General features: G+C 37.1%; 1 protein-coding gene across 2 annotated transcripts; it reads right to left on the reverse strand.

Annotated features, from left to right (window-relative positions):
- Positions 1-18,067: 18,067 nt before the first annotated feature.
- On the reverse strand, positions 18,068-52,862 carry LOC124954389 (zygotic gap protein knirps-like). 2 transcript variants are annotated; one of them, XM_047507267.1, is made up of 3 exons: positions 51,962-52,862; positions 39,749-39,826; positions 18,071-20,854 (listed from the first exon to the last, which is right to left on the reverse strand). In XM_047507267.1, exons 2-3 carry the CDS (start codon positions 39,824-39,826, stop codon positions 19,541-19,543), a joined length of 1,392 nt encoding a protein of 463 aa, XP_047363223.1. In that variant the 5' UTR covers positions 51,962-52,862; the 3' UTR covers positions 18,071-19,540. The 2 variants fall into 2 exon arrangements, with proteins under 2 accessions (XP_047363224.1, XP_047363223.1); XM_047507268.1 differs by lacking the exons at positions 39,749-39,826; positions 51,962-52,862 and adding an exon at positions 22,168-22,298 and having other exon boundaries at positions 18,068-20,854.
- Positions 52,863-72,089: the final 19,227 nt, after the last annotated feature.

Below are 72,089 nucleotides of genomic sequence, written 5' to 3' on the forward strand. Positions count from 1 at the left end.
GCGGCCACGTTTCGCGCTCGTGACTCGATGTCGAAGAGTGGAATGCACCAAGTCGGAGTTCTGTAGGATCTTTACCATCTCTCTTTCCCTCTCTCTCTCTCTCTCTCTCTCTCTCTTTATTTCTTTCTTTCTTTCTCGATCTCATTTGAATTCTGTTCGAGTAAGTATCGTTCGCTCCATCGAAGGACCTCCGTTGTCCTCTTCTTCGAAAAAAAAAAGAGAGAGAAAAAGAGAAATAGAAAAAGATAGAGAGAGAAAGGGAGAAATATGCGAGCCTCTTTCCAAGTACGATCTTCCAATGTGTATCCTCCCAAAGACTATTCTTGCAAATTCTTTGAAGATCGAGATCGAGATCGAGATCGAGATCGTGGTAACTTTCTTCTCCTATCGTTCATTCGTTCATTCGTTCGTTCCTAGAGCTTATGTGGAACGATTCTTACTTGATAAGTAAGTAGTAGGTATAGTATTTTTGTACACTCGAGCGGAACGGTGCTCAATGAAATTTCATATTGCATCGTCATGAAGGCTCGATCAATGATACATCGGTTTTTATGTAATGCGCTTAGGTATCGCTATTTCTGTCCTTTCTATTTCTATTTCTTGTTAACTCGATCCATATTTAATTACACACACTTTGATATATTTACGATTTTCTCAGCAAAAAGTCTTAAAATCGTAATAGTAATGATTGGAATTAGTTAAAAGGAATCATACGTTTTCCTGTATCATCATTCTTTCTCTCTATATATTTTATCTTTGTTTCTTTCTTTCTTTCTTTCTTTCTTTCATTCTTTTGGTCTACTATGTAAGTAACTGCTTAAGAAACAAATCGATGGATAAGGCAACGTTAAATTAGGTACTCGTCGGAAAGGAAATCATTACCTCGATCGTTCTCTTTATCGAGTCAGTGCCGGCGACCTTCTAGATGGATCGTTGAACAATAATCTACCCGCTAACGATCTTCGTGATCGGTCAGATCTACCTCAAATCGAAAGTATTATATAGAATGTGTCGTACGGTATGGTATCGAACATCGTTTGATTTCTTTAACTCCAATTATATTTTTCAATTTCTACTATTGGCATTCGTATGGTCATCATTTGTTATCGATCCACATCATGATTATGGTATTAAATTATAGTTATAAAAGGGAATAACAAATGCTATATTTTATTTCCTTCGAAGAATGACAATCGAACGGATACGATACGATCGAATAATTCATCGAAGAAATGAAATCATCGATTCGCTAACGATCTCAACGATCGATCACGTTTCATTTTGCGCTCGCGCGCTTTATAAGAGATTGCTCGTTCGCGCCACGTTGTCGAAGATGTTAAGAACCACGAGAAACGACAAAGAAGAAAATAGGAGATGAGAGAGAGAGAGAGAGAGAGAGAGAGAGAGAGAGATGAGATGAGATGAGATAGAAAAGAGAAAAAGTCAAGAGATCTCACGGCAAGTCCCGACGAGATTACAGGCTTAATAATTAATATATTGAGCGGTAATTAATATATTGGACGGAGTACGAGGGCACAACGTGTTATTACCACGATCGAGAGGTTGAAAAGAGAAAGAGAAAGAGAGAGAGAGAGAGAGAGAGAGAGAGAGAGAGAAGGGTGGGCGGGAGACAAAGGGTGTTCTTTTCTTCTTAGGAAAGGACAGATTCGAATGGTCCAACACAGCATCCGTTCGTTTCTTTAAAAATTCCCGTAAACTTTCGAGATGGATAATTATTCATTTTTTTTTACGAAACTAAAAAATATTATACATATATTACAATTATCTTACTAATCAATTATTTATCACAATCGATTGATATTTGACATTATCGTTTACGAAAAAAAAATTCGTAACTATTATCTCTCTCTTTTTATGTACAAAGTAGGCCGAAAAATTTTATAAATGGTTCTTAATGATGGCTTACTTTTTTTCGAAACCTTTTTGAAATAATTTGTTTTTTTCCTTTTTCTATTTCTTTTTTCTTTTTTTCTTTTTTTTTTCTTTATCTTTTTTTTTTTTTCTTTTTGTCAGATTGTAATACTACAAGCTTAATTACAAGCGAGACAATCAAAAGTGTCTCGAAAAAGAATAATTGTTTTTTAAAATCACCTAAGAACTTTTAGTCCATCCCGTATAATATATATATATATATATATATATATATATATATATATATATATATATATGCTTGTAACGTTAAGAAAATGAAGATGAAGGTGAAGTCGAAGAAAAAAAAAAAGACACAACGAAATGGAAGAAACACGAAGAGAAAAAAAAAGAAGAAAAAGAGAAAAGAAAAAATAAAGAAGTCAAATCTTTCGATCGAGAGAAGAGCACGCGCGTGATCTCGCCCCAAGCGATTCAGCACAGTTTCGTCGTGCGGTCATTATTATCGCATTAAACGCTTCGATTATCATACGATGCGAGTTTAGAGATCAATCAGCGTAAATCACGTGAGCCGTAGAAATAAAGAAGTTACGAAGAACGCGCGCTCGCGCGTGTGACAAATGACACGAAGAAGTATTATAAAGATAATTATGATTAAACGTTTATTGCGTTATTACGTAATCGTGTAATCAAAAGAAAATAAAATAAGTTTCTTATACTAATCGATAGTTGCGAGATAATTAATAGAATGAATATCTCGGAGGATTAGTGGACCAATTAAATTTTCTATAATGATATTAATAATACCAACAACGACAACAACAACAACAATAATAATACTAGTAATAATAAGGTACGAAGAAAAATAAAAAAAGAAATATTAATTAAAGTCTACAATAAAACGTATTTGTCAAAGAGAGAGAGAGAGAGAAAGAGAGAGAGAGAGAGATATTTGGTCCGAAGTAAAATTAAAGATACAATTCGAAGGACGAAAGATCAGATCGTTCTCATTTTACTACATCGAACAGACGACTGACAATAATAAAAGCTTGTGCATGGTCGTAATCTCGTCACCTATGACGAAATATATCGGGCACACTATCTCTAAGATCATTAATATCTACCGATACAGATACAGAAACATATACAGATATGTAACTACAAACGCATATAATATAAATACGCATAGCGAAGGCGTATTCGTGCGAGAGGAGAGCTATAGGAAAATGTTCTCAGAACGGCTATTAGTCGAGCTAAAGATCGGGGCCATGTATGGAGTTTATTAACTCGATATTACGGACAAGGATCCGTACGCTTAGATATGCACCAATGACTACGTTCCAACCAATCTCTCTCTCTCTCTCTCTCTCTCCCTCTCGCTGTCTATTTCTACCTATCTCTCATCCCTTTTCTTTTTCCCTTTCCTTTCAATGCAGTTTATTTCTCATTGTCTTTACAGATCGTTCTCCCCTACCTACTTCTCACTCCCACTCCCATTCCCAATCGCCTCCTCCCTTTTCCACGATATTTCCTACTAATCGTCGAATCATTTTTTATTTCGCAATATAGAGGAGTAATAAATTTTCGAAGATTAATATTGTCGATCCGAGAACGATCGCAATTGTTTATCACGAATAAATCAGATGGTCACGTACTTAGTTACGCGAGGACAATAAATTTTCGGACCATTCGTAGGTAGTTACTATCTTCCCCATAGGATCTCGTCCTCATAGATATGCATCGGTCTCCCATCTTAAGAAATGTCCCGTCGATATTCGAAGGAGAGCACGAGCGTAGAATCTAGCACGAGAGAGAGAAAGAGAGAGAGAGAGAGAGAGAAAAATCGGGCGGATTCTCGCGCTTGCACGTGCGCGAAATGCAAGTACCTTTCTTTCTTTCATTCTCTTTCTCATTCTCTCTTTTCTCTCTCTCTCTCTCTCTCTCTCTCTCTCATTCTCTGTCTGTCTCTATCTCTTTCTTTCTCTCTGTTCTTCTCTTGGCAGATGCTGTGGCGTGCGTTGAGAAATCGCGGAAACCGAGTCGATTCTCGAAAGGTCAGGCCAGCGACATTTCGTGCCTCGTCCCGAACGAGTTCTTCTTCGTTCCTGCCTGCCACGCGCGTTAATTCCTCTCGTATTTCTTTCTTTTTTCTTTTTTTTCTTTTCTTTCTCTTTTTTTAACTATTTTTTATTACTAATTTGTTGTTATCGTTATTATTATTATTATTCTCATTATTATTATTATTATTATTATTATTATTAATATTATTATTATCATCATCTGTTTTAATCTTACCTTCGTTCTGTCTACCACAACCATTACTATTACTTTCCTCGCACCCTCGACCTCTTTAACCTTGACAATTTTCATTTTCATTTTCATTTTCATTTTCATTTTCATTTTCATTTTCATGATTTCTTTTTTCTCTCTTTTCTTCTTCCAAATAATGAAACAGAGTTCGACTATACTCTTTTTATTCCATTCCTTTTCTTTTTTATTACTTTTCTTTTTTCTTCTTTGCATTCGTCTTTCACTTCTGTAAAAAGTTATTGTCGAAGATTTAAGTAGGTTACAAGAGGAAGATGTAGAAGAAGAAGAAGAAGGGAAAAAAGAAGAGGGAGAAGAAACGAACGCGTTGCGTGCCATATTTGATTTGGAAGGAGATGGCGAGAAGGCAGGAGGGATGGGAAGAGGTGGAATGGGGGTAAAGGTGATGGGTGGGAAGAAAGGAGGGAGACTGTCTCGTTGCCGAGTTCGAAGCTGATGAAACTCCTCGACTCCTCTCGAACTCTCGTCCATTAGCGAAATTACGTGGAATTAGTGCTGCGGAATGGGAATCTAAGTGGAAATTTGTATTCTATGTGTTTTCGATGAATCGGTGAAAGGTCAGGTGAGAAAAGAAAGAGAGAGAGAGAGAGAGTAACGTGTTCGTTCATTTCCACATAAAGTTATATTACTTTTCTTTCTAATGATTCTAGATCATTATTATAAGAACAAATATAAAAAATAATCTCTTTACATGTTCTCATTGTTTCGTTCTTCTTTTTTTTCTTTTCATTCTCTTTTTCTTTTTTTTTATTCTTCCTTTTTTTTTTTTTGTTTCTTTCTTTCTTCCTTATCTCACGATCGATCATAATCCTTTTTTTGGGTCATCGTAACGATCGTGTGAGGGTGGGATGGAACAAGAGGGTTAAACAATGAAAAAAAAAAAAGGAAAATAAGGAAAATAAAATTTTTCTTTTCGTTTGTTTCATGAACGACGGATTCGATAAAGGATTCGAGCTGATAGTCGGACGAAGAGAGCAGCTAGCTCGGCATTATCGATCGCCAGCAGCTAGATCGTCGTGATATTTTAGCCGGTCGGGATATTCACCGTTGAAACCCGATCCCAAGGATCGTCCTTACGGATCCCCCATCGGGAAAGCCTCTTTGAGAAGCCGGCGAACTTCTCTCTCTTTCTCTCTCTCTCTCTCTCTCTCTCTCTCTCTCTCTCTCTCTCTCTCTGTGTCTGTCTATCTCTTTCTATTTCTCTCTTTTCTCTTCAGGACGATACGCGAAGGCACTTCGCTTTGCTGCCCGTTGCTTCGTTGAGTGATATAAAACCGGCATTCGCGAATAAATACTCCATTGCGGGAGTACGGGGCCCTAAATATTCATGGGATAGCTCTCTCTCTCTCTCTTTCTCTCTTTCTTTCTTTCTTTCTTTCTTTCTTTTTTTCGCTCTCTCTCTCTCTCTCTCTCTTTCTCTTTATCTCTATCTCTTTCGTTTACTATTCGAAGTTCTACTTGAGTAACGTCACGCTTGTCTCTACGTTACCATTCGAACTCACTATGCTCTTCTTCTTTGTCTATCCTTCAGGAACTTAGTCTCGTATAATACTTACGAAACGTAACCTTTGAATAGATATATGTATGTATGTATGTATGTATGTATATATATATATGTATTCCTTCCTACTTGATACGCAAGATTGAAAAAGATGAAATAGAAAAATGAACAAGTAAAAAAAAAAAAAAAAAGAAGAAAAAACAAAAAGATAGGAAAAGAAATGAGATCCTTCGGTCTTAGTGACTTTCCGGAAGTCTTTCTTTGATGAAAAAATAAGAGGACGTAAGAGAAGAGCACGTAATTGCGTTCTCTTCCTCGAACTGAATTGATATTGAATGAAAGAGAGAGAAAGAGAGAAAGAAAGAGAGAAAATGAGATAAGATCTCTAAGGACGAGTCCGTGGAGTTGTCTCTTGAGAACAGGAGGAAAGATGATAAAAGGTACCATGAGTATATCTATCCTCTTAACCGCTCTAACATTGGATTATAATCGTAATGAGGTAAAAAAAGGATAAAAAAAAAGAGATAGATCATAATCTCTGGAGAATGCCGTTTGACAAACGGTTCGTTCGAACCGAAGGTTTCCCTCGATTACGATTACGTCTTTAGGATCTTTTATCGATCGGATGGACGATGGTGCACCACCGTATCGCGATCTTCGTTTCGATATAATCGATATATCGAAAGACGCTCGTCGCTCGATGGAATCGGCGTTTCTGCTTTACGACGAAGAGAGAGAGAGAGAGAGAGAGAGAGAGAGAGAGAAAGAGAAAAGAGAGAGAGAGAGAGAGAGAGAGAGAGAGAAAAAGAGAGAGAGAGAGAGAAAGATAGAGAGAAAGAAAGAAAGAGATAAAAAGACAGAGAAAGATGGGGGAGGAAGGGTAAAGAAAGATATAGAAGAATCTTCGTTAGATCTTGATTTTGATAGCCAATCGTTCTCGATTTCGAACGCGTCGTGGAACGAGCTTGCCGTTAATTAATTAACCGGTAACGTCGGTACGAGCGAATAGGCCGAAAGCCACGTTAGCTGATCTCGAGGAGTCTCGGTGTAATTAAGTTTGCCGGTTTGAATTACACTCGAGTGGCGACGCTGCTCGTCGGATGTCGGCGCCGAACGAGAAGATGCTTCTTCTTCTTCTTCTCCTCCTCCTCCTACTCTTCCTTCTCTTCTTCTTCTTCTTCTTCCTGTCCTTCTTCTTCTTCTCTCTTCCTCTTTTCTTTCTTGATTTTCTTTCTCGTATAGGTAACTACACCACACACATATATATATATATATATATATAGACATATAGATACGTATGTGTCTGTATGTAACGCGTGTCCGTCGCCTTTCGCGTTAATCTCCTTCGATGCACCGTCGTCCATGCATCGTTCATGCGCTCAAAGATGCCCGGCGACTTCATCGAGGAAGCATCGATCTTTTACGAGCCCTCCGATCCAGCCGCCCCCCCTCACGTAATTATCTCTATTCCTTGTACCTATCCGACCTCCACGTGTAAGTTCGCTTATGAGATAAAACGTTAAGAGTAAACGTACCAACCTAACTATCTATCTATCTATCTATCTATCTATCTACCTACCTACCTACCTACCTACCTACCTACCTACATACCTATCTACATTTATCTATCTTCTTTTCAAATTGTTACAAATACATTCGATTAATTGTCTAATAATAATTGTTGAAGCCGTTGATGTTTAATGAGAATTAATTAAAATTATTATTAATTACGATTTAAGATCATTTTTCTCTCCCTTCGTCTTCTTTTTTTTTTTCTTTTTCTTTTTGAATCCCCTATAATAAATTATCTGAGATAAAATGTATTATATGATATTCGAACGATATATATATATATATATATATATATATATATATATATATGTTTGTATTTATGTATGTATATATACGTATATGTGTTACAGGAAATGGTCTCTTTTTATCACACTTTGAATTTGCTTAAACGGAGAAACGGAAGAGATAGGAAAAGAGGAGCGTGATTCGAGGATAGCCGCGAGCGAGTGGAAGAGATTAAGGCGATCGTGGCCTCGACATTATGTAAGGTCGCTCGGTTAAATCGACGATAGCTAGCAGTAGAATCTGCTTGCATTAGAGTGCATCGATAAGAGCGTTTATTTCTCTGCGTCGTCGTCAAAAAATTATTATTATTATTATTATTATTATTATTATTATTATTATTATTATTATTATTATTATTATTATTATTATAATTATTTCTTTTTCGAGTCATCCACGGATAGTCTGCTTCGTCTGAAATGAGCATAAACCAAGTTTTAGTACAGTCTTTTATCATTATTATTATTATTATTATTATTATTATTATTATCATCCTTACTATTACTAGATATAAATATAGTACTCCTTTTAATCAGTATCAAATTATTATTTCGATCGAAATGACGTTACCTACAATCGTTCATTTCCACGTAGTAAAACGTGATATTAACTAAGCGACGACAAGTGTTGTAAGAGAGTAAGAAAAATAAGGAATGAATAAAAGATAGAAAAAAAAAAAAATAGATATAAACGAGAAAAGAAAAAAGAAAACAAAAAAGAAAAGAGAAAAAGATAAGAGGAAAGAAATGATCGGGAGATTCCACGCGCGCGCTAAGTGAGACGGGTTATGAGATCGGATGGCTATGCGTGATCGGGCACAATTACGCGTCTCTCTACCGCCAAAGGTTAATGCCGAGAAACAAGTTGATCGTTCGTGACCGGAGACGCTTCGTAATTAGTCATTATATTTGCGTTTTTAAGATATCTCATATGGTAGTCCCAACTTCTTTCTTCTCTTATCTAAATTCTTTAATCGATCCTTTATTCTAATCGTCCTTTTTATTATTTTATGTTTATCTTCATTGTTTATTTTATATTATCTTTTCTTTTTTCTATACATTTTTAATCGCTTCATCGCGTAGGATATAACTTCATTTTTAATATATTTACGTTGATGGGCTGTAGCGTGGGGCGGGGAGGAACAAAGGGGAGGGGGGAGGGCTGGGCCGCGGAACCTTTATACGTTATTACATTCGAATGTAATTATTTATACGTGATATCTTTTGCATATATTATCATATCTATACTAATTTAGTCATTCGCGTTTCTTTTAAAATTGAACACGCAACGAGCTAAGACGTCTCTATTTTAACTTTTCTGTTTCTGTTTTTTTTCTTTTCTTTTTTTTTTTTTTTTTTTTTTTTTTTTTTTTTTTTTTTTTTTTTTTTAACGTAAAAAAGAAAGAAAAAAAGACAAAAAAATGAAGAAAAAAAGAACAAACAAAAAAGGAGGAAGAAGAAGAAGAAGAAGAAGTAGGTGTATGTCGATAAGGATAACGACATCATGAGATCGAAAGATTCCGCAAGCGGTCAAACTGAAACGGATAGACGATAAACGACATAGACGAAGACGACAAAGACGACGACGACGACGACGACGACGACGACGACGACGACGAGGACGACGACGACGACGATGAGGAGGACGTAAAAGTAGGCACGCGTGATCGGTCGCAATCACGCGTCTACTTTAAAGGTTAATGCCGGATCGCCAGAAAAATACTAGAATTAATGCGTCGCGTGTGGCTACCGGTTGCGTGCCCGATGACCATTCCGAGCTATTCGAAGGGAGAGAAAAAAGGCGTAAGTCGATATCTCGTCGATGGTAAACGAACGGGCGTAAACATGCGTCGAGAGAAATTCGAGAAGATTTTTACCGAATGGCAAACACTTTTTATTATCTTCTTCTTTTATCTTTCTTCTCCTCTGTCCCTGTCTCTCTCTCTCTCTCTGTGTATGTGTTTAGTTTTCTGTGTCTATCTTTGGCGACCGCGATCCATCGATCGTCCTCGACCTCACTCGACATAGCAATCTCGTTTTCTTCCTTCTTTCGCGAAACATCCCGATGGGATTTCTACCAGCGTGGGAATACAAACGCGCTTTAGAGATCGTACAGGACGAAAAAGGGAAGGGGATTAATCGTTCTTAAATCAAACGTCAAATAAGAATAAACTTTTTTTTTTCGATATTCTCTATTAGAATTTTTTTTAAATGATTAAATCCTTAAAGCCGTAGAGGCTTTATATTGTATATAGTAACTTAAGAAAATGAATAACCTTGGGTGATTGGTAATGATTGGATAACTCAACGCTAATTACGAAACAATGATAAAGATTCTCCGCTCGTAAAAAGACGTAATGAAACTCATCTTTTCTTATTCTTCGTCTTCTTCTTCTTCTTCTTCTTCTTCTTCATCTCTAGCGAATCGAAAGATAGGCGAGACGAGGAATGACTTTACGCAGATACATACCCATGTAGCCAAACGTACATAGCTTTATGTATGGTACATACATACATGTACATGCATACGTATATATATGTATGTATGTATGTATGTATGTATGTACCGAAGTCGATACCGAAGTTTGACGCTCGTAACTCGGCGCGTAATGACTTACGGAATTGCGCCCGGTCGGACGTGTAATTTACGTGCCTCGTAATTCGCGCCTCCGTGGCTTGGGTCTAACTTACAGCGATCCGCTTACAAAGTTACACGCCGTATAACCCCACTCTCCACGCTCGTAATTTCGGCGCTAACGATCATCGCGAGCCTGTGAGAACGAAGGAGAGTCGAAGAAACTTCGTGCGTTCGATCCGTGAAAACGAAGCTTCAACGTGATCTACGACGATCTTTTTATCTCTCTCTCTTTTTTCGAAAACTCCTCGTAAAAGTAAGTTATTAACGATCGCGAAAAGGATTGAAAACTAAGACTCGAAATTTCTATTTCCTTGTACTCTATCGCGTGATTTCGATTTCTAACGGTTCTTACGTTTCCGTATTAGCTTTATAAATACACGAGCACGGCCGTGCTCTTTATCAAGATGGAAGAAGGAGAGAAACGCACGCAAAACGATTCGCCTTTGGCATCTCGATCGGGTCAGAAACCAGCGGCTTGACCCTCACGGCCGACCCCAAAGATCGACCCTGCCAGAGGATTCTACAAGTCATAGAACTCGATCGTCTTATAAACCGATCTCGTAATCGTAACTACCTCCTCCTCCTCCTCCTCCTCCTCCTCCTCCTCCTTCTTCTCCTCCTAAAACATTCATTTGATATAACTTAACGCGTTAAACTACCCGACGATGTACGAGGTAAATCTTCTCGTTAATTACGAATAATTAACGCATATACCTATTTAACACTTATTTAGATTCACGGGAAAATCTTTTTACCGCGTCGTTTTATTTCATCGTTGAAATTTATTCCTCGAGAGATTTTTCGTCCTATGTTCGTACGAAATCGCCTTTGACCGACGATGAGTGCGAGGAATAAGAAAGAAAGAAAGAAAAAAAAAGAAAAAATGAAAAAAAAAAGGGAAAGAAAAGAAGAAAAAAGGTATAGACCTCGGCGACGATAATATCGCACGCGTATACACATTATCTCGCGGAATATCTGCCGATAATATCGGGACAAGTGCTCGCACACCCCCATGAGAGTTCGAAAGAGGCGAAGAAGGTGGAAGGACAAGGAGGATGAGGAAGGCGCTGAGACGCACACCTTCCTTCGATGCGAACACAAACGAATGATTCTCTCTCTCTCTCTCTCTCTCTCTCCCCTCTTTTTCTATACACACGTACGTACGCATACGTGCACAAACATACACACATACATACATGCATGAATACATATATATATAAACGCATCGATGCTTGCTGCATCTCGAGCGACTCTTATATGGGAGATGCACCGGCGTTGCACCATAATATTATTAGATAAACGGCGAGCCGCTAGATAGTGTGTGCTTCTATATGGTTTACATAAGCGGCTGTGACCCCTCGCCACACCGGAACCTCCCCTCCTCTCCTTCTTCATCTTCTCCTCCTTCTCATCTCTCGCTCCTCCTCCTCCTCCTCCTCTTCTCCTCTCCTCCTCTTCCTCTTTTCTTCTTCCTCTTCTCGATGCAACATCGCGTTGCGGTCCGGTATTGCAAGCGAGCGAGCGAGCGAGCGAACTCGCTGGAGCCAACAACACACAACTGCAAACGACAAGTGCGATCCTCTGCATGCTGCTTGCCCCTCCTTATCCTCCTCCTCCTTTCTTTCTTCTTCTTCTTCTTTCTTCTTCTTTCTTCTTCCTTCTACTCCCGCGTCGTTCATCTCCGAAGGGTTAATGGGGTTTCAGGGAAATTGCTTCGCGCCTAGCGACGGCTAGAAACCGCTCTCTCGGAACCAGCTGGCTAACACACGTTGGCATTCCCTTGCTCTTCTCCTTCTTCTTCTTCTTCTTCTTCTTCTTCTTCTTCTTTTTCCTCCTCTTCTTCCTTTTAACGTTGACAAGCGAGAAAAGCTACAATATACTTCTTCTCTTTCTAATCTACCACATTTTAACAAAGAGATATTCTCGAAGAATTGACGCAATCTAGTTCGATCTTCTGGCATTGAAAGAGAGAAAGAGATGAAGAAAGAGAGAAAAAGAGAAATAGAGAGAGAGAGAGAGAGAGAGAGAGATCATTATTTTAATAGGATGACGTTAATTATCGAAGCACGATCGCGAATACTATGTTGTAAGGATTCAAGGTAGGTTATTCGGTTGGAGTTCTCCATTGGAATCACCTATCTCTATCTCATCTACGTTCAATGCCGCAAAGCAGTATCTTTAGCAATCGTGACACTAAACTTCCTCGCGACCTTGTTTACCAACGAAAGAAGATCGAGAGAGAGAGAAAAAAAAAGAGAGAAAGAGCTTGGTCTTAGTGAGATCGCGAGAGTAGAGATCTGCTAAACCAAACCTTTGGCGCGTCGTTGCATTCGCGAGATTTCCGTGAGAGCCGACGTGATCGAAAAGCCAATATCTGTGAGGTAGCAAGTTCCTCTGAGGGGATCGAGAAACGAACGAACGAGAAACAGAGAGAGAGAGAGAGAGAGAGAAAGAGAGAGAGAGAGAGAGAGAGACTACTCGGCCAGCCGTAGGGAGAAACGAGGCAGGCTCGCCTAATGAACCGATCGCTGTATCGATTAGCGCCGGTTAAGAGCGATCGATTGCGTGTCTTGTCAAATTTGTCAACGGGTGCGAACTCGGCGCAGACATAACGATCCCAACGCTCGGCCGATCTCGCGACGCTTGTGCTTGCTGCCTTCTTGTACTTACGAAATATCCCGCGATCGCTTGGAAAAAGATAAAAAGAAAAAAACCGACGCCGCTCTCTTTGATTTAGAAACCGAATTAGATCGTTTATATCGACCTCTATGTATATATATATATATATATATCTTCGCGTATATGTATCTATTAATACGAATAAAAAAATTATTATTATTATCATTGTTGTTGTTATTATTATTATTATTATTACTTTTTTTTGCATATCATATATCATTATGAATGAAATCTGGAAAAAAAAATTTAATAAAGTAGAAATGAAATGTAATAGATTTTCCAATGTATTAGATTATAACGATTAGAATGATCGGAAGGCGTTAAAAACGATCGACGATCGAACAACGGGATTAAGGAATATGTTTCGCAAAAGAGCCGACCTCTCTCTCTCTCTCGGCGCGGCCCAATTACTTTAAATTGAGTTATAACCGGATCAAATTGCCGATAATTGGCGATCGCGTAGCTTAATCGGGTGCCATCCCTCTCTCCCCACTTCACCCTTCGAGATCCTTCTCGTTTCAGCACCCACTCACTTCGGGATCTCGAGCGCCGTATGAAGTTATTCCGCAAAGTGGCCTCGTGTTTAAAGCTTAGATCGTGTGTGTGTGTGTGTGTGTGTGTATGTCTGTGTCTATGTATCTATATGTTTGTGTACGTTTGTGTATAAGAAAAAGAAAGAAAGAGAGAGGAGAGAGAAAGAGAGAGAGAGAGAGAGAGAGAGAGACTGCTTCAGTATCGAGTGCCCTTATCCTTCGACAATACAAATTGCTGATTATGCGCCCGGCTTTTACGTGCCTTCTAATTGGGCCGCCTTGGCTCTTGGGAAAGATCGGACGATCGCACGACCGGCCCTCGTTAACCCCTAACGCTCTTCGTGCACGCCAAGCGTACGTTCGAACTCCTTCTCTTCTCTTCTCTTCTCTTTTCTTCTTCTTCTTCTTCCTCTTCTTCTCCTATCTCTTCTTCTCTATTACTATCTCTCTTTCTACATATATTGACTTCAAAAAAACATTTATTTTTAAATACTCATTAATTATATATTAAATTGCATTATGGGTGTGTTTATTTACGCATTATTTTTTTTTTTTTTTTTCTTATCTTTATTATGTAAATCAAATATCAAATTAAATCTACTTGAATATTTTCGTAATCGGGGAAAGGATCTTACCGATGAATCAAATATTTCTTCAATATTTTTCACGTAATCTTATATTACGATGAGAAAAGTCTCTCTCTCTCTCTCTCTTTATTTTTATTGGTATTGCTATCTCTTTCTTTGAATACATTACCTTCGAAAAATATTCATTTTTATATATTCATTAATTATTAAATTAAATTTTATTATGCTTGCGTGTTTTTGTACTTACGCATTACATTTTATCTTATATTCATAATGCAAAGCAAATACAAAATTATATCTATTTGAATATTTTTGTCATCGAAAAAAGAACTCGGATCAATGAACCAAACAACATCTTCGATATTTTTCACGTAATCTTGTATTTGAAAAAAAAAAATCACTCATTTGTATATGAAAAAAAAAATCTCTCTCTCTCTTTCTCTATTTTTCCACGTTATATAAACTTCGTCAATTTATCACGTCAAATTAATTCGACGAATTTTGTATTACAACAAATTCCAAGATCATATATTTCATACGTTCAGTATACTAATCGATAAGGCAAAATCGGAGATTTCTTTTTTTTCGAACGTAAAACGTTTCATTCCTAATTGCTTAACACCCACAATACCATCTATGTACGACGAACCAGTCCTGATCTTTAAATGAGGAAAAAAAATAAAAGAAAAAATAGAAAAACTTTCAAAAAAAAAAAAAAAAAGAAAAAAAAGAAAAAAAAACTTATTTCCTGAATTATAAATAAGCAGACGAACGCGATATATCGATAGTTATTCAACGCTTATCGCGATACTCGTTTGATGTACCTAATCAATTGACGCTCATTACGCTTGTCCGTCTGTTATTCATTCGATCGGCTAAGGCAGGAAGTTAAATCTTGAAGAAGTCCGTGAGGTGGATAGAAATGAAAGAAGGACGAATGGATAGGAGGCCGTACGCTAAATATATGTTTGTACGCATTCTCTCTCTCTCTCTCTCTCTCTCTCTCTGATACATACATATATACGTACATGCATATATATATATATATATATATATATATATATCTTTAAAAGTAGTCACGAGGGAAGTTTTTCAAGAAAAGATCGCATGTCCACGCGGAGAGAACGTATATCGTCGATCCCAAGAGAACCGTTGACATCTCGCGCGATACATTATGCTAGCTTTTTATGGTAAAGCCCACGTGCACGCGCACGGCAAACCAGAGGAGGCTGATATTCTCAAGAACGAAATCTCGCTTTCAAAGCGTCAGGACATCTTCCGAGTTACGAATTATGTTTTGATATATGCAATTGGATATTGTCCTTCCTTCGTAATCAAAAACATTTAAATATTAAATAATAAAAAAACTAACAATTGTATTTCTCCATTTAATTATCAAGGATAAAATAGATCTCTCTTTCAAAGTGTCAAGAGATGTCTTTTGAGTTATGAATTGTGTTTGACCTTTCGTGTTTGATTTTTGTTATTTGCGTACGTATCATATATTAAGAAGAAAAAAAAAACAAAAAAGAAGAAAAAAAATAGGAGAGAGAGAGAGAGAGAAAGAGAAAATCAAACAGAACAAAAAATACATAAATATTTCTTCATTAAAAGATTATAATATACGTCATTCATGTTTATTATTATATTTATAGATAAAAAGTATATATTTATAGGAAAAAAAAAAAATAACACAAAAAGAGAGAAAAAAAAACAGAGAAAAACATATAAAAATATAAAAGATTATACATTTATTTTTCATTTATTTGCCAATAACAAAGTCCATAGGCATTGCTTTCAAAGTGTCAAAATGTCATCCGAGTTAGAAATTTGATCTATGTAATTGGGACATTGTCCTTTGTGATCTAAAATATTTAAAATGTCTGTATAAAAACGGCATATTCATTGACGAATTTTTATTATCTTAAAAAGTGAAAAAAAAAAAAAAAAAAGAAAATGAATATTCCTTCATTAAAAGATGTATGTTCAATTAATTTAATCATTTCTCTCTGAACACGAAGATATTGTTCGTGAAAGTTTTTTCATAAGAATTTTGATTAATGAAGATTTTTAATTATTTCTCTCTGAATAAGAAAATAATATTTATTAAAATCCTTTTAATAAGAATTTTTGATCGAAGATAGAATCTCTGCTAAACTAAGTATACATAAATACAATCAATTATACATTAATACCAACCGGAAATCTTTAGCTCCCTAACAATATTTCACTCGGTGAGAAGCCCGATAGATTCTCGAGCAGAAGTCGCGCACGGGTTAAAATCGTCCTGTAGGTACTTACGTAGCGGCATTGCGTTGCCCAACTCATGCATAGAGTCATGACGAGTTTAAGCGATTGCTTATTGCTCCGGCCGGTGTAACCAGTCGTAGTGGACTGACGCACTGCCTCAGGTCCCGACCGTTTGTTATTCGCGTTTAGTCAGTCCAACGATCTACAGGGTGTACAATATCCAAATCGAACCATTCTACGACTTTTTTTCTATTATATATATATATATATATATATATATATATATATGTCATTTTTCAAAAAATTCCTAAAAATAAATTAATTAATATACCATTTTGAAAATCTCTTGAAAATACATAATACATTTTCCAATTGTTTTGTATTCTTTGTTTTACTTTCTTTTTCTTTTTTCTTTTTTTTTTTTTTTTTTTTTTAATATGTACTTAACGGAACGAAGGAAAAAAATGATTGCTTCATTCGTTAATCGAACGATTAGATTTTCTCTTATTTGTTGATGTATAGATCGGTCGATTGATCTACGAAGAAGAAGAAGAAGAAGAAGAATCACTTGGGGCTCGAATGCAAGAAGGAAAGGAAAAAGATCGATTATTCGTCGAAACATGGATAAACTCTCGTCGAAGTTACTTCGGTCGGTCGATTAATCTCTCCCTTTCTTTATTTCTTTCTTTCTATCAAAGGATTCAGAAGATCCTTGTACACCCAGTACGTAGGAACGTCCTACGTGTATCAGATACGTACTCTCCGGTCCATGTACGTACAAGCATTGATTCTATGCGGCGGCTTGGATTTGCGGGACAAATCGACCATTCCTCGATAGCAAAAGATCGATCTATAGAATTCAGTTTAAAGGATTTTTCAAGAATAAGACAAGATAGAAGATGAAGGAAGATGAGGAGCGAAGGGGTGGTAGTAACCGATCCCGCTCCTTTCGTACGATCGACATCGTCCAAGTTTATTATCTTTTATATACCGACTATCTCCTCCCTCCTCCTCACCCCTGTATCTATTATACCCAACAAGATGGCGATGATTGCTACATCGCGTTCGTTAAATCAAGATCCAACAAGCATTTAATGTACCATTCGTTGCAACTATCGATTATCTATTCGATAAAAAATCTCTTTGATGAGACTCCAACTATTTTTTCTCCATTATAACTCTCACGTACCTATCGATCTTCTAATTAAACTTTGCAAATGAATTTTTCTACGAATCTATACGTACGCGTATGATGGACATCTATTATCTATACAGAGATATTCATTTGTACTTGGATATATTTCTTTTTCTTTTTTTTTTTTTTTCTTTTTTTTTTTTTTTTTTTTATCTTTCTTTGGAAACTCACGATCGCTCATTGTCAGTTCACGTCGGAGGGAATGAAAAATTGTTAATACTTTATATATTTATTCTTCTTCCATTTCTTCTTTTTCTTCTTCTACTTCTTTTTCTTCTTCTTCGAAGAGGCTGACGACGTACGAGGAAAAAGAAAATCCACACGGGATCCGGATACGCGAACCCACAAGGTCAGACCAGCGTGGGCAGGTATCCGTAACTCGATGATTTTGCAACGATCGCGCTTCCTGCTGGCAATTGATTAATGGTAGCCGCAACGTCGACACCGCGTGCTACTTTATATACGTACGTACGTGTATGTTCCTTGTACATAAGCCTCGTCGTCTTTATATTTCTATATTTATATATCTACATATATATATATATATAAAAATATATATTCATATATATATACAGTTATATCTAAAGATATACGTATATATATATATATAGATGTACATATAAATATATAAATATATGTATTATAAATAAATATATATATATAGAGAGAGAGAGAGAGAGATAATACGCGTATATACCTGTGAAAGAAACGAAGAGGAGTCTCGACGTAAAGGCAGTAAAAGCGTTAGCGCATCGTTCGCAAGGTTACCCGCAGAGATTCGTGATTCAATGATCCATAGAAGCAAGTAAATCGAGAGCAACGCGTTTACTGTTGCTCGATCCTTTCAGGATGAATCTTTCCTTGTTCTATCTGTCTTACCATCTTTCATCGATTTCGATCTCCTTTGTTCTCTCTTACACGTTAAGGTGATAAAACAAAATGTTTTTAACATTAATTTAATATTAACATAAACCTTAAAGGATATTTCAAGGCGAGGATATATAAACGGTAATAAAGATGTTGATTAAACAAAAATATGTATTTCATTTGACGCTTAGGTAATGACTGACTACTCGTCTCTATCGCCTTCGTGGATATATTTACAACAGATGAAACAAATACGTCGAGATAATAAAAAAAAAGGAAAACAAAAAAGAGGAAGAAGAAATGATGATGATAGAGAGAAAGAGAGAGAGTGATAGAGAGTGATAGAGAGAGAGAGAGAGAGAGAGAGAGAGAGAGAAAGAGAGAGAGAGAGAGAGAGAGAGAGAGAAGAATAGTGAAAGAAACATAATCAAAAATTTTTGTCTAACACCAGCAAAGAGGTTCATACACCAAGCAGAAGCAAGAAAGCGATATCGATTTCGCAGACAATTCACCCATCTGACTATTTACATCTGATAGATTATTTCTATATTTATATATATATATATATATACATATATATATTATATATAAAAATGTATAATATATATATATATATGTATATATACATGCATATTATATTATATTATATATCGTGACGGATACTCTTTTAGCGTGCAATTACGATAGATACGCATAGAGTTATTTCGTTCCCATTCGAAATACGCATGATGATTTATTAACAAAAATAATCAGAATTACTTAATAGCTGTGCGTTACATGTGAAAACAGCGTAATTACAAAACGATCGATCATCGTACGGACATGTATACATATCTACGATTTATATAAATATATATATATATATATACACATACATATATGTTATATGTTATATTATACTGTTACATATGTATATATATAACACATACATATACATATAAATATATATATATATATATATATATATACATATATATAAGAACCTCCTCGATCGAACAATTTGTCTATATGTATCGATTCCAATTAAAGATCCGATAAAATCGATCGAATCGTCATTTAAATCAGAATAAATAAAAAAAAAAAAAAGAGAGAGAAGCGTTCATGTTGGTCGCTTCGTTGATAACGCTTGGTACCTATATGTACAAGAAATGAACACATATATCCCTATTCATCAGTATATGAGTCCATCTCGAAAAAAAGTTAAAAGAGAAAATTGGGCTCAAAGTGAAACTGGTAACTCCGCGGGCCTCTTCACGGTTAGAGTTAGATCTAATGGTTTCCCTTTCATTGTAGTTTCGTCTTTGATACTATCCCTTTCTTCCTCTTTGCCATTAGATTCCTCATCTTCATCTTCGTTATCCTCGTCCTCGGCAATAGTAGCTATACCTTGTCTACTTGGTCTCGGCGAATTACCGAGTCTCGATCTAACGCTTAGATCAATCGGTTCATCCTGTTCGATGGCAAGTCCACCTGGGCTTGGACTAACGAGGAGTAGATCGCCGCCACGTGGCGAGTGTTGCGAAGTGGCTGGCGTTATCAGACCAGGCGCAGGATATATTAAACCGAGCGCATGAGGATGGTAACCGGCGGTAAGTGTGACCGTGGCATTGATCTTCCTCGCAGGGAAATCACGATCTGACAAAGTAGGGGAGGCAGCATTGGACTTGAAGTAGCTCAAGGCTGAGTTGCTTCTCGATTCGGTATCGTGTAGTCCATCAGCGCCACCATCAGTGGATGAGCCACCGCTGTCGCTCGGCGTGTCGGTCGACCTTTTGTAGCTTGGTAAGAACGGTCTAAAGACTTCCGGTGGACTACTCGCCGCAACTACATCCTTATGGGCAAAACTTATTGGATATATAGGTGATGAGATTGGTTGCGATAGTTGTTGTTGTTGTTGTTGTTGTTGTTGTTGTTGTTGCTGCTGCTGTTGTTGTTGTTGTTGTTGCTGTCGTTTACAAACAAAGGGTGGCGTGGCTTCTCTCGGTGGCGTCGAAGGTGGCTGCTGTTGTTGACTACTACCATTGATCCTATCGCGTTCCCTGCGCCAAGCTAGCATACGCAACTGATTCTGTAACGCCACGTCGTCCGGATGAGGTGACTTGTTGCTCCGCTCTCTCTCCTGCTTCAACATCGCCACGTGCAAAAGATGAGACTGCAATGCGAGATCATCTTGGCTTGGCGAGGAGGCGGGGTCCTTGGCATCCTTAGAACCGTAAATGGCACCGGCAGCCTGTTGACCTTGAGACTGCGGTAGGAATCCCGGAAGGAAGGTAGGGCCAAACGGAGAGGGGGCACCCGGTGACACACCGACGCTCTGGTTTCCATTTGTTTGTTCCTGAAGTAGACAGTGGATCTTGAACCAGTTGGAGCGCCTGCCGTAACGTGAACCGGACTTAGACATGCCGACTATAAGACATTTCTTCAACCGGCAAGCCTTGCATGCCGTACGATTCTTCTTATTAATTACGCATACACCTCCGTTCTTGCATTCCGAAATACTACCAAGGTTGTTGTACGTTCGCCCAAAGAATGACTGCAATCAAAAATATAACGAGTTTTACAAAAATTATTATTTTTTCTTTTCTTTTTTTTGTTAAGTTTATGTTCGCCGTGTGTGAACTTGATGGTTGAAACGTGTGCGTGTATATATGAGAGAACATGTATGTGTGTGCGCCCGTGTGCGTACGTATATCTACGTGAGATACATAGGAGGAAGAAAGCATATTCTCGGTCGTCGGGTCGAACCATATAAAGGGTCGAACAAGATCCTTCCCCTTTCGAATACAAGCCACGCGTTTGCTTCTCTACCGGATTAAACGTCAGAGTTTAATGTTACGCGCGTCACGAGAATTAGCATGCCTGCGCGCCTAGAGAAGAGAAGAAGGGAAACGAGGAAGGACGAACGAACGGACGGACGGACGGACGGACGGGCGGACGGACGGACGGATGGACGGACGGACGGACGGACGGACGGACGGACCAACGGACGGACCAACGGACGGAGAGGAGTATATACGTGGCGTGGCCGCTCGTAAAGTTAAACGCCTGTCGGCCGACGATAAAACCGCCTCGAAGAGGCTCGCGCACTTCTTCGAGAGGTGCACCTTAGAGCGCGAGCAGGCCCGCTCGCACGCTCATCGACCACTAATTTACGACGTGGCTCTCTTTTCTCCTTCCTTCTTCTTCTACTTCTACTTTTCCTTCTTCTTCTTCTTCTTCATCATCATCTTCATCTTCCTCTTCTTCCTCCACTCCATCCTCTTCCTTTCCTCTTTTCCTTATTCCAACTCCTTCTTTTTCCTCTTACTCTCATTTTCGTTCTATCATCGAATATACGCATTTCGCGATACGAGAAAATATTTCTCCTTTCATTCGAATTTTTTCGTAAACTTTCGCTTTTTTCCTTCCCCATCTATCCACCCACCACCCACCTCCCTCCCTATCACCCCAGCTAAATCCAATTCTCTTCATCTCTTTGAGTTTCGAATCAAATATTACAGAACAGAGATAAAAAGTGATACGATCCGAAATGAAATCGAATTTGATTACCTCTCTCTTAACATGTACGTCACAGATTTGGCATTACGCTCGATGGTCATTGCGTGAGCAGAATCTCTGCGATGATGGTCTCTTTTAAACCGTGAGACCGAATCCATTTTTCGAGTTGGTCAGTTATTTAAAATTGTTCTAGAGTTTTATTTACATACACGTATATATATATATATATACATACATATGATGTACCAGAGGAGAAAGGAAATAGACCATGATGAAGTAAGATGTCCGAGAGGATATTTGTGAAAACTCTCGTGCGAGCTATTTAGCATAATCATTCGAGGACCGCACCTTTTTGGAAGATTGGGAGAAGAGCATCTGCTTATGCCGACGATATCTCGTTGTGAATTGTATCGGCGTTGAGTCACAAAGAATGAAAGAGAGAGAGAGAGAGAGAGATGTATACACTCACGCTCACACTCATACACACACAACACACACAACACACACATGAATTCCGAGCTCCACCTGACGAGGATCCACGTGGGCGGTTTCGTAACGGTTCGAAATCCCAAAAGCTCGCACGCGTAGCGGTACGTGTCCCAATTGAGACTAACGAATCGAACGACGCTGGATGTGTCGTTTCAACCTGTGGCCTACATAATGAAAATATTTGTTTGACCTTCCGGTTGATCCTTATACCTACTCAACTATATAGGTTATATATGTGTATGTGTATGTGTATATGTGTGCGAGAATGACGTGACGTTCGCATACGCACACATACATATTTGTTTTCTCTTTTTTTTCTCTTTCTTTTTTCACGCACCAGAATCTAATCCTCGGATGATTTTGAAAGATATAGAAGAAGTAGGATAAATATGGAGGTCTTGTTGAGTGACCAGCTAGTAACTAAGCATAAATAGAAAATAACAGGAATAAAGATAGATCGAAGTGATGCAAACGCGTAGGGGGAGAAGAGGCCAACAAGAAGAGGAGGAGGAGGAGGAGGAGGAGGAGGAGGAGGAGGAGGAGGAGGAGGTGGGGTGGATTGGGGTGGGGTGGAGGAAGAGAGTGTTTTAGAGAGGGGCAGGATAGGAGGAGGAAGGGGAAGGGGCTTACAGCGGGGTTACCAACACAACGGGATTCGCGAGAGAGATAGAGATTGCGTAAGAAGCACGCGTGTCGCCTCGAGTTTGCAAGTTTTTGCAGTTTCCCGTGGAGTCTCGCGTGTGGACCACATAGAGAGTAGAACAACACCAACGACAACGGCTCACAGGCGGCAGTGGCGGTGATGATGGGGAAGGGAGGCAGGGAGGATAGGGGAGCTGGTTCAAAAGAGGGAGAGAGAACGACGATGACAACGACGACAAACAGCTAACTCGGACGAGAACAACAAACTCGGAGATTGGAAACGTTCACCATTTAGGGCCACTTGAGAGAGTAGTAACGTATCGTATCGAATCTCAGCCGGCACGTCCGGAATCCTGGACCGATTTGTACCAACGTACCGTAAAGGAAATGACGGAGGAGAAATCGTTGTCCCTGATCGTGAAAAGGAAAAGAAAAGAAAGGAGTGGAGAAAAAGAAACGAGAGGGGAGAAAAAAGAAAAGGAAGAAATGAAGAGAAAAGAAAAGAAAAGAAATGAAAAATATGAAAAAGAGAAAAAGAAGAGAAAAAAAAAGAACGGAGAGAATAATAAAATGAAAAAAGGACCAGGTAGGAGGACAGATGTGCCCTCTGTAAGATTCGATCGAGAGCGTGCGCGTCGTTCGGGATCGATGATACCAGGATTCTCTTTCGATCTTTTATGATTACTTTCGGTAATCGTATCAACGTTAAAATACACCTCCGTCGTTCGAACTGGAAAGAAACTGTGTTTTAGCACGAAAACGCACGATGATCTCACGGAGGAGTTTTCCGTTCGCTGCTAGCTAACTGTCCTGGCAAACAGACGCGGTCGTTTAGTCGAGTTAAAAGATGAGTTTCTTTTCTGTTTCTATGTCCTTTTTTTTCTTTTCTTCTTCTTCTTCTTCTTCTTCTTCTTCTTCTTCTACCTCCTCTCTTCTATCTTTTTGAAGAAATAATGTTTCACTTGGACACGCTCGAATGAAGAAGAAGCAATTTATCATTCTTATCTCCGATTGCGCTATAAAAGTGTTTCGCTCTCTCTCTCTCTCTCTCTCTCTCCCTCTCTCTCTTTCTCTTTTCTCTCTCGATCCGTATTATCTCTTTGAAATAAGAAACATTCCGATAATGGAATGACGCGTGTCACCAAGCTTAAATTTACGATAGGTTTAACCGAGCATACCGTACCTACCTAAGTATACTTACTGACATACGATTTCCTCGAAAAATAGTCAAGCAAAAGTCTACGTTTGGGCTTTTCTATATTATTACTATAGGCCATGCGTCTTTGGATGCTAAAGAGTTATATGTACACACACATACACACATAAATGTATAGGTAAGTACCTACTATCGATCGTGGTAGTAACAGTAAGTCGCTGGAGTACGTCTACTGCCGTTTCTGGATAGCGGTTACGGTCTTTGCGGAACATACCTACTCACTTGCGATGTAATCGTGCGTTATAGGCACGATCTCGTCGAGAGGACTCGAGAGGACTCCTATATGTGTCTTCTCTCTCTCTCTCTCTCTCTCTCTCTCTCTCTCTCTCTCTCTCTCTCTCTCTATCTATCTTTCTCTCTTGCTCTCTTACTCGAGAAGAGAGGCACCTGTGCCAAGAGGACGAGCCTTTTCTCCTCTTCGTCACACCCACGCGTTGTTAAATAGCTTCGTCTCCGTCTCTCTCTCCCTCTCTCTCTCTCTCTCTCTCTCTCTCTATATATATATATATATATATATATATATATATATATCTTGCATACATGTGTTTATATGCTTCAACGAGCCACGAGTCTCTTCCTCGGTCCATTTAACCTCTCTCTCTCTCTCTCTCTCTCTCTCTCTCTCTCTCTCTCTCTCTCTCATCTTCGTCGTCGTAATCCCATAGATCCCTCTCTCGTTCTTCTTCTCTATCTCTTTCTCTTTTTCTTTCTCTTTCTCCTTCTTCTTCTTCTTCTTCTTCTTCTTCTTCTTCTTCTCTACGCTCGTGCGCGTATCAACAATCTATATTAAGGACGTGGGAATGTGAAATGGCCTGTCCAGCTATGCCAACGGTGCTATAGGAGCCGCGGTGTGGTCGTGTCGGCTGTCTCGCAGTTTTTCTCTTTCTCTCTCTCTCTCTCTCTCTCTCCCTCTCTCTCTCTCTCTCTCTCTCTTTCTATCTATCTCTCTGTCTCTCTTTGTGTCGCGCACGCTTTTGCTCTCGACCTCAACCGTTCACAAATCCCACGGGATGTGTTAACCGTTTCCTTTCGTTCATACGATATAGCCCGTTCGATTTTGTGTCTTACCGATCATGGAAATTCTTCCTAAGTTTCCTAATGACGATTATCCCTTGGGATTTTCTACACACGAAATTGGAACGTTCTTGACTTTCTGAATAGAAAGAAGGAGAAAGAGAAAACGAGAGAGAAAGAGAGTGAGAGAGAGAGAGAGAGAGAGAGAGAGATAGGAGAGAGGAGAGAGAGAAAATCATAAAGAAGTAACATCTGTCGTGTTCATGGTACTTATATATTATTTCTCTACATATGTACATACGTGTCTCAAGAGAACGCAGAAGGTGAAAATATTGAAACTTAATTCGAATTATTTATAAAATAAAATTTGATAGCAAAAATAAACAAAAAAAAAAAAAAACAAAGAAAAAGAAAAAATTAAAAAAAAAAAAAAAGAAAAAAAAATTAAGAAACAATAATTCGATCAAAAATGACATTTCTTTCATAAATGATTCCTCATGTACGTACGTTCATGCATTACTCGTAATATGAAAAATACTTATCTAAACAAAATCATGAGACACTATATATATATATATATATACATTGAAATAATGTCGCTTGTCGTGTGCATCGATGTCTCTCACGGTAGAACGCTTCGCGCGTCCACTCGTTAACATCTCCGACGCGCACATTAGCACATGAATGTGCCGTAGCATGTAACTATATCGACGGCGCTATAGTAACGCGCGTGACCCTGATTCGCGTGCGAAGAGAGACAACGACGACGACGACGACGACCACGACTACGACGATGAATACGACGAAATACGATGAAGTCGACGCGGTTCACGAACGATTCTCGTCATCGCTGAAGATCACCGTTTCCTCCTTCCAAGTTAATCCTCCTTTTGCGAGCTAACTTTCCCAGAGACGATGAACACAACGGACCATGGCCGTACTCGATGTGTGATCTGATTTATGTCTTTTGATCGTCCTACTACTACTACTAACATCCTATACGTATGTTCCTACTGTGAGGAATTAATTATATAGAATATTGCCGAGAGTAAATCTATAATTTTTTTTTTTTATTTTTTTTTCTCCCTCTCCTTTTCTTCATTCCTTCCTTTTTCTTTCTTTTCCATCCCATTTTACGAAATTATTAGCAATCGAAAATCATTAATGTGTATTTTCTCCGACGAGTTATTTTTTTATTTAAAACACAAACGTCGTTCTCAAGCCGTCGTTTAGAATTTAATAAATATTCCAAACATTAGATATATATTCAATGATTTCGTTTCTCTTTCTCTCTTTCTTTCTTTTTTTTTCGTAAGAGAAATTTTTTCAAGAAATTGATTTATTATAATTAATCGAAGTATATAATAACGTTATAAATAATTATGATCTGTTAAACGAATTAATATCATTTTGGCCGAACGTGTTAATATTTCTCATGGCAATCGTTTTATAAAATCTTATTTATCATGTCGTATGTATAATACTAAGATGTACATACATCCGTATAGGATCTAATAATAATCGATTCGATCAGTATTAAAAATCCACATCTTCGATTTTCTCACCATAACGATTTTGCTCTTTCAAGAATTAAATTAGCATAGCTCGTTAACCATTCATTCGTTCCGGGAAAGGAAATATGCACTTTGTCCGTAATACCGTCTTCATCTAAGATCCCAGACATAGATCCAACGATCTATCGATTTCTTCTTTTCTTTTTCTCTTTTTTCTTTTCTTTTTTTTTTTTTTTTTTTTATTTTTTTTTTATTCTCCCCTCTGACGCATCGGTTAACTTTTACGATCGATTCTTTTCTCGACGATTCCACGAACTGGACGAAAGTGATACGAGTGCAAGAGTTTTGGCGAGTGTCCAAGAAGGCACTAACTATAAACGAAGCTGTTTTGCGAAAGGAACACGAAGAGAAGAAACACGTTTAACGAAGGAACGAGACGGCGGTGTACAATGACGTCATTGAAAAACTACGCAAACCTTGGAGTTAGGTGCATTTTGCATGCGAAACGTGGCGCAAAGATCACTCTCGTTTTCATTTCTAAGCGATTTTCAAGAGAACTCTACGACGCAACGTGGGTAAACTCGTCTATATTCCTTTTGTCTTTGCTCTTCTCTCTCTTTCTTATTATTCTTATTCATCTTATTCATCTTATTCTTCGTTTCTGAATTGCTTTTTAAAGAAATTAGAGTTTTCAAGAATAAGACAACAATGCAGGAACGATATAGACGGCATCCAAGAGAAAGAAGAAAATCTGCTTACCGGATTTACGACATCTTAAATAACGCACTCGGCCACGGTCGTTTCTCGTACGAATCGAATTTCCTGCATTGCTGACACGAAATACTTCCACGTAGCAGAATATCGCGACGATTGAATTGCAGATCTTCAGCGGCGACGACGACGACGACGACGACGACGACGATGGCGGCGTCGTCGTCGTCGTCGTCGACGTCGTCCTTCCCGTACGAGTCGACAGTTCCTAACAGCAGGAACAATGAACGACGGTTATTGTATGCTGATTCTCTCTTTCTCTTTCTTTCTCTTTCTCTCCCCGTCGTGGTTTTGAAAGTACGTTTCTCCCGAAGTTGCACGGCACACGCGGTAATAAAAATTTCAATGTGGCTACCTGACTCGGCCCCGAAACTTCGAAGCTTTGATTTTCACCCGTCGAGAAAGCGTCCGTGTTGGGTATACGAACCTGTAATATGTATTATAATAACTATTATACCTTTTATATATATATATATACATATATATACATATATATATATATAAAAGTAAGGTATACAATCGAAATGAAGAATAAGAGAAAAAAATCAATGCTCAATTCGTACAGAGCATTTTACTATAACGGATCGTGGGAAGGCTTTATCTTAAAGCTAGTGGAAATTTCTATCTACTTATTCCTCTTCTTCTTTCGAACAAACGTTCACCGTTCATGAACATAAGGAGGAGAAGGAGGAGGAAGAAGAGAAGAAGAAGAGGACAGTCGGTGCTGGTCTTTACGGTCCGAAGCCGGCAAGATCGTACGTCAGAAACTTTTTCCGTCTGGCTCGATATGGCTTCCGAGGATTTGTCAGGGTGAGCTATTTGCTTGCATTTTGTAGTCTATCCCCTTTCGATCTTTGCACGCCGCCGAAGAAGCAGAAGAAGAAGGAAGAAGAAAGAAGAAGGAGGAGAGGGGCTAAAAGACACGAGCTGTTATCCTTCGGCTTTGCTTCTATCCCCTAAACGTCCATCCTAGACGACGTACTACCTTTTAGTTCTAGAGTGATCAGTCCTACCGCGGATCCAACGTCGGATAGACGAACGTAAGGATTGACGCACGAGACCGATTCACGCGAAAGAGAAAGAGAAAGAGAGAGCTTCTACGATCTTCGGAGGGCTACGTTACGAGCTATTCGAATACAAGAGACGTTTTAACGGGAGGGTAAGATCGATAAAGAGAGAGAGAGAGAGAGAGAGAAGGAAAAAGAAACGCGTGAGAAAATTTACCACCATGAGTAATGTATATATATATAAATTTATGTACATATTCTACTATCCAGTATGATTTTCCTCAAACGTTAACTCAACATTTTTATTCATACCTATCTAGAAATATTAGGGGGAAAAAGAAAGCTACGACCTATAATCTTCCAACGTATCTATCTATATTTTTTTTTCCTTTTCCTTTTAACGAGAATGAACAATGAACTTAAATAATGAACTTGATCAAATGAAAATCCATTTATCCGATTATTACGCTAACATCGAATTGAAACTACGGAAAGAAAAAGAAGCGAAAAAAGGAAGAAGGGGAAGAAAAAAAGAAATATATATATATTTATATATTATCCAGAGTATAACTCAGGTAAAGTATTCACCTAAAATTTAATCGATCTCGATCGGGAGACTCTCTCGATAGAAATCGAGTCTCGTAGAAGAAGCTTAGTCGGATGGGAAAGAGCGCACAAATGTCGAAGGAAGTTGGCTAACATAAATCGGAGTCGAGTTCAAAGCGAGCCTCTGCCTGCCTGCCTGCCTGCCTGCCTGCCTGACTGCCTGGCCTCTCCGATGTACATACGTACATACGTATCCTCCGTACACCTATCGTACCTATCGTACCTATCCTATACGTACCGTAAGTATCGTACGTATCGTATTTGCGAACGGATCGTCGCTCTATTGAATCGCTACCGTGTGCGTTTCGCAACGCATAATCTACGATCGGGTCGTCCTGCCTACGTCCTCGATATTATCGCGAGGAAAGAGTAGTAGAAGAAGCGAGAGCGAGAGCGAGAACGAGACCGAGTGAGCGCACGAGCGCACAAGTGCGGCCACCCGATCCCAAGCCGAGGCAAACCGAGAACTCGGCGCATTGTGATTCGTGGCACGCGAAAGAAGGAGAGACACTTCCAACGCAGCGCGCGTCCAACTTCCAGCACGGACCTTTTTATCCTCCCCCTCCTTCCCTCCCTCTCGCTACATTCCCCTTCTCCCTTCTACTCTCCTCTATCTCTTCCTTCACCACCACCGCCACCACCACCACCACCACCACCACCACCACCACCACCACCACCGCCACCGTTGCCTGACGGTCTTCTCCTCGAGAAAACGTTATCTTCGCGAAGTCTAGACGAACTATCGTCACCGATCGGGAGAAAAACTTTTAAAGATATTCAGAATCCTTGATTTGAGAACGCTACTCGAATGTTTAATCGTCTGTTACGATTAAATTTCTCATGATTTTTTTTTTTTTTTTTTTTTTTTTTTTTTTTTTTTTTTTTTTTTTTTTTTTTGTTTTTTTTTTTCGTTTTTGTTTTTTTTTCCCATCAAATGTTCGCACGATTCGATACGTAAGGTAATATATATGCATTTATGTAATTCGGTTGGATATGCATATGCAAGGTGTTACAGATTAAAACGTTTCGTAGGTAAATTTTTAAATCGATAATGTGTGTAATGTTATTCCAGTTGCAGTTTGATGTTGCAGTCTGATACGGGAGTGGATTTTAATTGGAGGTCCACCAAAACGAACAAATATTAACATATATGTATACTTCGTTTTCTTAAACGTTGTATGATGGTAAACTGTTCTGGCATCTTTTGAAATATGTATGTATATTTATATACACTGTGTATCTATATGAAATATGTATATCCTTAGTTTGAAAGGAATCTTGGAATGTATATAACAGTCTCTTAGAGATTTCTTTTATTAACTAAATGAAGTGCCACTTGTCAGAGATGATCTCATAGCGCAAAGGATAAATATAAAAGATTTAACAAAGGATAAACGAACGAACGAACGAATGAACGACGAACGCGAACGAACGAACGAACGAACGAACGAACGAACGAATCGAATTGAATCGAATATAACGCTTGTTTATTTACGTGGTTAACCGCGAGAAAGACCTAAGCTGATCCCTCTAGTGTTCTCCCTATTATTCTATTCTTCTTCCTTCTCGGTGAAAGCAACGATCGTGTCGGCGAGAGTCTTCCTAATAAACCCGATTACGACGTAACGCTCGCGTGGAACTCATCGCGACGAAACTTTCGCGAGGTTAAAGGTAATTCCCCGTTGAATAGTATTGGAAATACTATTACGTTAACGTTCATTGTTCAAACATTTTCACTCGGGTTCTAACGTTCTAACATTTTTCTTCTTTTGATCGAACAATTTAAATCTACGTATATATAATACCTATCAACCATGAATAATAATAACTCATTATAACTTTAAATCATACGTATAATGTTTCTAATGAGACACGTTATATCAGATTTTATATTTAAAATGTTTTAATATAATAATATTTCTTTTACTTTTACATCATCATCATCATCATCATCATCATCATCATCATTATCAAGGTAACGTTTATTGTTGAAATGATAATTTCTCTTGGGTTTTAAACAAGTTTAATATCTTTTTTGCCGGCAATTTAAATCTACGAAAAATAGAAATCGTGAATTATAATCATACAATTTAACTTTATATAATGTCTACATTTAATATCTACCAATGAGAAGTTATCAAGATTTTATAGTAGATATTAATATAGTAATATTTCTATTATCTTCATTACATTATCACGATAATCGTCATATAGAAATATATCTATTCTAATATAATATAAATATAATTGAAATAATTATTTATATAATCAAATACAATTTAATTGTATAAATAATTATACGTATGTATGTATATATATATAAAATATATTTTAGACGTTATATCGTAGTTAATTTATCTATTGTTTCTTTTTTTTTTTTTTAATTTTATTTTACTTTTTTTTTCTGTTACCATGACAATAATGTACTTAGATATTGTTTCGTACGATTCGTTTTCGAGTGAAACTCGTCTGAGATCGAGAAAATCGGCAGTAGCTCGAGGACGTCGTTGCGAAATGCGATCGTTTCGAAGAGATCGGCCGCGTTCGCGTTAGACGCGAGGTCGCGACACGTTGCACGAAGAAGTCGGCTGTCTTTGGTTGCGCAGGACGGCCGCGGCCGAATGCTAAAGACCGATCCTCAAGGGCGCAGCACGATCCGTTCCTCGATCTCGTCCCTCGATCACGCTCGGGCGTGAATTGGGCCACCTCGTACGTGTACACGACGTTTTGCATCTTTTTATTTCCTAAGTACTTACTTACTTACTCACTTACCTAAATATTTCAAAGATACATGAGAGAATAACAGAGAGAGAAAGAGAGAGAGAGAGAGAGAGAGAAAGAGAAAAAAGGAAAAACGATACATCGAGGTAATAGAATCTATCGATCCTTTCATAGTTGAAAAAAGATTTATGGGACTACGTAAAATAGTATTCGAACTCGATTTGGGAAACCACGTGGGTTTGGGCGTTTCCGTCAAAGCAGAATCGTAAATCCAAAAAGCAATTTATACGATCAATGTGATAGTACGTGTTTTCCTTCTCGGTGTATCTAAAGTCTTTAACGTTTCTCGTCTGTCGCCAAATTCGTCTTGGTGTCCGATCTTCCGTACTGATCGAGAACGCGCTACTACGTGACAACCATAAATGTTCGTTGCTCTAGCGCAGCGAAAGTGACTTCTTTAGCTGCTTTTAAAAGAACACAGAAAGAAAAAGAAAAAGAGAAAAAGAGAGAGAGAGAGAGAGAAAGGAAAGATTTGGAAGGGATCGTTTAAAGAGTAAAAATCGTACATAAGAGATCTGTCCGTTTTCTTTTCTTCCTCTTCTTCTTTTACTTTTCAATCGTAAAAAAAAAAAAAAAAAAAAAAAAAAAAAAAGAATAAAAATAGCTGAGTAAGTCAATTCGATTCGATTTGATTGGATTTGGATTGGATTCTATTCGATTCGTTTCGATTCGATTCTAAGGATTTCAACGATATATATAACGTGCATTACCGGATCGGATTATTCCGATTCCACGAGCAACTTAGCGAGATATATCCGGCGCTGTTGGTCGGTCCCTATCGTGGAATCTATTTGCAGCGCCGGCATTTAAATGGCCGGCAATTAGGGAACGTAATAGCGGCAGTTAAGAAGCGCGTCGCACCACGAAGTTGGTAACTAAACCGCCTTGCAGTGCAGTGCCATAGAAAGAAACGTGCAGACAAGAGAAAGAGAAAGACAAAGAGAGAGAGAGAGAGAGAGAGAGAGAGAGAGAGAAGGAAAAGAGAACTACTCTCGGATTCTTGTCGTGTGTTAACACGCGCCACCTTATACCCGAGCTAATGTCACTTTATGAGAGAGCTAATTGTACGGGGAAAGATATCGCGGAGAGATTGGGTCCATAATCGAGTTTACGGCGCTCTTAGCGCGAGTACACTCATCAGAGAGGACTTATCCCGCCTGCCATCTTCGACCGGACCGACCTTCCCCTTGGCTATTTGCCGACTTTGCGACTTCTTACCTTCTCACTCTCTCTCTTTCGCTCTCTCTCTCTCTCTCTCTCTCTCTATCTCTTTCTTTTTTCTTTCTTTCTCATCTCTTTCCCCATTTTTATCCTGCTTCTTGACATTCTACATAGTTTTTCTTATTTTCCTTTATTTCTTCGAAACACGAAAAGTAATCAGAGGGAAGGATTTATCTCCATTCATATATTTTATTACATTCGAAATATAAGAATATCTATTCGTATATATTAAAAGAGAGAGTTTAAAAAAAGAGATTAAAAAGTGTTCCTTTAATATCATTAGAAATTATATTATTCATTTTGAATTTTGCGAGAGATTTTGTGAAGGAGGAAAACGAGACATTTTAGATCTCTCTATCTCTCTCGTTCTTCATTCCTTTCTTTTTTTTTTTTTTTTCTTTTACATACGAAAGCAAACCATAAAAAATTTGATGGGGCTCGATGTTCCCTGAAAGTTTGCTTAATCTTTTGAAATTGGTTCTCGAATCGATAGAACAAATACGATTCACGATTATGACGACGACGACGATGACGACGATGACAATGATTACGAGTATGACAACTACTACCACGACAACGAGTTTGATACTCATGAGATTGTATTAGCTCGTTTCAAAGGAAAGGTGAACGAGTTGTATAAATCGAATTCTTTGAGAAGGTGGACATTAAAAAATGACCTACCTGATTGTCGTACCATTTGCAACGAAGAAATGAGACTATTGGTGTAAGTCGACATATATATTTTTACGAGAAGGAGATCGAGACTAACGCAAACACGTATTTCAAATGAATGACGTACATATATGATAGAGATAGAGAGAGAGAGAGAGAGAGAGAGAGAGAAAGAGAGAGATAGAGATAGAAGAAAAAAGAAGGGGAAGGAGGTAAGAAGTTAAGAGAGAAAAAAGAAAAAGAAAAAAAACGGAGGAAAGAACGAACCGGTCGACTAATCTGTTGATCGTGACGAGAATTTCTAATCGAACTCGAGGAAATTGCCGGTTTGTGCCGTTCCAAGTGCGTCGCCTTGTTCCTCTTTAAAAAAAAAAAAAAAAAAAAAAAAATCCAATCGATCGATCTATCTATCAAAGGTATTTTCGAATGTAACTTGGTGTTCGCAAATAGTATTCGAATTCGAATACGATACGATCTTTGAAAATTAATAGAAATTATGAGAGAGAAAGAGAGAGAGATTTGGTTTCTATGTGAGTTTCTTTTTCTTCTGTTTTATGTCATTTGTAATATTTCACTATAGTCGTATCTTTCATAATATAAATTATTTTACTCTGGTACATTAAACGTTTTATCGAATAAAACAAATACAATTTGTTAGAAGAATTAAAAGAAAAAAAGAAAGAAAAAAAAAAAAAAAAAAAGAAATTATCGCACGGAAAAAGGAAGAAAGAACGAGAAGAAATCGGTAAACGATCCGAATACATTATAATTTCACTTGGTGGATCGTAAAAGTCGACTCTCGTCGGCGGAAGTTTCGCGTTCCAGTAACTAAGTGCCTTTTCGAATCGTCGCGCCGGATATGTCAGTACCACGTCGAATTTACGGGAGCTTCGAAGTGCCGAAACAAAATGCGCTTTCGTTCTATAGAGAGAAGAACACTCTCTCTTTCTCTCTCTCTCTCTCTCTCTCTCTCTCTCTCTCTCTCTCTCTCTCTCTTTTTTGAGCCATGCCGTTATTTTGCAACGACAACGAACGAACGAAAGTCTTTTGTAGCATCTTTTGACGTCCTCGAAGGAAAAGAGTCGCCGCGGCCTCATTGTCGAACGATGAATAACCGAAGCTCCTTCTGAATCACGCCTGCCTTTTTTTATTTTCTTTTTCCTTTTATTTTTTTTTTTCTCCTTTTTTCTTTTTTTTACGACCAACCGAGAGTGTGACTGAGTGAAAGAGAGAGAGAGAGAGAGAGAAAGAAGTAAAAGAGGCAGAGAGGTAGAGAGCCGACAAATTTTGAGTCTCCTGCATAATTCGCACCACGAAAAACAATGGACGGGCTCTCCTCTATTTGCATGATAAACGCGATTTCGAATATATGTATATGTATATATATATATATATATATATATATATATATATATACGCGAGTGTGAGAGAAAAAGAGAGAGAGAGAGAGAGAATGATTCTTTTACGAATTGGTGCAGGGCTCTTCGTTCGCGTAAATATTCATACGAACCCTGCCTTGCCTCCTCACTTCTTCTCCTCCTCACTCTTCTCGCTCTTTCGGCCTTCGGACGACCTGGCTTTCGTTTATTTTAACGCTCGTGAGAAATAAAAGGAAGGAGAGAAAGAGAGAGAGAGAGAAATAGAGAGACGAAGAACGGGACGACGAACGTGGAATTCGAACGCTACCCGAAAACGGCGACACACACTCCTCTCGATCTCAAAACAGGAACGTACGTATATCCTTTCTTTCTTCTTTTTACTCTTTACTGATCCTCTTTTTTTTCTAGTTTTCCTTTTTTAATGAATGAATGAATGAATGAATGAATTAATTAATTAATTAATTAATTAATCTTCAAGAAGGAAGAAACATTAAGTTGATCCTTGAGACTCATTGCAAAGGAAAAACCTCATGGAATATTAACGGTGATATTTAATCGAAAAAGAGAAAGAAAAGGAAAAAAAAAAGAAATAAAAAGAAAGGATAAAAGGAAAGAAGAAGAGAAATGTAATATTAATAAAAGATAACGTGAATTACTTCGAATCGTTGAAGAAGATACAAGGTAGGATCATATTTTCTGACTTTCGTACATTTGGAGAACGGGAGTCGTCGTCGCGTACCTCCTGGCACCAAAAATGGAAGAAGACCGAGGGAAAGATCCGGAGCGTGCGTCGTCTTCCCAAAGAGAAGGGACGACGTGGTCGAAGAGAAGTGATGCTGTGGATAGAGGAGGGAATGAGGGAGGGAGGAAGGGAAGGTTCTCCTTTTCTCTCTTTCTCGATGTTACGCAGAGAATTCGAGGCAGTCGTTAGTATGCTAATGAGCGTCTCTCTCGTTTTTTATCCCGAGGAGAGTCGCGCGCCCGCGCACGAGCTAAATTATTTCAAATATTTCCGAATCTCCAACAGCGCATACTCTTAATTTTTTTTTTTTTTTTTTTTTTTTTTTTTTTTTTTTTTTTTTTTTTTTTTTTTTTTTTTTTTTTTTTTTCACGAATAGTCGATATCCCTTAAAGATCTAGAAGTAGTAATACCCGTTTAGATCTATTATATATAGCCGAGATTTGTATCTCATATATTTTCATTCCTTTTTATTTATCTTCCTTTTGCAAATTATCTCGATTTAATTTAATTCCTATTCAAATAATCATTCGTATTCCGTTCGTTAAAAGCTTTGAGAACATTCTATAATATTATTTAAATATAATTCAAACGAAAATCAAAATATATTTGTATTAGAATTTTATTTATATAGAAAAGAATCACACGCATGTTAATCATACGCACACACGCACGCAAAAATATATACATATATATAAAATAAAAATATATCGTTGCAATATTTTATGTCCTTAGCTACATACCGTCAGAATGATTTTATAAACGGGGAGGGAGGGAATGAAGAGAAATTGAAAAGAACGGTATGAGAGAATCCTTCTTAAATGGGGTTGTAGTCTCTTCCACCAACTATTTCTGACACGAGCTTTTTCTTTTTCTCGATATCAGGAGCACTCTTTCTCTCTTGAATGGCGCCGTTATATATCTCACGATAAGATCGAAACCTTGGGAGGACCCGTGTCTCGCGTTTCGAGTATTTCCATGTATTTGTATGTGCCGCGTACGTTGTTCGTGTGTTTGTTCATTTGTATGTGTGTGCGTGTGCGTACGTATGTGTGACGTTCTTCCACGCATTCTCCCGCGACAATATTAATTTCAAACTGACTCACATTCGTTTATATAATCACGATTCATATCTTTGATTTTTTTTTCTCTTTTTTTCGACTTTTTTCGTTTCTTTTTTCTTTTTCATTTTTTTCTTGTTCTTTCCTTTCGTTTGATAATCGTTCGAGCATGAAACTACGCTTAGCGAAATAGAGGACCAACATATACTAACTAAGCTATTTAAATATCCACTCCCCCCACCACCCTTAATAAAACTTTTTTTACGAAAGAAATACGTACGCAACTCGAAAATAGTACATCATTTCTCGTTCGAATTTCGAAATAAAGGATCCTTCTTCTTTCTATTTGACTTGATCCGAGAAAAAAAAAGAGAGAAGAAAGAAAGAAAAAAAGAAACGACGATGGAAGTTAAATAAGAATCGTATTATACACATATACATATATATATATATACATATATATATATATATAAATACATACACACATAGAGATATATACATATATATATATATATATATATACGAGAATGGACCAAATGGGAACGGCGCGTTTACGGTAGCGAAAGTGAGATTCTCCGCGTTTGCAAAAGTGCAAAGGGTAATTGTACAATGTTACCATATTTACGCAACACAGACATTCGTTCGTTCTACTATTACGAAGATGCTTACACGTTGTTGTTGTTGTTGTTGTTGTTGTTATTATTATTATTATTATTATTATTATTGTGTAAGATGAAAAAATTGAAGAGTATGTATTTAAGAGAAAAGGTATTGGTCTTAAAGAATGAAACCGGATGATAAGAGAGAAAGAAACAGACACACATACACGCACACACAAAGAGAGAAAGAGAGAGAGAGAGAGAGAGAGATAGAGAGAAGAGAGAGAGTCTAATTTAACCTAAAACGTCTTTTATCTCTTCGTCTTTTGGATTTTTCTATTCGTAAAGAATCGAACGCACGCGATAGCTACGACTAAGCGAAGTAAAAGAAGTAATAGTACTAATAATAGTAGTAGTAGTAGTAGTAGTAGTAATAGTAGTAATAGTAGTAGTAGTAGTAGAAGTAGAGAAGGAAGAGGAGGTGGTGGTGGAGGAGGAGAAGAAGAAGGAGGAGGAGGAGGAAGACGACGGATACAGACCATTGCCCGTTGTTGCCTTAATGAGGTCCAATTACTATCGGATGGGTCACTTAGTATGCGGTACCGATATTCTCTCGACGGTGTACCACATTAGTGGGACGAGAGCAAGGGTCAACACCCTTCGGAGAAATAAACCTTGCCTAACGAGACTCTCTCGATGGTTTTCCTCTTCCTCTCTTCTAGCCGATATCGATACAAGTTTACTGGGCCTGCTTGCTTGCTTGCTTGCTTGCTTTGCTTGCTTGCCTGCCTGCCTGCCTGTCTACGTTTCACCTGTCTGCGCGACCTATCCTATTTCGTCCTCCGATGAACTTTGATCCTTACGGATATCTAACTCTTTCACATTTTTGATTGAATTTTTTTGTAATTCCTTTCAGGCTCGACGACGAATCTCTTTTTTCCGATATGTAAAGTAAATCATGAGATATCGTTTGCTCTTGTTTAGTTTCTTTTTTTTTTCTCTTCTTCTTTTGTTCTGTTTAAGCTGACGTAATGACGTTGTTTTCTTTTTTCTTCCTTTTTTTATTTTATTTTGTTTCATGGTCGGAAAAGAAAATGAGATCGAACAGGCTTTCTTTCCTTCGATTTTCTTTCTCATTTTTTGGTTTTTTCGTTTTTTTTTCCTTCTTTTCTCTCTCTCTCTCTCTCTCTCTCCCTTTTTTCTTACTTTCACCGAGAAGGAAAGGAGCTTATTAACCTTCGTTCCTCCTTTTAAAAACTGGAGTGCCAGGCGGACAGCGAGTTTTGTTGGACCGCCCGTTGAGCTTTACGATTTCGAGAGGAACGAAACTTGGAGTATAAATCGCATAGGAATGATCGTCGATGTGACAGTGGCAGCTGCGCGTGCCTAAAATCACTACTCTGTGTGTGTGTGTGTGTGTGTGTGTGCACACATGTATGCGCCATTCCTACTTTTATTCTTAAAAAAGAAAAAAAAAAAAAAAGAAAAAAAAAAAATAAGAAAAGTAAAAGCGTAGAAAAGTTGAAGACAAGAACGTCAACATAGCAACGCGAACACTTTAACGTTTCAATTGACGTACGTATATTGCCACTTTCATTAGATTTCTTCCTTCTATTTCGGTCTAACGTAGAATTTATTTACGATTGATAGCACATGATAACGTGCTTATCTCATCGAACAAGCGGAACTCAATGTCGCAGTAGTTCGAGCGTGCAATTAACCAGACCACGAGCGCCTTCGTACGCAGAGTGAATCACTTAACAAATAGTTATTGCCTATATAAGTATTTGAATGTTTATATATAAGAACGATATGACTTAATATGTGTATATATATATATATATACATATATTGTCTTTAATTAAATTAAACTTTTTTTCTTTCTTCCACCTAATAAATTTTCCAATAAACTTTATAATCATTATAACAATATCAATTATTAATGTAATCGCTTAGAATGCTTTATTTGTCGCTCTATTTGCTCTTACTTTTTACGTTAGTTAAATGACTCAGCCTGTGTAAAACATTCCTCGATTTTTTCCCATAAATTAAGATAATCGATGTGTGTATGTATGTATTGAGTTCATGTGCGATCAATTTGATATGTAATAAAGAAATAATGCTGGAAAAAAAAAAAAAAAAAAAAAAAAAAAAAAAAAAAAAAAAAAAAAAAAAAAAAAGAAGAAGAAGAAAAAAGAAAAAGAAAAAAAATCCTCACCTTACAGCCCTCGCATGTGAAAGCACCGAAATGAAAACCTGCTGCTGGCTCGCCACAGACCTTGCACTGTTGGTTCATCTGCAATTATAGAAATTATGTTATTCAAAGAATATAGAACGAACGAATGCACGCACATCCATATATATATATATATATAAAAAAATCCGTGCGTCAGTGAGTTCCGCTTGTTTCATCCTTGGCTTAGGATAAAGAGCTAGAAGAAGATGGGGATGGGATGAGGTGGGGTAGGATGGGGTAGGTAGGGTGGAGTGGGATGAGATAGCGCCGTCGAACCGGTTTTCTACGTTCGCTTTGATTTTTATTCCTCCCACAATATCTCTCACGGATGTTCAATCTCAAATTGGCGCGTACATAAGTGAGGAAAAATAACAGCAACGTGATTTTCACGTCGATCACCAAGCCTCCTCTCTTCCGTCTACTAGAAAAGGCTGACGCAAGTCGACTCGTAATCAAAGCGACGTATGTATCGGTCAGAAAGAGAGAGAGGGAGAGAGAGAGAGAGAGAGAGAGAGAGAGAGAGAGAGAGAGAAAGAGAGAAAAAGATGGATAGAGAAGAAGCGATGGGGGAAGGAGGGAGAGCGAGAAGGGAGAGGAAAAGAGATTGACTATTTTTCGAACGTTCGAGTTACGTAAAAATGACTGGCATCGTGCATCCGCAACGAGAAACGAAACGCATCTATATAACGAGAAGAGAAATAATAGTTCGACTTAGGATAACGACGCTTTCATTTTTCAACTATTAACGTTATTCGATATTTTCTTTCTTGAAGAAAGTTTAACGCCTTTCTTTCTTTCCTTTTTTTCTTCTTCTTTTTTTGGGGGAGGGGATTCTCGATCCTTATTCATTTCGTATGAGAGTTATCGATGTGCGAATTAGTTTTTAATGATTCAATCGAAAAAAAAAGAAACACACGCGCGTGATACTCTATTTCTCTCTTTCATTCTGACGTCGCAATCAATATCGTATCAACAAATTGTTTTATCATCAATAATTCGTTTATCATCGAAAATCATGAATTATCAAAAGATACTATTCATTTTTAATAATCCTTCCTTTTTTCTCAGTACATTTATTTATTTCTTTTCTTTTCTTTTCTTTTCTTTTACATCATAAACCTCAATACTCAATACAATAATTTTCCTCGGCCGATTCTATTTAACTATAACATTATCTTCTTCCAATCATTTTTATTCAAGTCGTACAACTGGCTCCGATACGACTTCTATTTTTAAAGATACAACATAGATACCTTCCAAAAACATCGATATTAATTTCGTCGAAAAAATAAAAAGAGAAAAAAATCGAAAAAGAAAGCAAGAAAAAAAAACGTGAACGTAAAGTGTCTCCCACGCGAAAGACTTTAAAGATGTCTTCGAGTAAAAAATGTTCTTCCCCCTCCTCTCTCTCTCTCTCTCTCTCTCTCTCTTTCTTATCTATCGAAACCTTTTTTTTTTTCTATCATTTACAAACGACGAACAACAGATGGGCACCGAGTCTGAGGCTTCTCTATCGGGTCTACTCGTCGTATAAACGCGCGCTAGTTAATGGATCTTCTAGTTAAAATTTATCGACAAAGAAGCAACGGAACGCTTTTCACCTCTTCCTCTTCGATCGGGCAACCAACCGACGCTGACGAAGAGGATCGGGAAGTCCTCTCGACTTAGGCCATTAGTAAGTCGGCTCTCTTCTCCTTCTACTTCTACTTCTACTTCATCGTTCAGTACCGTTCGGTCTCTTACTCGCTTTTCTAACGATCGAACCGAAACGCACGGTACCGAACGATCCGACCTATCATAAATCAGCGCTATCTCGTCGAACGCTGCCATCTGCACTCGCCGGACTCTCCAGAGTGTCACAAAGGTCTCTATAATGCCGGCACCTTCTCTCGTGAGTGCGCTCAGTCAAACGTAGTGTCGTTCATTCTTTTTTTTTTTTCCTCTTTTCTTTTCTTTTTTTTCCTTTACTCTTTTCTCTCCTTTTCCATTTCCCTTTTTTCTTTTTTTTTCCCCCTCCTTTTATCCCCCTCCCTTTATTTTCTCTCTTTTCGATTAAAAAAAACTTTCAATCAAGTTTCGCTAAAACGAACGACAAATATCTCGTCGAATTTTTTTTTTTCTTTTTTTTTTTTGTTCTCATTCAATCCTTTTTTATGTGTAATGTAATTCCTTCAAACGAGTTTTCACCGTTCATTGAATTGAATCAATTAATCAATATACGAAAATGTTGAAATCTTAATCAATGTAGGAATATGATAAGCAAATGCGTTTCACTTAACTCCCTTTTTTCTTTTTTAATCCTTTGGAACGCGTTTTCTCAGCTTGGATCGACTTTAATCAATTTATTAAAATGTTGAAATATTAATCAACTTGAGTAAATGATAAAAGCAAATGCGTTTCACTTAATCCTTTTTCTTTTTTAATCTCTTGGAATGCATTTTGTCAACTTGAATCGACATTAATAGACCTATGAAAATGCTAAAATTAATCGGTAATCGGTATGTGACAATGATAAGTGAATACATTTACTTAGTAATTTTATTTTGAGGAGATTCCCCCTAAATATTCTCTCCAAATGTGTTTTATCAAAATGGATCGACATTGAATAACGCATGAAAAAAAAAAAAAAAAGAAAAATTGCAATAAATATGTAAAAATGATAAGTAAATACGTTTCACTTAAATTCTCCTTTTTTAATATCTTGAAACAACATTTTATCAATGAGAATTGACATTGATCAATTCATCAAAAAAAGAAAAGAAAAGAAAGAAAGAAAGAAAAAAAAAGAAAAGAAAAAGTAAGGAAGAAAGGAAAAAAAGAAAAAAAAAAAGAAAAGATTATAATCAACGATCGTAAATTCCAAAAGCAAAAGCAAAAGAAGAAAATGAAGATTTCCAACGTTCATTAATCGAAACGCGCATACAGTGGAAAACGTAAAGGAGAAATATATTTCAGGTATCGTAATCGTCGAGAGAAGCGAAAGGAACAAAAGGCTACCGCGAGCCGCGAGAGCATCGTCTGTCTACTACAAGAAATATTTTAACGAGAATTTAGAACGACGTGTAATTAGAGCAGGCTTGCTTCGACCATACCGTTTTTCTTCGGAGCACGCGCGCGCGATTCGCAACCTCCCGCGTTAACCTACCGCGCGAGAGAGAGACAGACAGACAGACAGACAGACAGACAGACAGACAGACAGAAAAACAGACAGAGAGAGAGAGAGAGAGAAGGATACAGAGAAACAGAGAGAAGGATACAGAGAGAGAGAGAGAGAGAGAGAGAGGAGAAAAAGATAGCTCGTCTCGAAGGTTCGTTAAGGTTTTTAAGTTTTTTTTCGTCGACACAGTTGTTTGACGCCCGTTGCTTCTTGCGTTCCGCTCGTTGATGAAGCGAAACCCCATATAGACATTCCCCTCTTTTCTATTTTCTAATCTTTCATACTTACACTTGTTTATACCGGGTGAACTCATTTCAAAATAAATTGCAGTAGATTATCCTTCAGAATTTAGAATGGATCGCGTAGTGAGCGAGTAAACGGAGCAGGATAACGGGTGAAGTCGGTGAAAAACGATAATTATTCTGATTTATAAGTAAAGTTTCCAGAAAGCAAAAAGAAAAAAAAAAGAAAAAGAATTGACAGGAAAGAATATTAAAAAAAAAAAAAAAAAAAAAAAAAAAAAAGAAAAGAAGAAAAAATGGAAAAAAAAGAAAAGAGAAAGAAAGAAAGAAAAAAAGAGAAAAAATACACGATAAGTATCATGATTTCTGATATCGAAGTAAACGATCGATTAGACGATCGAGCAAAGGATATGGCGAGTCGAGCGACTTTTAACTCGGTTATACATCACGTTTCACGATAAATCACCGTGCGAAAGAAGTTGAACCGACGGCGACCTTACTCGAGGCGTTTGTCTATATTCAGTTAACGTGCCATTTAAGTAAGTAAAAGAGAGAGAGAGAGAGAGAGAGAAAGAGAGAGAGAGAAACTATTGATTTTACAAAAGATGTCACCGCCGTGTCACTCCCTTCTCGTCTCATTCGAACGTTGGCTTTTATTGCTTGATTTGGGCCAAGGACTGTAATCACTAAATGCGAACGAGTCGATCCATTTTTGTGCTCGAGAATAAATCCTTTTTCTCCTGAACGCGATCGTATTTTATCATAGCGATTTATCATCGAGAAGGTCGATTCATCGATAAATAGGTTCTCGACTCGAATATCTATCTAATTGTTCTAATTGTTCTAATTGTTCTAATACATTTAATATATTTTCAAAATCTTACCAACATTGTTTCATGAACGTTCGTTTGGTTTCAAGTTTACTCTCTCTCTCTCTCTCTCTCTCTCATTTTCTTTCTTACTCTCTCTCTCTCTCTCTCTCTCTCTCTCTCTCTCTCTCTCTCTCTCTCTCGAGGACACGAAAAAGCGGGTTTCTCGTGTAAATATACACACCTCGTACCCCAGTTTCGAAGAGTTAGAGTCAATATTTGCTCGGCACTCGTTCGTTAATGAAGTCGATATCGTTTCTCATCTACCACGGCGTTACCTGCATCGAAATATTAACGTACATACTTCTCGTTTCTACGAGGTTGATGAGAAGAGAGAACAAGGGTCCTTGATCGACCCTTTCAAGCTCATCTCTTGGGCTACCAGACACGTACGGGCAACAGGGGCACGTCCAAGTTTACGCACCATTAAACTCGAGTTCCGTGTGACGTTTATCCCTTCAGGAAAGTTCTCTATCTCCCTCTCTCTCTCTCTCTCTCTCTCTCTTTCCCTTTTCTTTTTATTTTTGACTCTTTTACATTCTCTCCTCTCCCTCTCTCTCTCTCTCTCTCTTTCTGTTTCTCTCACTCTTCGTTCACGGCTCTCCTCCCTTTTTTAGGGCCAACGTACACCACCGTTGAAACGACATCAACCCTTTGACTTTAAGATGGAAATTTAGAGGTTACATGTATATATGTATGTACTCACTTAGAGATATATATGAATAGATTTGAGAAAATATTTGTCTTACGATACAGTTGGACCTATCATCCTTCTTGGATATATAGAAATAAATATATAACGTAGAAGCTTCATTGACGATCACCGGTAAAATCTAGTTCGTTCGTTCTCGAAGTAGAAGTCGAAGTCGAACATTCTCGCCGATGATCCCAGGTCGTGGGCAAAGATCTCGCGTGATTTATGTCGATCCCGGAGGCGAGGCACGCAACTTACGTTACCACGATCATTCTCGCCCCCTATCCATCTCTCACTTCTATAATATTTCTCTTTGAAAATGATTTTCAATTGATATCGTTCGTCCACTACTAAATATCTATCTGTCTATAATATAAATATATATATATATATATATATTAATCTTTTTTTTTTTTCATTATAAAATACAAATTTTATTATTATTTTATCAGAAATATCATCTTCTCTTTCATCATTTCGTAATCCAACGAAAGCGTAATACATTTATACTTACAAGTTACACATACGACTTCGTCTGCCCTGAGAGAATGACATGGTTTTTCTAAGCACGTCGATCATTAACGATTCGATCGAAGTAACGAGTACACGGGAGTGAACGTAACCTATGCGATATAATTAATTGGAGGTATATTAATTCACAAATTTATTACCGCATTAAGAATGAGCACTTGATTACTGCCCAGCTAGTGATATACGAGCGGCCATTTTTCTCTATCCTTTTCTCTTAGTCCCTCTTTTTCTCTTCTTCTTTCTCTCTCTCTCTCTCTCTTGCTTTTTCTCTTTCTAAGTTAATGAGTTAATGAATCTACTCGAAAGAAGAAGTCGATATATCACCGGTCTATACCCACGAAGGCTTCATGAGAACTTTACGCGCCAAACCTTACCGGACCGTATCGCGATAACATCGTCTTGTACATACACAACTACCTGTGTCCTTATCTGCAAATAAATCTGCTTGTAAATAAACGCGTTGCACGTGGAACCTCCCCACCCCACCCCACCCCACTCCACTCTACCCCACCCCACCCCACCCCATCCCCTCTCTCCGACATAATGGAAATATTTTAATCCGATCGGCAATTAGATCGAAATCAATTGTACGCGCGACCGAGCAATTCGTGCTCGTAACTCGAAAACAAAGAAAAAAAAAGAAAACGAAAAGAAGCAAAAAAAAAAAAAAAAAAAAAAAAAAAAAAAGAAAAAAAAAGAAAAATCGATTTTTTCACTTTTCCTCTCACGTACTTTGACTCGTCTATATATAAAAAGAAAAAAAAATACGTATAAAGGTCGGGGAAAAAACGAAGTAAAAATCAATCGAATATTTTCTATTGGAGAAAATTCGTAGGTTTGACTTTAGAGGGAAAGAGGGGGAGACTGGGGAATAGGTCGCGCAATTTGTATCGGTGGAGATGCGTTTTTAACGATCATTTTGATGGATGATCGTCGATTCTCGGCAGGCTTCGCGTCTATCGAGTCCTTGAAAAATGATGCTTCCTGCAGGTAGTAGAGAGACAGAGAGAGAGAGAGAGAGAGAGAGAAACTCTACTCGATAGGTGCGCCAACCAAAGCTGGAGGAGGATTCTCCTTCTGAACGAAAAGAAGGGAGAAAAAAAGAGAAGGAAGGAGATAGAGAGAGGAGACAGAGAAAGAGAGAAAGAGATAGATAGATAGAGTTCGTTTTTCCGTTAATACACTTTCGCGAGAGAGCGACGGATGGATGCCCCTGCCTCCGTGCTTCTACTATTTCTGTTGCTTTCTTTACTCCGGGAGCCAAAAACAATTAATAACCCTCGGTAGGATCATTTATCGCGACAGTTTAGGCTAAAGGGGGATGGATCTCGTCGACTAAACCTTTCTTTCATCTTTTTTTTTTCTTTCTCTCTTCTTCATTCTTTCTTTCTTTTTTTTTTTCCTTTTTCTTTTTCTTTCTCTATTTACCATCTCGCGAAGAGTCCTTCTTAAACGCATTGTTCGTCTTCTCAATGCGTGACCGATCCGATTTTTAACGGAGACACTAGCGATTTTCCTTCGACACCTCTCTCTCTCTCTCTCTATCTCTCTCTGTCTGTATGTCTATCTGTGTCTCTGTCTCTCTAGAGTTCATCGAAAAGGATTCTAGCAAGAACCGCAATAACCCCTTTCCTTTCCTTTCCTTTCTTTTCCTTTCCTTTCCTACCACTTGTGGGAATCACGAGTCCTTTTGTAGATGCTCCATCGAAACGATTCGTTAGGCTCTCTTACATTCATATGTGTATTTACAACAGGGGTGTAGTAGGAAACCGTTCGAAACTCTTACTACTTGTTATATAACATGTAACAAGTTAAAGATGCGATAATAGAGAAAGTATAGCAAACTAAATCTATTAGTATTCGTGTAAAAAGTTACGGTTAGCCGTGTCTTTTAATTTTAATTAATGATTTTTCTGGCATAAAAAGTAATTGAAAGAGAACATTTTATATACATACATATATATATATATATATATATGTAATTTTAAATCGTTTCAAAGATATTTCCTTCAAATAGAGAAAGGAGAGGAGACAGACAGAGAAAGAGAGAAAGACTATTTCCCTACTCTACTTTATACCTTTACTTTTTAAAAAGTAAGAGAGAGAGAGAGAGAGAGAGAGAGATCCGGAAGAATTCAATAACTGGAGAGATTCGCGTAGCTCGTCCTACTCCGAAATGGAATTTAATCTCTCGTTTATTTGGCGATTAAGCACGCCATCGTTGATTTACTATCTCATAAAAGTCCGAACGTTCGCTCGTATAATAGCACCGTTTCGTACGAGTTCTGTGTACCTTCATCGAAACGATACAGTTTATCGCAAGCGACGTTACATTATAATACTTATTTAATACATACGTAGATAAATTATACAAATACGATTTAATGAGTTTTCAACTATATAAAAGATTTTCTTCTCAACGAATAAAATTTTATCTTATTATTTTAATAACACATTTAGATTGGAACGAACGCACGTTCCCATTTTCTATTCGACGATCGATCATTCTTGAAACAACCTTTTCCTTCCTTAAAAATTGATTCTTTTGGTAGATTCTGATAAGGAAATGAGAAGAAGGAGATAAATAGAGAAAGAGTGTGAGAGTAAGAGAGAGAGAGTGAGAGAGTGAGGTAGAGAGAGAAGGAAGATAGTACCAAGTCGACGGAAGCGAGACCGAGTGTCGTTCCCTGTAAATCGCGCACATTATCTCGTCGCGGACAAAGAGCATAGGATTAGATTACCAAAGTAACGGATGCATGAACGGTGAATAGCCTGGCAATGTCGTTAAAGTGCATCTCCGAGCGTTACTGACAAAAGCATTCGAGATAAGACTCCATACCGCAAACTCGCGTGTGTCTTATCGAAAACTCATGTCGTTTTTACGACTACCTCGATCGACACTCTCTTAATCGATTTTAATCAATGATTTCAAGCCTTACCAGTTTGTCAAACGTTAAAAACAAAAAACAAAAAAAAAAACAAAAAAAAATAATGTTTTCAATGAAAATAATAGATAAATGTAAATAATACGCATATCTCTATAATCATTGTCACTTTTTATTAGACTTATCAGCTGAAACTGAGGATTAGAATTTATCTATCTCCGTCTTTTGAATCCGAAGATGAAGAAGTCGAGAAGAAGAAGAAGAAGAAGAAGAAGAAGGATGGTAAACAAATGGCGAAAAGGCAATTGTGATGGTGTTGTTGGTTGATTGTTGTGTTGGTGATAGGAAAAAAAAAAAAACGTTAAGTCAGATTACGACCCCGTGACGAGGACGAGGACGGATGGACGGGCCCGCATCAAAGGGGTTAATATGCAAATCCACCAGTCGTTTCAGGCTCGCACTCGATCCTCTCCTCTCTCTCTCTCTCTCTCTCTCTCTAAAACTTGGACCGTTGAATGAAATAAGAATTTTCAAAAAAAAAAAAAAAAAAAAAAAAAAAAAAAAAAAAAAAAAAGATACTAATACTACTAATAATAATAAGACAAAAAAACAAATGCTTCAGATTGTAAGTAGGTATGTTGAAGCTTTGAATATATTGTATGGAATGATTTGGCGGAACGTTGGTAAATTGATACATCGAATTGTGCATTTCGACGAGAAGTTTGCTTTGATGGTAAATCTGCCGCCATTATTGTTACTTATCGTCCTTTGTCGGTATCGTTTTACGAAATATGAAGAGAGTACGAGTAGCGTGCCAACAAAGGAAATATTCAGACATTTAAACAAAAGTTTCGATTACGAGTTTTATCGGAAATGATCGTTCTAGAAAATAAGAAATCCAATGTGAAATAGATTTTTTATACACATATATAAACATGTATGTGTGTGTGCGTACGTCATTACTATACCATCGCTCATTTGACTTCACAATAGAACTCCAATAAAAGAAAAATTAATAAAGTTACATAATCTCTACGTACACATTATCATATCGTGTTATTCAACCGGCAAAAAAAAAAAAAAAAAAAAAAAAAAACTTTGATCATTTAATATTATTAAATAATCGATCATTAAAGAAATTTATTTTAAATATAAAATATGTTAAAGTATTAAATAAAATAGAAAAATATATATTATAATTATTAAGAACATGTAATACCAAAACATTAAATATCTATCTAATGCTTGTAATGCTTTGGTATTAAAGAAGAGAAAAAAGTAAAAAAAGAAAATAATAAAAATAAATAAATAAGGGAGAATTGTGAATATAAAATCAATTGTTGTTTTAATATGGACGTAAATGTTTACAATAAATATATATATATATATATATTTATTTTAATCTCTTTTTATTAATGCAGATTCGGCCCTGTCTAAGCATTTGCTTTTATTTACCAGAGTACACGTGTACACGTGCACTGTAGAAAGAATGTTATTGAAAGGGGGGTAAGAGAAAGAAAGAGAAAGAGAAAGAGGAGGGGTAGGGGTAGGGGTAGGTGCTGAGTGAGGGATGCGGGATAAGGAGGGAGAGAGAGAGAGAGAAGGGGAGGGGATTAGAAACGAGAGTAACTCGACGACTTTTCTTAGAACTCTTCACGTGCAAAGTTTGCCCTATGTACAAGTGGGGTAATAACCGTATGAAAGGGCGACAATAGCGGTCGACACACCGCAGTCAATGTTCAAAGGGTATGTTGAAAGAAATAGAGAGAGAGAGAGAGAGAGAGAGAGAGAGAGAAAGAGAGAGAAAAAGAGAAAAAAAGAAAAGAGAAAATGCGGCAATAAATATATTTTGACATGGGAGAGCCTCGCGCCAAAAAGAGTCTATGCATAATAATTGTAACGCTCCACTCTCTCTCTCTTTCTTATGTATAGATCATTTACATACACATACGGGTCCTTACGACTCTTATTTCAAGAAAGAGAAAGAGAGAGAGAGAGAGAGAAAGAGAAGAGAAAATAAGATGACTACAAGTCCTTTGTGTGTAACGAAATTACGATAGTGTCTACCGGTAGGCAAATATTATAGCAACAGGCTCCTCTGAGGGGTGACGATAATGTTTTCATTTGCGTCTATCCACACATATATCTATATATGTATGTATATATACAATATATCTGTATATACGCGCGCATCAATGTTGTATAATATTTAATTCAATTAAAACAAACCATCCAATCAATAAAAGTTAATATCAATGAAAATATATATATATATATATACATATATTTAGACATGTGAATATATATACTTCTTATATATTTATTCTCCTTTTTTTTCTGTTCAACTACTGATTCTAGATAGGATATTAGATTAGATTTTGTTAGGACGTCGAAGATGTTCTTTTTTTTTTCTTTTTTTCTTTCTTCCCTGTTCTTTTTTTTTCTTTTTTTCTCTTAAATGAGAAGGACGAGGAGACGATGAGATCGGTTCGACGAGAGTAAAGGGGAGTCGTCCGATACACGTCGTAATTACATACCATAGTCGTCGATGTGTTATGTTAAGCGAGATTTAATATTTATAACCAGCACGCGCGAGCGCGAGAAACAACATATTATGCAATTTCGTCGTTTACATGGTAACCGATGATGCGGCTAATCTCGCGGTACGTTACTCATTTATTTAACGGATATTTATGAGCGCAGAGCCTCGGCGGTCGTCATAATTTCATAAACGTGTTCCGTGCAACGAGCGCAACGCTTGTAAAGCATATTTCCTTTTTTCTTTTTTTTTTTTCCCCCTTTTATTTTTCCTCTTTCATCTCTCCCCTTTTCTCTCCTATTTTGATGAGTTCCTTTTTTTTTTTATCTTTCTTTTCTCTCTCTCTCTCTCGATTTTTTTCATTGTCAGCTTCTCTCCATTCCTCATCCTCACCTCTCGTTTTCTTTCCTTTCGATCGACTAAAGTAAGTCGAAGGAGCGCGATTTAGCCGTATTATCGATTTCACGCGATCGGATAATCGCGGCCGAACGAACGAATGAATGTACGAACGGACGCGAACAAGCAGCCCGGTCGGAAGAAGGAGAGTCGTGCGCGCGAGTTGATTTACGAAGGAACCAATCAGAAATAAATCATCTGTTCTACCTCGTACTGACGAAATAAGCCGTAATTATGGGTTCAACGCACTCAAATTTTGCTAACTTGATTAATTTTAGTTTCGATCATACGATCGAATCCCGCGGATCGACGAATATCGCGAACTCTCACGAGTTAACGATGATCCTTAAACGATCTTAAAAAAAAATCGTAAAGGACATTTAATTTGCATCATTGTAACTTCACGTGATCCTATACGTTATTATATTATATTAATTGGATCAATCGAGAGACTTTTCGATTTGAATAAAAAGAGAGAGAGAGAGAGAGAGAGAGAGAAAAGAAAAAAAAACACACTGACAACTTCGACAAATCGTTCGTCGATCTAGTAAATTTTTTAAGTATGATAAAAAAAAGAAAAAAAAAAAAAAACAAGACAAGTGATGAATCACCGAAGATTTCAATGCTCGAAATGAATCTCGCGAGAGACTTCAATGCTGTTATAGTGATTCATATTAGTAAGCGCTTAGGTATCCTACGTAACAGAGAAGAGTTTAACTGAACTCTCTCTCTCTCTTTCTCTCTTTCTCTCTCTCTCTCTCTCTCTCTCTCTCACACATACACTTTATTTTCTTTTCTTTTAGATCAATCGACAAACGCAAAAAAAGATTGTAATTGTAAAAAACAAAAAAGAGAAAGAAAAAAGAACTTGATATCACTCACCTTTATTATTGAGATATCCACGCAAATTTCCTGATAGGTAGTTTAGCAATATCACTTAATGAAAGATCCAAATGTATAACTGGTTAATAGTCCGAGTCCGCGATCACACGTTTACACACTGTATTTAACTGATTTCCCTTTTTAGATCCTCGAGGGAATGATGAGCCAAGAGAAAAAAATAAAAGTGTTTGTTCGAAGAGAAAAAAAAAAAAAAAGGAAAATGAAAAGTCATTCGTCAATATCCCCCGAGGAACATTTTCTTTCGAGCACGTGGCTTGTTAATTAACGCAAATTGTGGTATGGATAGTTCTTCTTCTTCTTCTTCTTCTTCTTCTTCTTCTTTTTGCTTCTTCCTCTTCCTCTTTTTCTACTACTTTTACTTCTTCTTATTCTTTTCTTGATACGATTGACCTTGAGTTAGTCGAGGAACTTTTTGTTTTATTCAGCGTCGGATAACGATAAGCATCTATCGCTGATCTTGAAATATCTTGAACGAAAAAATAATACGAAACAATAAAAAGAGGAAAGGATTTTTACATAATTACTAGCGACTATCTTGATCACGTGTGATCTCTCTCTTTCTCTTTCTCTCTCTTTCTCTCCTCTCTCTCTCTCTCTCTCTCTCTCTATCTTTATATTTTCCTTTTTTTCTCTCTTTCGTTTCTATCCTTCTTCTTTTTTTTTCTTTCCCTCTCACTTCTAATACTTTATATTTACTCGTCCATTTGCGCGTAATAGATACGTTATTTCTATTTCTATTTATTTTCCTCGTGTGCGTAACGTCAGTCACTCTCTGTCTCTCTCGAACCTCCACGAGACTCGGTGCGACCACGTCGATGGACGGGAGAGGACTGCCGCTTCGCGATCGCTGCGATCTGTTCGACTGCATCGAAGTTGCCTGTGAAGAGAGTCGTGCCTTACCAACGCTACCGATTTCCCCTACTATTGCGGACTCACCTGTACCTGCCCATCTGTTCACGCCTGTCTCATCGGCAACCAATGGGCCCAACTTGGGACCAATCGTTCGACCAATCCAAACACGGCCGGTCCCACGAGATCGACCAATCTGGTAACACCCATTCTTATCCCACTCTTCTGGGACAGTTTGCCGTCCCTCCTGCCTTTCCGTAAGATTTTCTAATATCTTTCTTTCTTTCTCTTACTATACTGCTCCACCTCCTCTTCCTCTTTATCTACCTCCTTTTTCCTTCTTCTCCTTCTTCTTCCTTTTCGTCATCTTCTTTGTATTCTTCTTTTCTTTTACTCTACTTGCTTATTTAGGATTGAAAAGATTTACCATTTCTCTCTCTCTCTCTCTCTCTCTCTCTCTTTTTCCCTCTCATCTCTATTCACCTCTCTCTCTCTCTCTCTCTCTTCCCTTCTCGATTTAATTACTTTTCAGTCCAGCTCGTATACAACAGGTGGACTTTCTTTTGCTTTCTTAATGTGATATTTAAAAGTCTTGGTTTTACGGTCATAGTTATCGCATATATACACATATATACATACACTTATCCTATCCTACATATACGTTTAACAATTCTGGATGGATTGAGATAGTAATAAAGTTCCGATAAGAATCGTTAATGCGGTACTCGCGGTCTTTCCGTGTAATTCAGCATTTATTGGTATATTACGGTCAACGTGAGATTATGCGAAGCCTCCTAGCTGGCTGGCCGGACTAGCACCTACGATAATCTCAAGGAAGAAGAAGCGTGCCGCGTTAAAAGGAATCTTTTCTATGTGGGCCCACGGTCTCCTATCAAACGTAAGAAGGAAACTCGTAGGTGTATGACGACCACCAGTCTATCTCTTTCTCGTTCTAATCACGCAAGAGGTAACTGTACAATTTACATCCTGGATACGTCTTCTCCGACTACCAGATTTTACGAGCTGCCCGGCCGATCGTATTTTTCCCCAAGTGACAGTTATCGCATTAATTGCACGCTAATCTCGTTTACGGATTCGTATCGGTGGAAATAGGAAACGCAGGTGACGAATCTATACGAAATTCTTCTTCTTCTTAAGAAACACAAAAAAAGAAAAAGAAAAGATATATATATATATATGTACATGTAACATATATATATATATATATATATATATAACAAATAAAAACAACAAATGGTATCAATAAATTTTAACGATATCATAGATGAACATTTTAAATCTTTGTACATTTATAAAGCTTCGAGATCTCCGCTATATCGATATAAATTTTTATACCTTGCCCCTGTTATATTCGCGCTCTCAGCGCTGACGTTATACAATACATATACTACGTATATATGCGTGTGCGTCTCTGCGTGTAAGAGAAAGAGGGAGAAAGAGAAAGACAGAGAGAGAGAGAGAGAGAGAGAGAGAGAGGAAGAGAGAGAGAGAGAGATAGAGAGAGATTCGAACGTAACATCATCGACCATATACCACATTCTCCTTTCCGGCCTTTCGAAACGAATTTTTCGAAGGCAGAAGAATTAAGGATTCTTCGGGTTATAGAAACTCTTGGACCCAATAAAATGTCGAAAGGCGCTCAAAAACGAACGGTCGAAGTGGAGAAGAAGGGGGTGGGGAGAGGGTGGCCGGATGGTGGGGGATGGGGAGGGGGACAGGAGGAGGTGGAGTAAGAAGAGGAGGAGGAGGAGGCCGCGGAACGGCGCCATAAATTAAGCAAGATGTCCACCCGTAGAAATTAAACGATAGAAACCTGTTTCGAACGTAAAACGCTTCTGCTCTCCGTGGTCTACCTTCTCTTTCTCTCTTTTTATCTGCTTCTCTTTTGCTCTCTTTCTCTTTCTCTCTCTCTCTCTCACTCTCTCTCTCTCTCTCTCTTCATCTCCCTTCATCTCCCTTCGTGACCTGTCCTCCGCACGATGCTTTTTGTGACTAGCTGCTTGGCTCCTCTTCCTCTCCTGTTTCTCTGCCCAACTATATCTCGCTTCCTCGTTTAACGACCGATTTCATTTCACTGAGATAATGCTCGTGGTAGGAGCGCCCACAAATCCGAGGAACTCTCCGACCGGATCGTACATATTTTTAATGGATGCCAGATCTCTTTCTTTCTTTCTCTCTCTTTCCCTCTTCTTCTCTCTCTTTCTCTTTCTTTCCTTTTCTATCTGTTTATCTATTTATCTTTCTCTTTTTCTCTTGAAAGGAGACATTCATTTTCGTAGGTACGATCCCCCCCGTAGTGGACGAAATCAGATCCGCGATTTAAAAGATTTCACGTCTTGTAATATAATGCGTGCTTTCGTCGAAAGCGTTTAAAAACAAATCCGGAACAGTTTTACGAGCGACCAAACGATACGCCTGTACGATGTTAGCCAGTTTTCGGTCTAGTCAGATCGCGAATCGAAATTTATTCGTACCTACTTAAACGAAATGGACAGGCAGAGAGGGAGAAAGATAAAGAGAGAGAGAGAGAGAGAGAGAGAGAGAAAGATTCCCGGGTGATCAAGATCAATAAAATGAGATACTGTAGAACTACGAAATAGGAATTAGAGAGAGAGAGAGAGAGAGAGAGAGAGAGAGAGTGAGAAAAGAAAAAGAAAAAAAAACGTCGTCCCATTTATTCCATCGTCTTTAATGTTCTTCAATATCTAATTACTTATCAATCGGTAAAACAAGTAGGTAGGTAAATACACGATACGTGTCAATTAATAACAAGTAAAGTGACAGTCGAGTTAATCGAACTTACTCATCCGTCGCTATCAATTCTCTCAGCGGTTTCGTGCTAAAGCCTAATGCCTATTGCGTTTTAACGGCGTTTATCGTATACGACTGACAAGATAACGTCAGCTTCGAGGCGGGTCGAGAACTATCTCGCGAGAGCTATCTTGGAATATTAATACCGACGTGCTCGCACGTTAGAGAAAAAAAGAAAGAGAGAGAGAGAAAGAGAGAGAGACTAAATGGATTCGAGTAAGCTTTGTTGAAATCGATATCTTCGAGAGTACACTCGCTGAAAAGGTAAAAGGTTGTGCTTCTCCTCGCGCGACGACGTTTAAATAAGTAGGGGCAAAGGGTTGGAGGGTGCGGAGTAGAAGGGGGAAATGAATTATTTTCAAGCGATATTCAAACAGCACTGACCGATAACTTTAGCGATTGCTGCTGTCGGCCGCTGATATCAGCGGCGGCTACGCCGGCGGCTTACACTGTTGGGAAAGGATAGATCGTGGCTAGTTCTACTAGTATCGTGCATTAATATATTATCGGGTTATTCATTCTACTCGAGGAATATGGGAACAACATGCTTGTAAATAAGACGACGATCGAATCGCTTGGGCCAAGCTGGGGAAGATCGTTTCAATGAATCCGAGAAAGAAAGAGAACGAGAGAGAGAGAGAGAGAGAGAGAGAGAGAAGATTTCTCTTATTTTTTTTTCCTCTTTTTTTTCCCCCTACTAAAAGAAGAAAAACTAAGGATCTATTTCGATCTCGATTTCAAAGGGTGTTAGAAGACATAAAAACGACAGGTATTTAGTACAATAATCAGTCGGTAAACTAAAAGGTATCTTTTGCGTTATGTTTGAAGGCGATTTAGAAAGATATTCTGAGAAGATTCGATAGGAATGAAGAAGATAATGAAGAACAAACCAAAGATAAATAAGAGGTAGGTGGGAAAGGAGAAAGAAGAAGAAAAAAGAAAGAGAAGCGTAAAATACGTTTTAACGAGTTCTAATAGGATCGAGGTACTGGGTTACCCGTCGGAAGGATATTCTCAGTCAAAACGTCGTTAACGTTGACGAAGACTCGTGGCATCACGTGGAAAGGGTCCTTTTGCAAGAGACCTTAGCCCATCCCTCGATGAGCTTCGATCGTCGTAACGTTTGAGAAACGTACGGACTACCGCGTGAATGGTCGTTCGAGTGGCCAACAGGCTCGACCTGTGACCAAAGGATGTTTGCCCACAAAACGATCGGCTCCCTCCGTTAAAGGACGCATCTGATGTTCCTGCTTTGCTGCTGTTGCTGTTGCTTGGCTAGTGCGAAGTAGCCGATTGATAAATGAATCTTCTTCTCATATTTCTCTCTCTCTCTCTCTCCCTCTTTCTCTCTCTCTCTCTCTCTCTCTCTCTCTCTCTCTCTGTCTCTCTCTTTCTCTCTCTCTTTCTCTTTTTTTCTTTTTTATATTCTGTCTCTCTCTCTGTCTCTCTGTCTCTCTGTCTCTCTTTCTCTCGTTAAAGTTCAGTCAGTCAGTCTGGCAACGTTTGCTCTTCCCAACGAGCGCATTCGCCACGGTGATCATTAGGACATTTTTGCGTGGCACGTATTTGTCTTGATTTCGCGATGATTAATCGCCAGAGACTCGAACGAACTCGAGAAGTTAATGTGAATGAATGCGTAACGCTCATCGACCGAAAATAAGTCGTTACAGTTTAAATTATACGAAGGTATCTCGTTATTTCTCTATCTTCTTTCTCATATTTATTTTTTTCCTTTCATTATTTTATTTCTCGTTTTTTTCTTCTTCTTTATTTTTTGTATTTTTCTTTCTTCTTTTCTTTTTTATTTTATTTATTTATTTTCTTTTTGTTTTGTTTTTTTTTTTTTTTTTTTTTTTTTTTTTTTTTTTTTATTTTCTTCCAAAGTACGGAAATAGGTACATATATTACAAGGAATAACCTATGTATATATTCTTGAGTTATCGTTTACTTCGAGGCAACTTGTTCTTAGCTGACAAGTGCAATTTAATAACGTCCTTGTGGTAATCGATTAGGCGAGGACGAGACGTCAGCGGGACTCTCTCTCTCTCTCTCTTTCTCACACCTTAAAAGTGTACACACGATCAAAGGAAACATACAAATTGCACGTAGACTCGTACACACGACATTCCTACGTGCTTTCGATTAACGAGATTGAGTATCCCGGCACTGCCAGTTTTCAGCGGGCGCGCGCGCTAATCCATGGAATTCGATTAATCGTCTGTGCGTTCCTGAAATCTCAGGAATACCACGTGCGATCTTTTCTTACGCCAGGATACACGTGTGCCAATGTCATAATTTTCTTCCTGGCATAATCTGAATTTCATCGAGTTTTTACATTAACGTCAGAAACCAATACGCGCGATCGAGTTGACGTATCTATCTCTCTCTGTCCCTCTCTCTCTCTCTTCACCTTCTTATCCGGTTTTGATCGATTGGGTTTTGTTTCAAAACTAAAAAAAGAAAAAGAAAAAAGCAAGGGAAAAGAAAAGAAATAAAAAGAGAATATGCAAAGAAAACGTTTCCTTTTTCATGCTTCAACAATTTCGATGGTTCGTATCATCGAGTTAAATCGTCTTTAGAAATCGTCTTTCGTGTTTTGGTATTACGACTGAATGACTATTAATCTCGATGAATTTATCTTAGAATTTATATATATATATATATATATATATATATGACGATAGAAGAAGTGATAATATATAAAAAGGAAAAAAAAAGTCGAAAATAAAAATAATTGGGATATATCTTTTGATTCGTAAATACAAAATTCGTTTACGCATTCTTTCAATACCCCATAACACTTTGTAGATTTTAATCAGAGTGGACTTTGAATCTTTCGATTTATACATATATATATATATATATATATATATATATATATATATATCTACGGACACTTATAACAGTCGAAGGGCAAAGCTCGTTTTCGAAGCCGGACGAAGGCCGTGTGTGTTTCGTGTGTACTCGTTCGCGAGTCCGACGTTCACGGCTACGTAACGTGCTGCCAACGAAGAAAATAGTCGTAAAGCAGTCGCGGGGACAACTGGTCCTCGAGGATTTAGGACTCATAAAATCCGAAATCGGACCTCCACGGTGCGTTGTGCAACCTGCATTCCTTCCGACGTGCACCATTGAAAAAAAAAGAAAAAAGAAAGAAAGAAAGAAAGAAAGAAAAAAAAGGAAAATGAGGGGGTCGGGCGGGGAGGTAACGATGGCCGATTCTCTCTTTTTTATTTCCTTCTCACGTGACACGCAAGGATTCTTATTTACTTACGCACTTTCAAAATTCCTTTTCTTATGTGGATCATAAAAAAAAGAAAGAAGAAAACAAAAAAAATTAATGAATAAAATTGTCGCAACGAAATTAAACGTCGCCAGTTATATTCGCTCGTGAAAATTATTTTCTTCCTCGTCATTTGATTATTTGTTAAGAACGAAGAAGAGAGAGAGAGAGAGAGAGAGAGAGAGAGAAAGAAGAGAAGAAATGAAGAAATTTTCAGTAATTTATCGGAACGATTGGAAAGTAGAAAATCCATAACGAGAGTGTAAAAAAAAATATGTTGAAATCGGTTGACGAATCGATTGTAAAATTTATTTCGAGGTGTCCAAATCAGAATAGGTTCTTAAATCTTGGGAATAATGTAACACGATAAATCTCATTCCTTTCCGTGTCGATGATCAGGACCGACACCTTGTTGTCGGCATGTATGTACGCACATTTACGCACATATATATGTATATATACAGTGAGTCTAGAAAGTATTCGTATACTGATTTATATGAAATAAGATTTAGTGAAATTGTAAAGTTTATTAACTGATTTTTTATAAATAGTAATAGATATTATATTTTCACAAATCTCTAGAGTGGATATAATCCGAAGCAAAAAAAAAAAAAAAGAAAAAGAGAACTTATTTGTATAATTTACAAAATTAGCAAAAGACTTATCTTAGAAAGATTTATTTCAAATTGATCAGTGTATGTACGAATACTTTCTAAACTCACTGTACAACGTGCGAAAGAATGAGTTCATATCCTCGGGAGCAATATCGAGTTCATATTAGACCCATCTGTCTGCCACCACCTCTGGTGAGTTTCCACATGAAGGGCTTCCACATGAACGAGTTTGTACACTGCAATAAGTTTTGGACGAACCAAACTCGACCTTACGTATATATAGTACAAACGTATACATACATTCGTATGTACTTTGATACATATACACGTAAGTATGGTAGATACATCCGAATTAAATACGGCCAATTGATCACGAATCCAAATACCTCGTCGTAACAGCATCGTGCCTTTCGTGTTTTCATACATCCGAGAGAATTCATTTTCTTTTGTCGTTTAGAAACGACGATAAATAATCCGTTTTCCTTTTCTCTCTCTCTCTCTCTCTCTCTCTCTCTCTCTTTCTCTTTCTTTTTTTTTTTATTACTTTTTTTCGGTTAGGATCATATAAATCTCGATCGTCCTCGATACCGATGAAATATTGAAAATAGATAGACAGATAGATGCATATACGTAAAAATTACAGTCAAATTTTTTTAATTGAAAAAAAAAAAATAAGAGATATACTATTTTTATACTCCGTCAGTCTAATATTTAATTAATTTTTATATTATCTCTGTTAATGTTCAAATTAATTCAATGAACTATTTGATACAATTTATCCAATATATATATATATATATATATCGTTTTTTTATTGCGATTTTTCTTTTTTAATTTTCATTGCGATCGATAGTACCCTATTTGTAGGTATTAGAGAAAGGGCTGTACGAAGAGATGATTCGAAAAGGATTTTTCATTCGAAGAAAAAGTCGGAAATAATCGCGATGGAAATCGGAGCGAGAGAAGTCCGTCGGGTACGTCGACTTCTTTGCGAGAAGAAACAGGATATATCGAACGGATGCGCGTCCTTCGAAAAATGGCAGGATCTTGGCTTGGGATAGGGCGTGGGCGAATCTTCGATCTCGAAAGCCGCTGGAAGTCAAGTCTCTCGCGGTCGGCATATCCTACGACCGGCACGACCCCACGGAACTGGGAGCGCTCACGTATCTCGAATCTACTTTGTGTGTCCTTCCATTGGTCCGCGAGAGAGCTACAGGTACACCCGCCGTATAACCGAAAGGATATACGTTTCAATGATCTACGAGCCGGATCGGATCGAGTTTGTACGATTCTCCTTGCGAAAGTATTCCGTTCGAGAGAGTTCTTTGAGAAAAGATAGAGAGAGAGAGAGAGAGAGAGAGAAAGAGAGAGGGAGAAAGAGAAAGAGAATGAAACTCTTGTTTGATTCGTTGATATGATAAATGACATTGATCGAACTCGTTATCACGAGCATTGTCAACTTTTTTACCCTAACTTTTCTCAGTGGAAAAAGTAAAAGAAATACAAAAAAAAATATATAAAGAAAAAAGGAACATATATATATATATATATATATATATAGAGAGAGAGAGAGATCATAGAAGTTAGGAAAAAGTTCTTGCGATATCTCGTGAATTATATTCGGAGAATCTTTCTAAAGTTTTCGCAAGATCATCGAAGAGGAGAATCCAAGGGGGAGACTCGAAGTCATTGTCGTCGAGGAGAAAAGATATACTGTGAAGGAATACGTGTGGTACTCGTGTTAGGATATCGGATACCGAAGGACGCGTTCGACGGTGAACATCGGGGATGACGAATCAACAATGATCACCAACGATCTCTTCTCTTTCTTTTTCTCTCTCTCTTTCCCTCCTTCTCTTTCTCTCTCTCTTTCTCTCTCTGGCAATTTGATTAACATGGATGGTTGACACTCGATATACTCTCCATCTCACTCTTTCGTATTTCTTGAAGTAAGAGTGACAAAGTACCTAGTTACCCTAACTAGACTTCGACATCTGTCCGATTTGTCACGGACCGTTTTTCCGGTCCGATATTTCAAGGTAAACCTATAAGAAGGAATACTCATAGTCGTATAGTCGTTGGCCCTGTGAATAATTGCTGAATACCGCTAATGAGAGTCTAGTGATGGATTCGAGAGATGCGGCATACCATACTCTCTACCATGTCAAATCGTAAAGAGTCGATCGAGAAGAGGGTAGTAGATGGAGATGATGGCTTCCGTTCTTTGCGTTTATGTTACGTGCGAAAATACTATATGTATGTATGTATGTATGTATGTATGTATGCATGCATGTATGTCTCTTTATGTCTCTCACGGCTGTCCGAATTTTTTCTCTCTTCTCATAGCATTAAAGAGCTTTAGAAGGTAAACTTAACAAACGGATTGACAAGACTCCCGACGTTAATGCTCCTTGTAGGAACTTTTAATCGTTACGTCGGCAGTTATAGATATACATTACTCGATTATTTTTATAATATAAATTTAAATAATCTGCTAAATAATGTCGATCTAAACGTTTAATGTCTAAATATAAAAATTCATTCTCTCGGGGATATTATTGTTAATAAACGTAATGTTTGAGGATCAAAAAAAAAAAAAAAAATCAAACTATCATGTAAATACTTATTTACATTGCTCACTTACTTGAATACCTATGGGATAATATAATAGATCGTTTGAATTGAAAAGAAAAAATAATATTTAAGGTTTTCTTCGAATGAATCGAAGATTCGGCATTGAAAACGGGCACGAGTCTCTTGAAACGTAATACCTTACCCATGGGTTGACGTAGCTAAAGAAGAAGAGCCGACTACCAGGGCCTATCTGAAATTGAATATCGCGTCTTCTCTCGTTTTCGCGATAAATCGACTGCCCACCGCCTACCGCCCACTCGCGAGACGAGCATATTTAATTACAGAAAATCGCCCGACCTTCGGATCCGATCCTCCCTCGCTCTCTTCCTCCTCTTACGAGCTTTATGAACTCTCGAAGGATTCTCTCGATCGAACGAGAAATAAATCAGACAACTTATTTCACCTTAGAAAAAGGATTATATGTTCAAACGAAGTGGTTATATATATTAAGCGAAATTAAAAGAAAGAAAGAAAAATATATTCTATATTACATGTTCAACTTCACCAATCGGCGCCATTATTATTATTATAATTATTATTATATTATTATTAATTTTGTTGTCGTCTATGATCATTATAATTCTAAGAAGAAAGAGATTGTATAAATATATATATATATATATATAGAATTTTTTAGAATTTTTTTTTCTCGCTGAATATCTCTTCTCAGTTACGATCATAAAATAATAAAATAAAATTACGTTCTAAAACAATTTCATTTTCGTACGATAATATTTATCTAAAAACAAATAAAGAATAAAAGAGAAAAAATGGAAAAGTAAAAAAATTTTTCCCAGATACATTTAAATATTTATTATAGCGATCGAACAGCTCCAGTAAGATAAACTTTTCCTAGAGTGCGATACATCGATAGTTCCAGTGTATCGATTCGTCTCGCGAAGGTGGATAGGAGCGATACCCGTCCGTTTAAATGCGCTTAATGGATGAGAACTATAAACTACCGACCGAGTGCATAACACGGAACCACTCGGCGAATATCGTTCCGCACGATTGAACGCGGGTCCTATGGACCCCACAAAGCTCTCCTCTCTCTCTCTCTCTCTCTCTCTCTCTCTCTTTTTCTTTCTAATACCTAGGTACCCTAGCCAAGTCTTTCCATCCTCTTGACTATCATTACGAGACGTCATTGTTTCTCACACTGTATAAACTGCACCCCGTTGCGGTATACGCGAGACCCCTAGGGTGAATCATACTAACCCATCATAGTCCTTTCCCGTCATGAATATTTTTAATATGATCACGAACGCGAACTGACCTAAGCTTTTTCACACAGTGATAAAAAAATGTCAGACTTCGATAATACGTTCATTTTTTTTTCTTTTTTTTTTTTTTTTTTTTTTTTTTTTGATAAATACACATTTTGCCGCACTATGGATATTTAATATCATGGTTAGTATGTAATATAAATATCTATGGTATTGCAAAAATGTTTATTAGATATTATAGATATGTAATATTCTACATATTAGATACTATCAACAGTATCTAATATGTAAAGTATAGATACGATCAACAACATTTTTTTTTATCGTCCTCTAAACATTCTCTTTTTCCCTTCCCCCTTTTCCCTACACAATATTGCAAAGTATCTATTGGATACTATAGATATGCAATACTTTATATATATATATATTAGATACTATTGATAGTATAGTATAGTATAGTATATATATATATATATTAGATATTACTGATAATATCTAATCTGTAGAGTATAGACATTATCAATAAAATTTTTTTTTGTCGTCTTCTAAACATTCTCTTCCTCTCTCCCTCTCTCTCTCTCTCTCTTTCTCTTTCCCTTCCCGAATCAATATCTTTTCAATCGAAATCTCAAAGATCTTATCATAAATTATGAAACAACAAAGGAGACTATGAAGTCGTTGAGATAGTCCATAATAGTTTGTGTTACGTTATATAAATGTTCGTATAAGGAAACGTAAATATTGCAAAAGCCGTATAGGCACATACCTTTAGAGATGATACGACGAATGATATAATTGCCCTTTGAAAATGCCCTTTCGTAGAGAGGTGTCCCTTTTATCTCCGAGGAACAAAACCGCAAAAGCCACAAATCTAGCCGCACTTGGAAAGAACGCGAGCGAACAAGAACACGAACACACACACACACACACACACGCGGACACACGTATACATACACACATATGAGCGCTACATATACACATAAAACACGCTGTTGAAACTGACGACACGTTGTTCGATAAATTTTCTTCCACTATGGGATCCACAAGGGCAGAGGAGTATGAATGGCGTTACGGGCCGACGAACACTCTGAATATATATATTTATAGCCATGCTCGTTGACACGGTAGTCAAAATATTGGGGGAGTAAACCGTTAGAATCCCCTGGCCCCCCCCCCAACTACTACCACTCACTCATACTCGCACATCCATTGATTTTTCTTTCTTTTTCTTTTTTTCTTTTTCTCTTCTACTTTGAAAATCTCACCTGGAAAAGCGAGTGAGAAACACACAGAAATATTTCACTATTCGTACAATGAATGGTCCGTTTTAAAAAGAGAACATTATCTTCCTTGTCGTACGAAACGTTGGTACGATTAAAAAAAAGAAAGAAAAAAAAATACAGAAAAGAAAAAGTATGATCTTACGGTAACGACGATGAATCTTTGGACGTTCTAAAAATTCTTTGAAATCCATTTAATTTCATGGATCGTTTATAAAATTTTACGAACATTATGTTTTAAACGCAATATTCGACTCTTACTTACCTCCGAAATTTTTCCATAGGTAATACCATAGTAACGAAAGCGTAATAAAAGAGGGAACAGACGTTTTCAGGAGAGGGAGTCGGTGTCCTCGCGGGACGAGTCATGTTTTCAAAGGACATTAAAGTCTCTCCTCGTGAACTTAACTGTGCCGGCTATTCTTGGATCGAGCGAATTCGGCCAGATCGAAAAGAGGAAGATAAAAACGAAGGAGAAAGAAGGTATTCGAGATATTTCTCTCTCTTTCTCTCTTTCTATCTATCTATCTCTCTTTCTCCCTCTCTCTCTCTCTTTCTCCCTCTTTTTCTCGAAAGAGGACTCGTCCAAGCGCTTTATGCGAGGCTCATAAAAAAAGGTACAACGATTTATAAGGCGAGCCACCATAGAAATTGGGCCAACTCACGACAGAGCATCGTTCTCAAAGGTAGAATATGAGAATGAAAGAAAAATTTAAAAAAAAAAAAGGAAGAGAGAGAGAGAGAGAGAGAGAGAGAGAAAAGGTATCTCTATCTTCGAGGCATCCGATTGTAGTCCTTCTTCATTCCACTTTTTATTTTCTTAGGTTGAAGCGACGATTCCAACGCCGAATAATTGATAGAGAGATCCTATCGATATTGTTAGAGTCATTCCTTAGATATTTGTTTACGATGCCGCAATCTATTTTGGTTGAAAAAGAAATATCTATTTATCGGCTACAATTCTTGGTAAATTTTTATTAATATTCCAGATTTTCAAGGTTCGTGTACCTACCAAATGTTGTATGATTGCCGTGTGTTCAGGTAAAAATATATGGATGACAAATGACATGATCATTTTGTCGACGATTATGCAATCGAGGCACACGTGTTCAGGTAAAATTAAAACTAAACCTACATATTCCTTAATCATTTGTTCTGATATAAAAGATTCAAAAAAAAAAGAAAAAAAAAAAAAAAAAAAAAATAAATCTTAAATTCTCATCGTGCTCGTCAAATTAATAAAAAGAATTTTCAAGACCTAAGAAACAAAGTCACGAAAGTATTTTCTAAAGTTAAGTCTAACACGTATATTTTTATTATTTTTAAAGTTTCAATAGCGAACGTTCAAATACTTCATATATACATATATATGTATTATACATATATAAAAATATGTATGTATATGTGTATATATGTACGTAAGAAAAAGGATTATCGTCAAAGAATAATAAAATCCTATTATTTATAAATATTTTTTCTTTCAATCCGAAATAATAATATCTATTACGTTCCTTAACGCGTCAATGACGCCTCAAAGAAAGAGTATAGCAAGTATTCACGTCCGCAAACCGCACATAATTTTATAAAGAAACGAGAGATACAATCTTGAAGGCATCGCGTCGTTACGTGTCCAGCCTCTAATACATACGCTTACATACTTACTTAATTCTAAACTTTCTATTTTCTGAAATCTGTTACGATTTCTTTGTATCAACGTTATTACAGGTCGAAAGGCCATCCTTACTTCGTGAATATCGTTATTTAGTTGATCGAGCACGTGCTGTCGATAATTCACGTTTATCGAGAGAATCTGTTAAAAAAATGTTTTATAAGATCGATCGACTTATTGTTTCTTTCGTCTCGTATCTTGAAAAATTTCGATCGTTTCGAGATCAAGAACGCCCACAGGGGCAAGAAAACAGAAAAACTTACACGTTACAATGTTTCTGGGAGTATCCCGAGTCGTAAAATCTCTGAGAACGTAAGGGACGATTCAAAACTCAAAGTAGTTTACACCGATTCCAATTTCGAAATCAGGTCGAAACAGGTTTAGTTACGGTAGTGACGTCGGACTCCGTTAAGATTTACGATCGATTCTTAGTAGATTTTGTGGCATTCTCAGTAGGATGCGGTCACCCACAATGAAGTCGATGTTGTGCCGTATCGTAAATTAACGAAACGAAGCAAATGTCGTAAAGGTTTATCGGTAAGCACAAAACATATTTTCCCAAGAGAGGATGGATTTAAAGGGTTAAAAACTCCCAAATTCCAAGTGTTGCAAATTCAACAATTTCTATTACTTTTTCAACTATTTCTTTCTTTCTTTCTCTTTCTTTGTCAACGTCTTTATCTCAATACCTTTCTTGTTCGTTCGTACGTGAACATTAACTCGTCAAAAGGAAAATCGTCGAAGAAATAAAATTTTTCGTTTGTCCTGACTGCTGACTTATATCGTAAAAATAAAAGTTTTGAAAAGTTACCACAATGTCCGGTGTTCGCCTACCTGTCCCATTTCTCTGTGAAAAGCCTTTGTGCGTCAGTTTTGTGGTGAACTAATGTATACGACGAACTATACAATGTAACGTGACCGCAGGAACACAAAGTGAAACGTTTTATAAAATCGGTATGCACAATTCGTACAAAAGGAGGAACGAGTGTATGTACATATGTGCGAGAGAAAGGTGCATAAACGTTATCTAGGTAAACGCGCAAGAGTCTTCGTACTCCTTGGGGTGGGTCATGGGTCATGCCAGTAACGGTACACTCTGCGTATCGTATTTCGTGAATCGCTCCTTGATACATTTTATCTATTCGAAACTTTTCGTCAATTTTCTTGTTTTCTTTTTTTTTCTTCTTTTTATCTATTTTTTTTTCCTTGGGTTCTTTAGGATTATTAGGATATCTCAATGATTGTTATCGCGGAAATGTTGTTATATATACATATATATATATATATATATATATATGAGCCGCTTACTTGTCGAATAGGCAAATAAATTAACTCCATAAAACGAAAAGAGAGATGCTATAAAATAATATAAATTATTTTTTAAAATTCCCTCCGAAGTAAAAATTCAAAATAAACATTGTATAATGTATAAAGTTCTTGTTGTTATATTTGAATTGTATTATTGTAAAGATTTACATTAGAGTACGAAGTTAATCAGATTGGCTTCTGAAATAAATTCATTTTTATTCGATGGTCAGAAAAATTTGATCATTAAATGATATTAAATAACGAAATTTATTATGAGATATAAAAAGTGAGGACTCTCGTCAAAAATGTTTTGACATGTAATTTTTCAAAATTTTAAAAGTAGAGTCAATCGATTTGGCTCGTGAATGGCTCATATAACAAAGTATAATATAATATATAATATACGCGTGTGTGTGGGTATATATGTAGATATAAAAATGATAGAATCAACGATATTCGTATGAATTTTCTGGATTTTAAGATTCGAACGGAGAAAGTTTAACCATTTTCGCAAAAAGAGAGAATTATTAATGACGCAGTCACCGATAGTATCATAACAATTCGGGTCAACACGGTCGTCAACTCGCTGTTCTCACTCTTTATCTCTCTTTCTTTTCTCTCTCTCTCTCTCTCTCTCTCTCTCCTTCTCTTTCTCTGTCGAGTTAATGTCATCGCTCTTCAGAGTAGTCACCCAACAACACTGGTCGGATTTATACCGTCTCGCGCTCGAGTACGACCGTGCCAGTTTTCCACGAGGACGATTACGATATCGAAAATAACACGATTCTCTACTTGACTCCGCGCTTCCTTCGGTTCTTCCACTTGGCAATCACTGCGATTACGATGTTCCGAGCGGTCCGTGTCTATCGAGTCCGTTAAAACTCGCCCGCTTCCTCTTTAGATGGGATTTTACTGCTCTCGTAATGGTCCTGCCACGACCACTTTTTTTCTATCTTTTTCTTTCTCTTTCTGTCTGTCTCTTTCTCTATTTCTCTCTCTCTCTCTCTCTCTCTCTTTCTCTTTCTTTCTTTTTTTTTCTCGCTCTTCCTTTTTTATCAGGTGAAAGGTGACAATTTTGACTTCAGTTGAAATTGTTAACACGCATTTTAAATATATATGTAAATAATTATTCTCTTATAATCATTTGTCCATTATATATATATATATATAAATATACAATGTCAAAAGGACATTTATCGATTTATAAATGTATCATAAATATCTTAAGTATCAAAATTAAAAAAAGGAAAAAAGGAAGAAAGAAAAAATAAGAATATTTGTTTAAATTAAATTATGACTACATACATAAAGCTTCTAGAATGAATATCAATCTTATAAACGAGATTATACCTTGCCTTCATTATAGGTAAGAAATCATAAAATATTATTGTTGAAAATGACACAAAATAAAAAAATGGAAATTTACCAATAATGTTATTTATATCTTAACATTTACAATTTTCACCCTATTCACTCCCAGGTACTGTAAATGTCAGCAGTAGAATACGCAGCATTTAAAATCCATTAATTTAAAATTTTCTTTTCTAATCCGAAAGGACGGATGAAAAGTGCAATTTGTTTTGAAATCTTTCACAATACTTTTCCTTTGTTATTCGTAGTTTTCGAATATGGTCGAAATTACAATTGGAAATTTTACTGCCCCATAACTGACTTAAGGCAAATTGTTAGGGAAACTCTCGAAAGGTTAAAGGGTTTAGAATATCTTTGGGATTAATCAGAGAAAGTACTATGTATAGATATATTCTAATACATAGGAAAAATTATCAGCCAGGGATTATTTACAAAAGGAGAAGCAATTCTCGATTCGTAAATCATTTCTTTCGTTGGGAATGTTTCAACTTTCCATTGTTCGAAGATAGTATTGCGATGTGCTCGATGTTGTAATGTTCGGAAATAATCGAATAGATCGATATTTCGATATCTCTATGAAAACATTCTTATGTAAATCGTTCTAGATTTTTTAAATCAAATGCACAGCTATTTGCCAGCAAAACTGTGACAAATTTTTTTACAATCATTACTAATTTAATTTCTATGTTATCTTATACAAGACCATGAGTGACAACACTATTGTTACTTTACAATTGTTACTTCAAAGTATTCATTGTATGTCCTTAAAATAATAAATGAAATATCGTAATTTTTTACCTAAGATTGAAAGAGAGAAAGATTAAGTGACAGTCATATTGGGAAAATATTAAGTGTAAAAAGAAATTTTTTCAAATAAAAGAAATAAGAAAGTAAAAGAATTAATACTACAATGAGTTTAACTATTAAATAGATATTTTTCGTGTCATTTTAATTTCAGTAGTAAATTCTATGATATATTATACCATTTGACATTATTAAGTAAGATTAGAATCTATTGTGGCAATATATCGCATTACTCTAAACATTCTTATCTATTTTCCTCTTCTATTATTTATATATTACTTATCATTAAATAAGTACCTATAAATAGTTTAATAATGACTTGCCTTTGTATTACGAAGAAAAAGAGATAGATAGTTGGATAGCTAGATAGCTAGATAGCTAGATAGATAGATAGATAGAAAAAGATGGAAAGAGAGAGAGAGAGAGAGAGAGAGAGAGAGAGAGAAGGAGAAGGAGAGGGATAAAAAAGTATGTACTCGTTTTCGATCGATTATCCGTAAAATCACTTCCCCGAGAGAAATTGGCCACAGCCGGTCGTTTGTTTCGCATTGTAGTGTATTTATCGAAAGATTAGAGATTAGAGAAGACGAGGTGCTTCGTACAGACTCTTGAGCTTAGCTAGTATATATATGTACACACACACACACACATACAAATCTCTCTGTTTCTCTTTCTCTCTCTCTCTCTCTCTCTCTCTCTCTCTCTCTCTCTCTCTCTCTCTCTCTTTCTCTCTTACTATGGTCAATCTGCGGATTAACGAGCGCCGAGCGCCACGGCTAACCAGATTGCTGGTTAAAGTCCGTCGAGATAAGATTTCACCTGCGATACTCCTCGTCCGGGACCCCGGTAAATGGATAGCATCGACAGAACGGATTAAGTACCTTCGGTTAAAATCTTGTCGACGGGACAGTCTCCCCGAACGAGATTTTCTTCGTGCTCACCTTCATGGTGAACGAACACTAAACGAACTAACTGTGCAAGTATTACACCCGTCGCTTACCATGTAGCGTTTGAAATTCTTTCGATGGGCGGCCACGTATTTTCAATTCTATTATTCGTTTCTTTCGAGTTGAAACCGAACGATAAAGGAACTTTTAAAACGTCTATTATTAGAAAACTGTTGTTTGATTTAAAAAGTGAAGAATATTTGAAACGCCTACAAATTGACCATGAACTTTTAAGAAAATCCTAGTTCTATGAATTCTATCTCCTGTGAGGATTATCCTATAGGTTAAGACGATGACCCCATTTGCTTTTTGAAAAATTCGGTATATTGTAAATATAACGAATATGCAGATAAAAAAGATACATATATATATATATATATGTGTGTGTGTATAGGTGTAAAAGTAAATACATGAAAAATTATAATATCAAGATATAATTGAGAAATAATGCTAGACTTTTGTCAAAAAAAAAAAAAAAAAAAAAAAAAAAGAAAAAAAAAAAAAAAGAAAAGGAAATAAATTGTTTCCCCGTCCCAACTATCCAGATGAAATGAGTATAATAATTTTTATCCTGAGTATAATAACTTTTTCAGTAACATAAAATAGACGTTGTCCTGATTGTTTGTTCCTCATTGGAGAAAGCTCTTTAAAGTCATAAAAAATGATTAAAAAAAAAATAAAACTCTCATCATGTTATACAGTCGTTCATGATATTGTAAAAACAACATACAATTTTACAATGAGCCAACTATCCCCGTAAAAGAAAAAACTATTCCCCAGCTATTTGATCTGAATTACACTTAAATCATTTTATAAATGGACAATACTAGAGAGAAGATTTATGAAAGTATTTCAAAAACATAATAAACAAAAGTTAATATTATAGGAAGAAATATATACGTTTAAGAAAATTATTTTTAATATAGGAGAAAACTTGTTATAGGAGAAAACTTGTCTTTGACCCAACTTAAGTTATAAATTATGAGATATTGCAACTAGTCCTTTTGTCCTTTTTTACACCCGTACAAAACTAACCAATGTGACTAAAGGTAAGTGGTTTAAGCAAAGAAAAAGGATTGGTTTTTACACATGAAATGCAGTGTACAATTTCGTGTACAATTGTCATGCACAATGTCTTCTAGGAATATATGAAAGAACAAGACTATGTACTTTAAATACCTTCTTAGATTCTATTCTTTAGATCTTCCACTGAGTGAACTTCTCGTCACGGAGAATCAAATACGAACTGATTACTGAACCCTTAGGGAATACGCCATTTTGTTACCGACA

This window comes from Vespa velutina, chromosome 15 (genome assembly GCF_912470025.1).
Source record: "Vespa velutina chromosome 15, iVesVel2.1, whole genome shotgun sequence".
NCBI classification, from domain to species: domain Eukaryota; kingdom Metazoa; phylum Arthropoda; class Insecta; order Hymenoptera; family Vespidae; genus Vespa; species Vespa velutina.

Coding starts and splice junctions, on each gene's coding strand:
- LOC124954389 (XM_047507267.1), bottom strand. CDS start 39,826: ATGAACCAACAGTGCAAGGTCTGTGGCGAGCCAGCAGCAGGTTTTCAT. Junction 20,855..39,748: donor TCACATGCGAGGGCTGTAAG/GTGAGGATTTTT, acceptor TTTTGATTGCAG/TCATTCTTTGGGCGAACGTA.